At 34.7% G+C, this 59,816-nt stretch overlaps 2 protein-coding genes and 1 non-coding gene across 7 annotated transcripts; 1 reads left to right on the forward strand and 2 right to left on the reverse strand.

Moving 5' to 3' along the window:
• Positions 1-9,843: 9,843 nt before the first annotated feature.
• Positions 9,844-9,962, reverse strand: LOC124440857. The gene has a single exon (XR_006946784.1). It is a non-coding gene; the product is annotated as a 5S ribosomal RNA (ribosomal RNA).
• A 754-nt stretch (positions 9,963-10,716) lies between these two features.
• Positions 10,717-43,806, forward strand: LOC124440703. 5 transcript variants are annotated; one of them, XM_046991130.1, is made up of 15 exons: positions 10,717-10,994; positions 21,343-21,401; positions 22,674-22,870; positions 23,690-23,834; positions 25,524-25,609; positions 26,437-26,581; positions 26,876-26,961; positions 29,710-29,854; positions 30,950-31,035; positions 32,141-32,320; positions 33,762-33,927; positions 34,595-34,840; positions 35,526-35,732; positions 39,965-40,242; positions 43,413-43,806. In XM_046991130.1, exons 3-15 carry the CDS (start codon positions 22,775-22,777, stop codon positions 43,554-43,556), a joined length of 2,010 nt encoding a protein of 669 aa, XP_046847086.1. In that variant the 5' UTR covers positions 10,717-10,994; positions 21,343-21,401; positions 22,674-22,774; the 3' UTR covers positions 43,557-43,806. The 5 variants fall into 5 exon arrangements, with proteins under 5 accessions (XP_046847086.1, XP_046847085.1, XP_046847084.1 ...); XM_046991129.1 differs by lacking the exons at positions 10,717-10,994; positions 21,343-21,401; positions 25,524-25,609 and adding exons at positions 21,717-21,869; positions 24,143-24,228; XM_046991128.1 differs by lacking the exons at positions 10,717-10,994; positions 21,343-21,401 and adding an exon at positions 21,717-21,869.
• Positions 43,807-44,624: 818 nt separating this feature from the next.
• On the reverse strand, positions 44,625-56,066 carry LOC124440401 (NFX1-type zinc finger-containing protein 1 homolog). Its single transcript, XM_046990793.1, has 17 exons — positions 55,875-56,066; positions 55,329-55,424; positions 55,036-55,131; positions 54,825-54,968; positions 54,523-54,601; positions 53,912-54,020; positions 53,609-53,796; positions 51,758-51,888; positions 50,874-50,985; positions 50,165-50,226; positions 49,925-50,011; positions 49,183-49,386; positions 47,952-48,056; positions 47,713-47,880; positions 47,231-47,301; positions 46,688-46,709; positions 44,625-45,187 (listed from the first exon to the last, which is right to left on the reverse strand). The coding sequence occupies exons 1-16, from the start codon at positions 56,064-56,066 to the stop codon at positions 46,706-46,708; spliced, it is 1,848 nt and encodes a 615-aa protein (XP_046846749.1). The 3' UTR covers positions 44,625-45,187; positions 46,688-46,705.
• Positions 56,067-59,816: the final 3,750 nt, after the last annotated feature.

Consider the following 59,816-nt stretch of genomic DNA (forward strand, 5'->3'; position numbering starts at 1 on the left):
GAGAAATTGATGAGGCTGACTGACATAGGACCAGGTTCAATCTATGAGCTGCACAATGAACAAAATGAGCAAAAGGATACTCTTGTCGAACCAATGCTTGAACACCATTGATATGGCCCGACATGACGGAAGCACCATCATATGTTTGTAAAACCAGTTTTTCTTTTATATTAGAATACTCACCAAGTTTATCTTTGACAACTTGTGATATTGCTGTGGCATTTCTGTTCATACTTACATCCACAAATCCTAATTGCCTCTCCATAATTTCACTTGCTTTGTCAAACCGAGCAATAACACTTAGCTGCTCTTTGGTGGAGACATCAGATGCTTCATCAACCTGAATACTCATAAATGTGCAATCATTTATTTCCTTTCTGATTTCATCTTCAATAATTGAATCAAGACAGCTGATAAGACCATTTTGAATTTCTGGGAGACTCCAGTAAATCTTCTGTCACCAACTATATCAGATTCTGCTAGTCTACTGTGCAGTCGACGCTCAAATACAGAATCAAACTTAGCAAAACATTCGAGCAACTCTTTATAATTACCTTTGTTCAAGCTACCTTCGGACTCATTGTGACCTCTAAATGGCAACTCTTGCTTTGACAAATACAGCACGGCCTCAGTAACAGTTTTAAAATTTCTCGATTTTGTCTTACCTCCTCATTGTGACGCTGAATCTCATTTCTTCTAGCGAGGGACATAAGACAATCAATTCGTTCACTAGCTCCATACGTTTTCCATGTCTTAAATGCAGTCAAATGCGATTTAGATTTTCATGCTTCTTAGCATCAGACATAATACTCCACATATCGTTGTAGCCATTCTTAGTCCACGATGGCGATGTTTTGGGGAAAACATTAGACATGGCCAACAAAACACTTTCTGCAAGGTTGTACTGCCACACAGCCAGTCCTTCGCCTCATACCAATCTCTCTGAAATGCTCTTCCCTTATTTTGGATAGTTAAATCAGGAGTAGGCCGTTCATGAACGATAACATTCTGTTCGACCGACGATCGAGCAGAGAACGGTTTAGCTAATAAGGTATTTACTAAATCAACATCAGTTGAGCAAATCGCAGTCGCACTTGAAGCCATTGTGTCATACACAAATACAAAATAGCAATTTGAGAGTAAACACAATGGAAAATTAATACCGACAATGACACGTAATTTGATAATCACTAATCGCTGTACTCGAACATAATGAATAATGTATATCAACATTTGTAATTTTTTACATTTTAAACAACACATTTCCGAAGAGGCTGTCGTTTATGTCCATGACAAATATTTCAGTGAAAGAAGTTCAATGAGCGAAAGTGATGAAGGGTATGAATGAATCTGCTTGAATACCTACGTTTCTCAATGCTCTTACGCTTTTTTCCCTGCTATTTGTATAGAGTTTTCGATGGATACTACAAGGAAAATCTATCACTTCTGTAATTTAAGAGTGGAAAAGAAGTCCTCTCGCCAGAAGAGTCAACACCCACCAATATATCAAATAACGTTACATTCTTGATTGACGCCTCTGAATTTAAACAATGGGATGATTGGAAATGTGACGATATGGGACCTTGGAAAAACAATGGGGTGAAAAAGACTCGATTTTGTATTTCTGAGGGAAGGATAAGTGAAGTAGGTCAATGTAAAACCAAGAAAAATGAAGGTTTCTATACATCGGTGAGAATGTATTACAAAAGCAAGACATCTCCTGACATCAAGAAGTACGTGGCATGTCTAGAAGGTACAGGAATTTTTAAACGTTTTGGACACAATCATTTTACTGGCATTGATTTTTAACTATGACCAATTTCTCCTTTTCATTGAGGATAAAATTTGTAATTTTTTATTTATGTTACTTATAAATGCTCACTTCCTTTGTTGCAACCCACATGTGGAAAATAAAGCATTATTAATGGTTCAGTATATCTTCGATGGAGAAATACACGAAATTACGCCCAGTCCTCATGGGAACTCGCGGCAGAAACAAGCGGGTGGATATATTTGCACAAAACCAAGCATATTAAAAAGAGTAAAAGAAGTTGCTGAAACATCTGGACCTAGAGGAACCTTTCATCGTGTGAGCAAAGAAAGGTGGTTACTTAGGTGCCAGTGCAGCAAGTGACCTTCCCCGAAACAGAACGCAAGCCAAAAATTGCCGAGCCAAAACAAAGCAAATCATGAGTTTTAAAAAGTTGACTCTCTTGCTGTTCTTCTCCAGGAGTGCAAGAGGAAGCAATTAAGCCAAGGAAAAGATCCCTTTATTTGTGACGTATCAGCTGCTCCTGAACTCAGATGTCTTCTGTGTTACGATTGGCAGCTTAATGAGATCGAGCAATTCTGCACTGATCCTCAAAACTTTGTAATATTTTTTGCAGATCCCACATTCAATCTAGGAAACTTCATTTTAACCGTTACGACGTATCGCAATTTGAAAGTTGTAACAAGAAGAGAAGGTCATCATCCTTTAATAATAGGACCTCTTCTAATTAGCCAAACCAAAACAACAGAAGTGTATGATTACTTCTTTGGGAAATTGACTTCCCTTAATAGAAACATAAAAAACGTTCTTGCCATAGGGACAGATGGGGAAGAGGCTTTGATCAGCGCCATGAAGAACAGTATGTGCTATGCAATTCATTTACGATGCTTTGGGCATTTCCGCAAAAACTGTATATTACAACTGAGAAAATCAAATGTGTCGGACACAGCACAAAATACTTTTCTTGATGACGTATTTGGAAAAGATCAGGGGATTTTATGAGAAGGATATGCTTGCAAAAACGTATTAGTAAACTTCCACTTGTTATAACATTGCACATTTTGCGTTATTCGTGTAATAAAAATCAATGCCCAACATAAAGTTTTAATTAGAGCCATAGAAAAGACCAAAAATTGTAAAATTGAATTTATTGTGACGTTTGGTTTTACTCAAGACATCTTCAGACAATTAATAAATACGATGTTAAGACAAGATATTATATTTACAAAAGGTGTTAAATTACTGCTAAAAGAGGCGGTGTCAAATGGATTATATGATAAAGAAGTTAGGAAGTAAAATAAAGTGAAATTAAAAGAGCTTAAGTGTAATGGAGCCTCCTTACATGTTAAGTGAAGGCTTGTATTTATTGATTAGAAGGCTCTCGTGAATGGAGAGTTCATAGGAATCGTTAAATATGGAGATTATTTTAAAGTCATCTAAGTTGGGGTGTGTCCAGTTGCGTTAATGTGAGCAAAATACTCGATAACGCAGGGTGAGAAACTTGGTTGCCTGTCAGGGGGGGGATATTCCCAAGTGCTCCGAAAATCTGGTGTGTAGATGACGTGTGGTTTGGCCCACATACGAGGCGTTGCAGCTTCGAAACTTGAATGAATAAACTACAACAGATCTCAGAGGCTTGGGAATTTTGTTCTTAAAGGAGAAGAAAGAAGAGATACGTTTATAAGGGCGGAAAACAAATTGCCATTGACTTGTGTGCGAATTTGAAGGGAGTGCATGCCAGTGAAAGGAAGACAAAAATATATGAGCATTTTGTGAGCAGTCAAGACAGGTGGTTTGGCGGCAAAGGTGTTGTCAAGGAAGTGACGTGTGATTTGGTCAATTATACGTAAAGGAAAACCGTTTTTATGAGTGACTTTCTGGTAAATTCGGATTTCTTCAACAAAGAAGAAAGAGTCTTTGATGATGAGATTGCTTATCGTAATGGGTTTTAGGAGTGGGATGAAAAAATTTGATAGTTTAAACGAACAGTGATAAATGGAAAAAACAAATAGCCTAAAAGAGTATGTTGCATGGCTAGAACGTAAAAAATAATCGCACTAACCTTACAACTCTTGTCACCTTCGACTCCAGTAAAGGTGTTGGAAAAAGAGAAATAAGCCAGCAACCAAGCAAAGTAATGGAGGTAGAAAAAAAGACAATGATTCGATAATGATTGTGTATCGAATAAATCAGAGTAATTTGCAATCACAGCAACATCAGGTTCTTCTTCATAAGTCACAACCTATAGGGCAATATTATTTTCAATAGCAGCAAACACGACTCTTTGCTGTCAACCATAGATATATAGACAAAGATTGCTGACGCATACATATTAGGTGGGGGCCTCATGAGTAATCCAATTTGGCGGCTCAACAAGGCAAAAGATATATAGATTTTATTATGAAAATTATTTTTTGTAGTTTTGCCAATGTACTGTTTAAAGTTCATTCAATCAAGTTTTATAAAAAAAAGAAAGAAACTGCAATCATTTTCAGCATATATTTCAGTGAATTCGATAAAAAGTCGCGAAATTATCCACCGATAAGACATATGTACAGTTTCTGTAAAATGGTCAATTCATGCATTATATTGCCAGAAATGTAATGCTATGTTAGCATATCGCCTCTCGATCATGTATTGAAGCATACATTCTGAGAGCGACCGAGGCTCAGTATTTTAATGAATTGTAGAAATTGCACTCCATAGCTACTTGAGGAATCATCCATCACGGAGTTAATACTAATACGACTGATAAACAGATCACCTTTGACTGAAAACCGTAGTGAAGTAAAACAACACAAGCTAGGTGGCTAAAAAAAGAGGATGGGAAATAATTTACAATGTTGAAGGTAGTGCCTTGAGTATCCATAAGTTAAGTTTTAAGCAAAGCTTAAAATTTTAAACCGTCAATGCGTTGTCCATTGTTCAAACAAAATTAAGCACCCAAAATGATTCTTCAATACATGACAATGATGACATTCATACAAATCACCACCCGGAATATGTTTTCTGAGAAAAGATGTATGTCACTGGAGGCCCGGATGCCTTTTGTTAATTTCCAGACAGCGACCAAGAAAGTAATCTTGCAATAACTTACAGACTATTTGATGATGAGTTTGATATAAACTTAAAAATTTGATCCCATACCCACTTAGCTCTGTGGCACTCAATGTATAATTGGATGTTATCTTTTAAAAGAGTACAAGACGTTGTACTTGTTGGAACTTGGATTCATTTGCTGTTTCTTTGTATTATATATGTTATGTGGCCTACCAGAAAGTTATAATTATTCCTTCAAAGTTCTGTGTAGGTGATACAACGTATGTTTACAACAAAAGGTCAAATTTCAATTGAGATACTTTTTGACGGGGTGTAGGAAGGAGGGAAAGGATAGTACCGTATACATCTTTGATTTCTTAAATAGTAGACTTATTAACATGCAAAAGCTATGATTTCAATAATAGTTACTCCAAGAATAATTTTAAAGGTAAAAAAAGCAATGGTGCCGGCAAGGGGGGAAAACTGCCCCAGCCCAAATATTTCTCACGCCATAAGATCTTTATATATGACGCTTGAAAATGTCAGTGACATCAAACAATTCGTGATATATGTAAGTGACATTTCGAGGGGGTTTCTGAAAATTGGAGAACCTAAGTACGTTAAGTCAACTATTTAAAAAAAGTGATTGGAGCAATACAACTTTTTGGTGAACTACATGGTTACAACGTAAGTTAATTCGAAAACTATTCTCATACCTTAGGCATGCTATTTTATTTAACATGAATGTATAAGCACAACCCTGTTATAACCATGCACTTGCAAGTCACACAAAACTGAACAAGTTCTAGAACAATATTTAGTCTTACAAATTAATCAACTACTAAACCACGAGGCAAAAGAAGTCATCGCTTAATACAACAGCAGAAATAGACCTTAGTCTCGATTGTTGATCCACATTCCGGAAAATGTGTAGCTCTCAAGAAAATAAAATAAAAAAAAGTGCGAAGATCATATTTTGATTTAATTTCAAACACCGCACTGCATATAACATTCTATCTCAAGAAGCTGTTATAAACTTGGGCTTTATAGCTTCCGGCTTTTCAAATTTCACATTTCGAGAGTTTATACAGAGGCAGACTTTCTCATTTTGGCTTTACCAATCCTGCTCTAAATTCCTGAACCCAATGCTGACAGGCATAAAATCTTTTTCGATTCTATTTCCACAGAAACGCAACCAAAAGAGCTTTCACTTTTGAGTGCAAAAAAGTCACGTGTGTGGTGGTCATTGTTTTAGTAACCAGATTCCTTGAAAACTTGAGCAAAATATAATCACTGTAAAACTAATTGGTTAAAATAACCATAAAAATTGGTTACTCAGATGCATTTAACCACTTTAACCAATCATATGGTTATGTTAGCCAATCATTTTTTACAGTGATAACATGGTACTCGTATTCGGTATTATATGGACGCATTTACACCGTTTCAATCCAAGAGTTTCTGGTAATAGTAAGTATTTCGTCTTTAGTATTATCTCCGAGTATATATACTATAGCCAATATATTGCCTAGAAATATGGATTATATATGTAACTGCGTGAAAGCATTATTGATAAAGCGCATTTTGTCGTATTTATTAGATTATGTATGTATAAGGACATTTGTCAGATGTGACTGTTTGTAGTAAAATGAGTGCCGATAGAATAAAGATCTTTCATTTATTACTGTTGTGTATAGCACACAATCAATATTGCTTTTAGACCTCTCCGGATGTATAGACATCTATAGACATGGTTTTCATTTTTCAAGTGGAAGCTTTGAGTGGAAGTTTTTAAGCATGGCTATCATTTTGTTAACAAAACATATTCCGAGAAGGGTAACTTTCTTTACGACACTGCAATTCAATGAAAAGGAACTTACAAGTCCAAAACGAGCTTTTCAATGCATCCAAAGACCAAACTCTTTTCCTTGACACTAGTTGACTTTTTAAATAAAACACCTAAAATGTAACAATAGAAAACCAAAATGTCGAAACGCGCTTATTTGAATCATACCCTATTGGCAAAAATCAGCAAAAAATGGCAAATAATAAGTCTTTATATATATATTTAATGAGTTAATTGTTCCTTTTTTTTTCTAGTAAACGTAGTCTAAGTGAACCTTATATGAATATAACATATATAGTTTTAAGTGCATATTAACATTATTTAAAATACTGCATTCACTGGGAATATTTACTTCTGAGAAATAAGCTGTGACAAATGGAATGCGGGAATGATCAATCAGTTCTACGGCTTTGCTTGAATTTATTTTGGCATTTAGCAAGCTTTATCATAACAATAAAGATAAAACTAACAATTAATAACATCGATTTGAACTGATTGTGGTTACGAAGTTTATTGGTTCCCACGGAGAAATCTTTTAACTATCTATGAAAGAACTATATGGTTGCCATTTATGAATGCTGAGGTGGAACGTTTCATTCATAGCTCAATCAAATAAATATTCATGTTCGATTGAACTTCATACCAATCAAAAGTATTTCATAGTTCGTTTGTACGTTCATTACAGATAGGTCTGAAACTTGAGAATAATCTTTGCGGGGTGACAGACTATTTTGCCCGACATAAAGGGCGTAGCCATAGACTTACAAAATGAATAAGATAATTTATTGGACAGATATAGACATAGATAAAGCTCAAATTAGACAATTCATTTTTTCCCAAGACTTGACGATTCATTTTGTAAACATCGATAAAATTTCGGTCTCAAGCGTTGACTAAACATATGAATAGAAAACTACGTGGAATTTTATTAAAAGCAGAAAACATCAATAGCTACATGTATGCAATTCAAATCTATTTTTAAACGAGCAATAAAACATTAAAATTTAAAAATAAAATTTTGGAATTTTAAAAGAAAATTTGAAGTTCCAGTTTTGTTTTTAAAAAATTTCCATACAATATAACTGTATGTAGTAGGGTACTTTATTCTGCTAAGCAGTCATTTCAACAAAACAGGTCGTTTGGCGTCTCCTTTTGGCGTCATTGCCACTGTTTACCATTATCTTTAAAGCCAACACTGATGCTTTTGTCAGAGATCTGTTGGTATGATCATCGCCTTTACCATTGAATTCTATTATTGGGGATGATTTACCTAGCTCATTCAACCACACGCAAAGTTGTTGCGATTAATTTGTTGTGAATAATAGACTATTGTTAGGGCCGTAATCAGAACCGGGATGGTGTTAATTCATATATTCATTTTTCCCTAACAACTTCTTTTAAAAGAAATTTGATTTCAAAAAATCAATGCAGGGATATATTGGCTATAACAAATCTCTACAGGAAGTCAAAACAAGAACTCTAAATTTTCTGGTACCAATCGGTAGTAATAATAATCATCCCCGATTTTACGTCAAAGCTTCTCAATCTTTCATGCTCATTGATGATATAAAACTCAAACAGTTTGTACTATAGCGCTTTCTTAAATAATAAAATGGAGACTTTGGCGTGGTGACAAATCTGAAAATCAGGTTCGTGACCTGAATAAATTGGTGAAGCTTGGGGAAACATTCGCTCCGTGGAAAGCGGACGTTGATAACACCTTTTTCTTATTTCGCAACGACTTTTGCCATTCAACTTGGTATTTGCAATCTTTAAAACTATTTTTAGATTTGTCACCACGACAAAATCTCTATTTTATTATTTAAGATCAAGCTCGTCACAGATCGCTACCCAAAATTGAGTATCGAAAACGCTCAAAGAAAGAGAAGGAGTGGACCGAGAAAGGAGTTCAACGAGTTCGAATTTTTAGTAAAGATGAGCCCGTTCCAAAGTAGTGAAAAAAGTTGTGGAGAACACAAGGAGTCGCTTATGATTTCTTTGTGCGAACATTGGAAAGAGTATAAATAGTTTCAACTGACGCAAGTTGAAAATTCATATGTTACTACAAAAGAAAATGCTATGTACTTTCCTGTGGGGCTTTTGGTAAAGACCCTGTTTTATGCTGTGAATGCAGTGCGCTAGAAAGCAATCATGAAGAAGCCGACACCCGTATGCTTTTACACGCCAAGCATGCAATGACCACTAACGTTGCTGTTATTATTAGGAGTCCAGATACAGATGTCTTCATGCTTTGTGTGGCAATGCAAAAAAAAACCTGGGTTCAAAGGACTTATTTTTTATTAATTCGCACAGTACATATTAATTCAGTTACTGTCGCCACGAACGAAGAATTTTGTCGCTGCTTGCCAGGCTTTCACGCGTTTTCAGGTTAGCATTCCAATGTGAGTATTTTGATGGGAGTAGTTAGAGAAATGGCTCATTCTAATCATTGCGTATTTTTCTACTAAGTTTTAAAATATCAGAGTACCTAATACTAAAGCATTGACGTTTGCTTTGCATTTAAGAAGTGACTGTACGAGCTCTTTTTAAGGTCAAAGGGAAGGTCAAAGCACGGAAAACGCCAACTGCTCAACCTGCTCATCCTCGCTCCAGACTCCCGTCTTGATTGCGTAGACTGTCATCGTAAGACGGGTGTTCAAGCGTTTAAGCATGCGATGTTCATGTGGAAAAGCTGACCTACTCCGCACGGATTTATGTTCTTGTGTGAACAGCGAAAACACATTTGCGAAGGCAACGAACAGAGGTCCAAACTAGAAGATTCATACCGCAAAAGTACTGATGGGGATTTAATTAGACGACATTCACGAATGTTAAATCAAAAATATAACACTAATAAATAATTTTTTGTGAGATGTGTGACATTCAATAGTTTCTACTGTAATTTTTCATATTTCCCACAACAAACATTGAATAAAAGTTACCAACTATGCATCCTGCACTTGTATTTATGTAGAATATTGTGGATGCTTGTATTGCCTTTAATGTGCGGAACATTGAATCTGTATTGCGTTTTTTTGACCAAGTTGATTTATGTTTTTGTCGAATACGATAGAGGCAAAATTTAAACCTAACCCACCATGTATTTAGCACGCAAGGCTTTTCAATTAGAAAGGAAATAATGATATTATTATGTTAGAATTTTCGATTATATCATCAAAATGTAAAAAGTGTACAACACGAAGTATTCCCAGGCGGTCACCCATCCAAGTACTAACTTCGCCCGACAAGGCTTAACTTCGGTGACCAGGCGAGAACCGGTGATTTCCTTGTGGTATGGTCGTAGACATTAACACGTATTATTTTACTAAATTTTATCTTTATTGTTTTGTACATTTTATTTTATACCAGTTCAGTTTGATTATTTTTTGATGACCATAAATGACTTTTTAAATTGGTCGAAGAAATATGGGCCATCCAACCAGGGGCGGATTGAAACTACGTCACATTCAGCACGCGACGTAGTTCAATTCTTCACAGCAGCGGAAAAAATTAATCAAATTTTAAATGCCCCTAGTTCAAAATAAAAACAATTTGCCGCGTGTTGAACAAAGTCCGTTTTGTCGAAAGGACGAAGAGCATTTTTCTATTCGTCTTTTGCAGGTTCGAGTCTCGTCTCGGTATGGTGTAGTTTGTTTCGTTGTATGAATAATGATCATGAATTCTTTATCCGAAAATTAATTAAATTTTTTCTGTCCTCACAACGAAAGCATTAGAAAAATAAACATATTGTCAGGGTTAGGGGTAGTATTATGAGAAAATTGTGCAACAACGTGAATTCACTGAGCAATGTTATTGTTTCCAAGACATGGATTAAGATTGGGATTAAGGGATCAAGTGGCTAAAATAAATTATATTTCACTTGCGGGAGAAATACCCATAGCTAACCCGCACAGAGTCAGCACGCCTTAAATTGTGCTGAATTTGGAGACTAAAATCTGTCTCTTGATTGGTTTATTGCCGTTGTGCTGACTAACGAGCCGCCGTTTTTGCTGAAATGTTCTAGCGGTGTTGTGCGAAATTCAGCACAGATTGAGATTGTTGATAACTGAGGTTTTATCTTTGAGCTTCAAAAGCAACGATTTTAATGAGAAGCATGGCATCTTTCACAGATCGAGTCGAAGATGCTTTTACGAGGAAAGATGGGACTTTTATGGCTCAACTCTACGGAGAGATGTTGGATTGCCTGAAAGTCAACAGCATTGTTACCAACGATCATTTGTTGGATCGTCTCGGTGTTGATATTTTCCGAAATATCAATGCCGAATTTTACATACCACAGAGTGCCAAGACAAAGAACACAAATTTGGTTGCCTTAAGGTTAGAAAACTTATGACATGTTATGCATGCATGCTTACACAAGAATATATAAGCAAATATAAATTGACTTGATGTAATGCCCGATGGATTTGTCATTTGTGGTTTATTTATGTGATTCAAAACAAAACAAATTTTCGAATTTCGATCATATTTAAAACGTTTCTATTGATTTATTTCTTGATGTGTTTAATAGTATACTTAAGATAAGATATACAAAAATGAACTGAAGCATAATATTTGAAATTTACATAACATTATTTCAGATCTGCTACAAATGGCAACTGCCTCTATAGTTCATTGTCAATTCTGCTTGTTGGTGACAACTCTGTGGTGACTATTTTGAGGCTCATGACCTCTATAGAATTATTTTTATATGCTGATTATTATGCGAAACATCCATGTTTTTCAAATCTTTTTGAAACTCAGCATAACAAACACTTTGATTCCATCTCAAGCATGGTGGCCATGTCAGTCTCTTTTGAAGCTATTGATAGTGCTGGAAGTGGTTGTTCTGTTGCTGAACTGGTCAGGGCAGAAGCTGTGTTAAATGCAAAAGATATGGCATGGACTGGGTTTGTTTGTTTGTTGGCACTCTCTTCAGTTACATCCTGTAGCATTTTTTCTTATTATCCTGACATATACTCTAGTGCTTATAGGTGGAATTTATTATTTAACCAAAGAATTGAACCTCGAATTCGATCTAGAGCTTGTGCTTCCACTAGTAATTATTTGCAAGTTTTGTTTTGCTTTGAAGGTTCAGCTCCTCAAGCAACTGCATTCAAACACAATCACTATGTGCCTTTGATACTTGGTGGGAAGGGAACTAAAAGAAAGGGAAGTAGTCACTTGTCACAAGCTAAAAAGCCCAGTATACAAACAAAGTTGAGGTTTACACCTTCTGGTCCTACTGAGACAACCATGACAACTAAGGCTCATCCATATGGTATATCTCACAGTAGCGCTTTGGGTTCTTGTGATGCTTCTTTTATTTCATCTTCTACCTTGCAATTACCAGATAATAAAACTGCAAATGCTGATTTGCCTAGAAATCCATATGATGTTGGTTTCTATAGAGAAAAGGTGAGAGGTATGGAAATTCATGAAATTGAAAAACTTGTGAAGAATGTATTCATACCTGATGAATGCTATGAATTTCCTAAAACTATTGATGCAAATGGTCGCAGTAGGTCCTTTCGACATGATTGGCTGAAGCATTATCTTTGGCTTTTTCATTCTCCAAGTCTTAATGGTGGTTTTTGCTTACCATATGTTTTGTTTGGTGATAGGTTTCCCCTCCAAAAACAGGCGAATCAAAACATTTTTTTTTAGAGCCATTAACACATTGGCCTGATGCTAAAAGTGCAATAAAAAGGCTTATAAGTACATCATCAGGTCTTCATGATCACACTTCGGCTCTTCTTAAGGAAATCTTGGATCAGAGTTCCGGTAAAAGCCAGCTAATAAACGTCATGATTGACAGTAACTTAAAGAAAAAGATTTCAGAGAATAGGAAAAATTAGTTCCAGTAGTTGATACCATCATTCTTGCAGGTCGCCTTCAATTACCACTTAGAGGTCATCGGGATGATTCTCAGTATCATCCTGAAGTTGGTGAATATTCTGAAAAGCATGTTGGTAATTTTATTGAATTATTAAACTTCCGTGTTCGTGCAGGGGACACCATTTTGGAATCCCATCTTAAGCATCATGATAAAAATGCCTCCTACATCTCTAAAACTACTCAGAATGAGTTAATTAGGTGTTGTGGTCAATTCATCACTGAACAGCTTCTAGTTGAAGTAAAGAAGAGCAAGTTTTATGCATTGATTGCAGACGAAACATGTGATATTTCTAATAAAGAACAGATGTCTTTGGTTTTGCGTTTTGTTGACGAGGAGTTCAACATAAGAGAAGAATTTTTTCGTTTCATTCATTGTAGTGAGGGTATGTCTGGGAAGGACCTTGCATCTGTGATTTTGAAATGTTTAAACGAAGAGTTGAATTTGAACATTCAGGACTGTCGTGGGCAGGGGTATGATGGCGCAGGTGCTGTTGCTGGATGCATTAATGGTCTTGCTGCAAGGATTAAGAATTTGAATGAGAAAGCCATTTACACACATTGTTTCAGTCACAGATTAAATCTTAGTATTTGTGGGACTTGTGCTGTTCAGTATGTAAGAAATGTTTTGGAACATGTGAAGGAAGTTGCTAACTTTTTCAACTCTTCCCAATGCAGACAACTAATTTTGGAGAAATGCATTGGAGAACGCTGTCCAGATTCTGCAAAAAAGAGATTGAAAAGTGCTTGTAAGACAAGATGGGTCGAGCGTATTACTAGCTTAGATACTTTTGAAGAACTGTATGTTGCTATTGTTTTTTCCTTGGAAGAAATGAGTTTTAACGTCGAAGGCAAGTGTAATCGTGAGACCTCTAGTAAAGCTTCCCCTCTGTTACATCTTTTGACATCTTTTGATTTTATTGCAGCACTCGTAATAACTAGATGTATTTTTGATCTTACTCTTCCAGTTACTCAGTTACTTCAGTCTTCTAGTAATGATATTGCTGACGGTTTGAACTTGATTGAGGCATTAAAAATAATGTCGAGAACTGTAAGAAATGAAGTCGATGTTTATCATGCTAACTGGTACAGTATTGCATTGACGATGGCAGAAAAGGTGGGTGTTGAAGAGAAAAAACCTAGAACTTGTGGTCGTCAGGCAATTAGAAGTAATGTTCCGTCTGAATCTGTATCTGATTACTTTAAGAAAACAATAACCATTCCTTTAGCTGATCACTTGTGTTCTGAGTTAGAAAAACGGTTTGATTCATCAGCAACTAGCATATATTATGGCTTGTTTTAATTCCATCCAAGTTACTTTTGTGTCTTTCTTGTGGCGTTTCTTGGAAGGAAAAATTTTATTCATTTTCTTCTTTGTTCTTGGATGATCTTCCAAATCCAAAGGCTTTAGATGGTGAACTTGATCTCTGGCAGAAATACTGGGAATCGTCTTCTAGAACTTGTCTTCCTGAAAATGTCTCTTCTACTTTAAAGTCGGTAAATTTTCCAGGTTTTGAGAACATAAAAGTATTGTTAAAGATCTTAGGTACTATTCCAGTCACTTCTTGTGAGTGTGAGAGGTCGTTCTCTGCTTTGCGAAGACTAAAGAACTATACAAGAAGTACTATGGCTGCTGACAGGTTAAATGGTCTTGCTTTATTGTATATTCATCAGGACATTAATCTAGATATAGAAAAAATTATAGATCTTTTTGCAAAAAATAAAAGAAGAATTGAACTAGCTTTCTAGTTCGGAGTGAAAGTTCTTCATGCCTTTTTTAAACTCTTGACTGTAAAGATGACTGCCGCTAACCTCAGTCAATATAAACACAAACAATAGTTCTCATGACTTTACTTACCTGGACGATCGAAATCTACAAACATTTTTTTGCTTATTTTTTATTGACAACTTCATTTGATAAATTGACAAAATCGTTTGCATAATAATCAGCATATAGGTATGACTAGACCATTATAAAATGAAATTCCATATTGATGAAGCGTAAAGAATTTTTTTAGGCTAAGTTTGTAATGAACCAGGCCGTCCATGTCGGAAGCCCTCAAAGCATATTTTTTTGCGAGTTTCCTAGGCATGCTGATGAGCTCTGATATTGAGCGAAACGGTCAAAAATCGATAATTTATGAGCAAGAATGTTAGCTCATTCCAGTAATAAATATTTTAGAAGACCAACTGCAAAAACGCAGGAAATAGCGTTTTTTGCAATACAATTTTAAAATTTTACCGGGGGGGGGGCATGTTCCTGGACCCCCCTAGAAAATTCGCGCTAACGGTGCGACATTGTGACTAAGTTCATATACGAAGCTGGATCCGCCCCTGCATCCAACACAAGGAATTTAGTCTGATACTTGTGAAAATGACTTTCAACGGATATTTTGTGAAATCAACAAAGAACCTTGATTAATTGGTTTTCATTTGTTGTACGTCCTTACCCTTCACCATTCATACATTCATCATACAAAAATTGCTCATGTTGGCTACATTCAAGGTTTTACCTTCATGTTGGTACTTAGTAGTAAGTGAAAGTACAGCCCACCCAGGCTTTGAGCTGGTTATTGCTCATGGTTATGTGTTACCATCATGAAGACTTTAGAGACTACCTGCAGATACCATCACTGAAATTAATACATACAAAGTCATCTCCATAAGCATTGGCTCTAGCCAAGAAAAATATTAAACGCTTTACTTAAGCAGCTCTGAACTCTGGACATAGTCAAAACATGGTTTATTAGACTATTATAAAATTTACATTTATTATATTGAAAACACTCAGATTTATGCACGTTTATTTTCTGTATGGTTAAATAACAATGACAAGAAAAATTTAGATATACAGACTTGCAATATATGCTATAATATTAAGCTAACATAAGTCAATTGAACAAAAAGCACCATAACAAGTTTTCACAAGCAAACACCTTATTGTGTTGAATAAAGGAATAGATTATGGTTTAAGTACCTTGAAAGAACGGTAACACAGAAAGAAAAAATTTAGCAGAGTTTTAGTGGAGTGGAAATGGGTATCAGTGTTGCTAGATGGGTACCCTGCAAACCCGCCCGAGCTACCTTTAAAAGTAGCTCATAAATAGCCCAATTATATTTTGCAAGAAATAGCCCAAATTTGCATCAAAACAAGTAAAACTAGCCCAAGTCTGTTGAAAATATTTAATTTAAACCAAACTACACATTGATATCGTATATCGCATCGTTTGCGTCTTCTGTACTTTCATACATTTCTGAAGTAAACCTAGATATCATTTGAGGCCAAGGAGTGAAATTCTTGCAGCAAATTTTTTGCGTTGCCATATATGATTTCACGTTCAAGAGATTCTCTAGTAGCGATTGTCCCATTCGATTTCTTAGTTTGGATTTTAGCAAAGCCACCAGAGAAAATGCTCTTTCAACTATTGCGTTGCTAAAAGGAAGAGCCAAATTAGAAAGTGCAAGGCTTCCCAACTCTTGAAAATCGTGATCCCCAGAAGCATCAACATGATTAATGACGTCAATCCAAAATTGCTCAATCTTCTGGTCGTTGACATCAATCCACTGGATTGAACCAATGCGACTATATTGTTGGTCAAGTTTACCTAAATCTCCAGAAAATAGTGGAAGAAACGACAGGTCTTGAAGAGATCGTTTCTGTTTGCCTGTATCAACAGTTGGACTTAGATCAGCAGTAGACTCAAGCCGCTCCACATTGCATGGCAACCTTTGCTTCATTTGCCTGAGCAACTCAACTAGAAATTGTTGACATCTAGATTTGATTACATCAACCTTTTCAGAAGTTAAATTTGATTCCGCCAATGCCACTTGAAATAAAATATCAAAGTCGACCGCAGAAAGAGGCAAATGATTTCTCTCATCCTCTATGTCGTAAATGAGAATCGAGCACCATGTTGTAAAGGTCACAGGCTTCATAGTACGGAAAAGAAACGCTTTATAAAAACTCATAACATAAGTGAGGAGTTGCAACGGGTTAGCAGAATCTGGCTGAAACAGCTTATTTACTCGGTTTAATTCTTTAAGGATAGGCTGCAGAAAAATTAGATATAATGTATTCTCCATGTCACTATACATTTGAAAAAGTAATTCTGCAGTGTAGTTGCGATCTTCATCTTCGGCAAGCTGAAAGTGTAGTTTCAGTTCGTCAAACTGTTGGAGTATTCGGTCAACACATGCAGAAATAGATAGCCAACGTGTGTCGGAGAGCTTTAAAATCTTCAAAGGTGCTTCCCCCACGTTGATAGTATCAGGCGATACTTTCGTTGCCTAGAAGTGCTATGAGAAAACCAGTTGTGCGTTTCTGACACCATGAACTCCACATTCCGGGGCATTACTTTAAGAGCATGCGAGGAACAAAGTTGGATAGAATGAAAAATGCATCTTATATGTATTATGTTAGGGCATAGTTCACGAAATTTTGTGATTACAGAATTGTTCCTTCCACACATTGTGTTGCACCCATCAGTGGCCAAGCCTATACACTGCTTGATATCAAGTTCCTTTGCTCTCAAAAATTCAATTATGGCTTGAAAATGGCCTCTGCCGTTCCTGATTCAATAGACAAAAGTCCAAGGAAGCTTGTGAGAATCTGTTGTTTGGCTATGCTGTAATATTTAACCATAAAGTACAGTTGTTTTTCATTGCCAATGTCAATGTTTCATCTATAATAAGTGAATAAGGGATATCGACCAATTCTTGAAGTAGCTGTTCTAACATTGCTGGTCCTGACAGACATTTAATCAATGCAGTACACTTTGTTCTGTGGAGTTTAACATCTTTCCCTGAGACATCTTTAAATAACTCGCCAAGATGATCCACGGTGTTTAAGCTAGAATGACACGCGATGTGGGCAGCAATCTTTATCTCTGTAAATTTTAGAGAACTGTCTACTTTTTTACTTTGACAACCTAACTCAAATAAGGTTCTTGAACTGGAAAAAGGTTGCTTGTTGCGCTTATGTTTCTCAGTTTTTGCATGGGAAACTAGATCCCCATGATGTGCTCGAATTTGAGTTTTGCAGTACTTACAATATGCTTTTTGGTCATCTCCTGTTACACTCAAAATCCATTCTTTCAAGATTTCTTCCTTTTCCCGGTCTTTACAATACTTTTTCTGGTATTTTGCCCACTTTCCCATGTTAGATTAGCACAATTGCTGTTTACCACGACAAAACAAAACACGAGGAGGCTAGATCATCAAATTTTTTCCAGCCCAAAAATCCCGCAAAAGTTATTCCCAGCCCAAAACCCGCAACCCGCAACCTCCCAAAATTTCCCGCAAACAGGCTTATAAACCAGCCCAATTGGTGGGAAAACCACCCATTGGGCAACATTGATTGGTAGTAACTTCTGAAAATTACCAACGTCTGCCGATAAATTGGTTAAGAGGAGAGGGTCGGTCAGTCATTAAGTCAAATTCATAACTCTCATATATATGTTTTAGGGCAAGTTGAATTGAGTTGTGTTAGAATCATAATGATTTGTCTATAAATTACTTTATGTGAAAGTGTGCTATATATAAGTATAATGGTAGTTTACAATAATTGAAAATGTCGAGCAACTCATTGATGACAATCCAGGGAGATTCAGAATGTCAATAAAAAACGGGTATAATTCATTTTGTTCTAGTTGTGCAGAAAAACACGAATGTCGCTGCTCACCGAGGAACGTACACGAAGTACTCACCTTTTCACAAAGGACATAGGGCCTCAGTAAAACAAACGTGTTAAGCTGACCTTGATGTGGAACACTTTGACTATTTTTGGTTTGGTGGGAATCTAAAGCCTTGTTTCCATATAATCGTCTCGATCGTCAGTCGTCTGAAAGCGTGCAGGGACGATTAGAGCGTTTTTATGGAAACATTTTCGAGACGATCGAAACGAACGAGTCGATGAAGGCGATTACAATCGTCTGGATAGAACTCTGTTCTTGAAACGATTGCGTGTGATATCGTCCCTGCACGCTTTCAGACGACAAACCATCGACACGATTATATGAAAACCGGGCTTAAGCGTCAAACGACCCCCACTTGTTGACTGAGAGAATACTTCTTTGGTTATCGTAGAAGGTCAGAGACAGTGGCGTGGTGGCAGGGGGGCGGAGCCCCCCAGCTGTTGACTTCTGGAGGGGCGCAGAAATGAATATGAGTCAAGAAAAATGAATTGAAGCAGAACAGTTATTTCCACAGTTATAATATACAGTTAATGAAGTTAACTTTAAAGTAAATGGTTTGAACCCAGGAGTATGGTTCGTATAAGTCCCTGGCGGTTTTGCGTAAAATTAAAAACCTAACATGGCTAACTGAACATTTATAACGATTCTTGTATTACCTGTTTTTGTTTTTTCTATCGTTGTCACTCAGCTATAAGTTACTGGTTATCAATATATTACTTCATTTGTCCCACGCCATTGCACAAAGGAACGAAGAATGAACGTACTATTTACCATGGTAATTCTACTTTTAGCCCTGTCAGTAGGGCTGACCACTGGGGCTGACATGTTTACATGGGAAAAACGGTAGTCCTAGAACATGCATATATAGGCACCGAAGAGGGGTGCCAACAAATGTCGATAATAAGATCAGCTAAGGAGAAGAGATTTACAAAAATATCACAGCAAATCGTGAAAATGTAATGCAACTTTTTACATTTTCAACCTTGTCGTTATTCCTTTATTTGCAATTGTTTTCAGTAGCTTAATGTTCCAAAGTTGCGTTTTCCATTGTTATTTTGTTGAACAGACTTGTTTGCTTCCTCTGTTAGAGAAAAATTGTCTGTTTGCTCATTTTTGGAAATTTAGAAGGGCGATACCACTGATAGGTCATACCTCAACCAAGTCTTAACTCTTCTGGTCATGGCATATTTTCTTTCTCTGTTAATAATTCTTGCGGGATTATATATGGAACTGTTCTTATGTAGTACTATAAACAGATTTTTTAGTAGAGTACTTGCTGACTCTGAGTACTCGAATAGAATTAAAAATCTAAAGCGGATCTCTTTAAAAATTTTGTTACGTCGGTTCTTACAAAGAATTAATACTTAAGCATACGGAGGAAGACAGTTTGTTTTGGATGTAGTTGAGAGATTTGAGTGAAAACATACGATAAATGAAATAAATCACTTCTTTAATTTACTTAATGAAAAATGAATTTTACCTTTTTTTGTAGAAATAAAGCTATTTTAGCTGTTTTTGGTATCTGCTCGATTTACTACATTTAGTATAAAGTATTCAAGCTTGCCCAGTTGTTCTTTACACTCCGTAAAATTGTACTGTGTGTAAGGTCATATAGAGAATGACAATGAATCCAATACCCAACATAGTACATGCGACAGTGTGAGCTGAGAAGCGTCTGTCTTCGTACAAAGACCAAGCCTAAGTGATTTTCCATCAGCACATGGCGTAATCATAAGAAAATGCTCCTAAATTTCAGAAATATTAAGTGAAAACATTCAACACAAAAATTGACTTGTACTATATTCCCTGTTGTCATATATTTCAAGCAGAACTAAACATGAGCTCAATTAATCGGTTATACAAACGAACAATCCTATTCTTCACAAAACTTCATAAAAAACTAACATCTAAAGTCATGAATTTGATCTAATGTAGACCAGATGGCAATGACAAACATCAATTTCAAGCAATCAGTACTAGCATCTCGTGTACTTGGAGCGATGAACTGTCTGCCATTAGACCAATTCAGTATTATTTGTATTGATGACACATTGCTCGATTTACTCACACAAACTTACAATGGTGAATTTAATCGATTTAACCGATTTATCGGTTGTGTGAACGACATCTCAGAAAACTGTTTTGAAACACAACTATAGCAAAAATGGTAGTTAGTAAGAAAAAAACCCTTTAAAAGTGGCGAGAAATCTAAATGACGTCATTTTCTTGTGCAAAGCTTGTGAGTGCAGTCACGTGACATGCAATCGAAGCTTAAACTGGGATCATCGAAAAATGCAGAAAGGACTAGACAATTGCTGGGTCATGAAAAAAGAAAATTTTCAAATTTTGAACAATTTTTGGGTAAAAAATATTAAATATATAATTTTATTTGAATTATGCTCGTTGAATCTACTTTATTTCTTAGCCAAATATTTTTGTTGGCTACCTACGTGTACGCATTTCGTACCTACTTTTGACTTACCCGCCATCCATTTTGAAAATATTTTTCTTCTATTCAAAATTGCAGTCAAATTATTGGGGTGGGGGGTAAGCATATGGGGCTAAGTTCATAATACATACAATTAAGTAATGAAATCATAGTCGGCCAAAGTCGGACACATTGGTCGGCCACTGTAGCTGAACATCCTGGAAACGATTTTGCCCCCCACCCCCCTTGACTCTTACATAATGGACTCCGTCGATTTCGACGTATGAGGGTTCCACGAAGTGGAAAATCCTGGTTACTGAAATTATAGTGAAAGCAGCTGACCAGACTACAATCACTCGTACCCTTCACGCAACCACAACGATGATATCAGCGTGACACCGTGTGACAAGGCGGCAACAATGCAGATGCAGGTACAGTCCATCCGACGACATAGTTTCCTCTACCAAATTTCCCTCACATGGCTTTGGTCAACCCGGGCTAGGTTTACAGACACATTGCCAAATGTGCCACCAGCCGGGATTGAACCCGCGCCGTCTGGCTTACAGCTCACGCCATTAACCATTCAGCCACTCGCCCTTAAAACCTAACCCTAACCCTAACCCTAACCCTAACTCTGCCCCCAGCCCAAAATATTGGTTTTCTATTGCAGAGCCACCAATGAGTGCCTTCGATGGAGAGTCCAGGATACAACCCACTCAAATGTGTGAGGTATAAAGTGTCCTTATTCAAACTGTTCTTAAAAAAATATAAAAAATTTCCTTTATTAATTTCAGTTATAAGTGACAATAGCACTACTCTTGATTATAAATAGTATTAACGTTAAGACTTTACAAATGCACATAAATAGCTTATGAGTTATGAAAAACGGCCCATTGCAATGTTTCTAAATATCAAAAGCAACTTTGATGTTGAAATTTATTACCTTCAACAAAAAGTAAATTTTTATGCAAAAAAAGCACTTCAGCTTGTTGGCCTTTTACGGGACGTGCCCTCCCCCCCCCCCCGGTTCGTTCGCTCGTGATCAGAATAATTTGTTTATGGCATTTACTAAGTCGGCACTTTATTGTTTCTTTGACATGTTATGAATATGGGCATTCATAAACACTGATAAAGTGATAAAGGAAGAACTTTATAATCAGATTTGGTAAAGGTGGCGTTAATCTATACCAAGCCGAGGTATTTATTATGTTTATATACTCTATTTCTAGTTCAAGTTTTTGGTGATAACTTCGATCGAATCTCATATACATGTTCTATTATCGAGAATTAGTATAGCTGCATCGTCATTAATTGACTAACAGGAGTTTGTTCGAACTAACTGACAACAGACTCTGATTTTTTTGGCCACAACGGAGCAACCGCACATATTCTTGTAGTGATAATGAAATGCTTTTGTTAACCACGCTGAAAAATACAGGCGTTTAATAGAATATGTGAACAAAAATCAATGCCACTGTCAAGATTTTTTGTGGGTGGCAAAAATCCCCCAATTCCAAAATGCCTTTATGTGTGGATTGTGGAAACTCACCTTTTACTATGGTGGTAGCCTGGAGGATTTATTTTTAACTTTAAAAAAGGAGTTGACATTGTTGAGGCAATCCATAACCCCTAGAACCGTTGCATTTTAGATTTAAAATGTTCAAACATAAATTTAAACTTCCTAACAAACAAATTCATAAAGTAAATGGTCAACAACGACAAAAGTCAACAACAGTAATAAGTCAACAACAACAAAAACATTCCTTCTCAGGACTATACCAACCTGGATGATCTACATTTACAAACATGGAACAAATTCATGTATAAGTTTGAAATGTTATAAAGTTTATTTTTTGAAGGAGGTTAACTTTGCCATTGACATAAGCAGAAATAAGCGTCTGTATGTCAGGCCCTGTAAATGCAACAGTTCATTGGTAATATTTACAGTATTTGCTGGTGAGTTAAATTTAGAAATGAGGACCATATTTTTCTTTCTTTTAGAACTGATTTTGTTGAAAATATCCCAACATTACAAAAATGTTTGTTTGTGTGCCTGATCAATTTATTATATATGGAACACATTATTGGAAAGAATAAACAAAATGTCAAAAAAATTGAACAAAGGTGAATCAGGTTCTAACATAAGTGGTTCTCCAACAGCCTGCAAACAGGCACAGAAAGACATATTGAAAAGTGTTGTAAGTATATCTGTGATATGATTATTGCTTGTGACATAAAGCTTTTCGTAGTTCATGTTGGTTGGTAATTTGATTGATGATCTAATTAGACAAGTTTTGACAATATCTAAGCTCAGAAAGCGGGATGCCAGAACATGAATAATTTGAAGAGAAGGTGGAGGGTGGCTAATCATATGGGCACATTCTACTTTATCAGTTTCTATTGAAGTAAATTGTGATTGATCTTTGATTATAACATACGATTATGTGAATATAAGCTCCCTCAATTCTCAATCCTCTTACATCCCTGAAAAAGTATGTGCACTCTTGTGCCCCACCTGGATATGCCCATGCACTCGCTGCTAGTCTACTGCTTATGTAATATTTAGTTAAATTTTGGAAAGATAGTTAGACTATCAAAGCAATTAGTTGTTACTTTAATTCAAATGAATCTTTCCCTAAGATAGATGGCATATTTCAATGTAATATTGTAGCAATTAGTTTAATTAATTATGTTTATAATGCTTATAAAGAAAACATTAAGTATTTATCTGCATTGAAGTTGCAACTGGTGGCTACTATGAAGCATTAGACACACACTTTGTCAGAGAAGTCATTTTGTATTTCAAAAATGGAAGTTATGGAGTAGTCCATGTTTTTTATGTACATTTTTCAATGATTCTGTAGTTTTGGTTCTACTAATATACATTATAATTTTTGCAATATTTCACATGATTGTCACTTATACTGCAAGATAACAAAGTGGTTGTCTACCACTGCATTCATGATTCATGTCAAATAATTTACTGTGCAGCCCACTAATCAAATTGCTTTACACAGAATGACTTTCAGGATCTCAAAAACTATAAAAAAGAGGTTTCTATCGAGCGAAAGTATGTTGGTGTAGTCATTGGTAAACGTCACACAGTGATCAACAGCATCATGGCACACTCTGAAACTCAAATCATTGTTCCCGCTCGAGAAGGCAAGTGGGTTTGTGTGTTTTCCTATTGAAGCTGTGGTGATTTAGAAAGTTCAAAATATTGTCCGAATATTGTAGCTTATGCCTGGCATTGTTATATGCCCAGCTTGATAACAGATATATTTTTGTTGTTTGATGTTTCCATTTCAGTTTTTGATTGAGGGATTCTTGATATGAATGCAAGTTCTTAAGTAATGCATGCATGCATGCATAGTATACTCTATTGTAGAAAGCATTTTTTTGTGTTTGTTGAAGTTTTAACATCGGCATAATTTATCAACTAGCTACTATCTCTTCCTTTTTTTTTGTAGAACAGCTTGGATATTTTGTTCAACTTGTTATCATTGGTGAGAAAAAAAAATGTCTTCAAGCAGAATCTCTCATACGACAAACAATTGTAAGTTAAACAATACTCAATTATGGTTGTAGCATGTTAGGTCAGTTAAATATTGAACTTGAAAAGTCTTTCGTTCATTTCGTTGATTTGTTAAAAACTCTTTTCTTGATTTTGTTGTCTTTTTTAAAAAACTTTTCTTTCAATGGAGGTTAAAGTTGCAAATTTCGTTGTTACACTATTTGGAAATTGTGTTAATCACTACAAGGATAAATTGCCAACACTTACACACTTCTTTGCGATTATTGTTTTTGTCATGTCTTGCGTTATCAGTAACGTTTGAATGAGTTTTAGCTATATCTGGCCTGGACTATTGTTACTGTGAAACGATATGTTCTACCTGGGAACATTGGCCAGCTAGCTTTTATAAGAAAATTCAAACACAATCATATCACGTTTGTAATCTTCTGCTTCATTGTTTAGCCTGAAAACTCTCGTATGCAAGGTGCGACATGTTTGTCAATTTATTGAACAAAAAATTAATGTGAAAATTAAGAAAGAAATGTGCTCGCTTTGCATGGGGAAAAGAATTCTTCATTCCTTTTAAATATCTTAAATTTTCGGACATGTAAACTGTCTGATGAAACTAAAGCATGATTAAGCTAGAGCCGAAGTTTTTTAGCCGCATTTGGCGATTAACCCTCCCCTCCTCCAAATTTTAAAAACCTTCTGCTATCTGTGGAAATCATTGACATTCAATAATTTCAAGTTTTCAAAAAATTTGTTAGAGCGTTTTGACGATCATTTTTGACGATCGTTTGTTTGATGTTTATGTTTTTATTATTTATTACCAATACATTTATGTGAAATGATTTACTGTACATACAGTCTATTGATCACTTTTTCTTGGTTATTTTACACAGAATGACTTCAAGGATCTCAAAAACTATAAAAAAGAGGTTTTATCGAGCGAAAGTATGTTGGTGTAGTCGTTGGTAAAGGTCACACAGTGATCAACAGCATCATGGCACACTCTGAAACTCAAATCATTGTTCCCACTCGAGAAGGCAAGTGGGTTTGTGTGTTTTCCTATTGAAGCTGTGGTGATTTAGAAAGTTCCAAACATTGTCTGAATATTGTAGCTTATACCTGGCGTTGTTATATGCCCAGCTTGTTTACAAATATAGCTATGTATTTTTGATGCTTGATGTTTCTGTGTCAGTATTTGGTAAATAGCCGGGGTTTTTTCATACAGTAATGCTTATTTAGTTGTATATATCGTAGAAAGCATTTTAATGTGTTTGTTGAACATTTTCGTCACAATTTATCAACTATTATCTCTTCCTTCGTTTTTATAGAACAGCATGGGGATTTTGTTCAACTTGTTATCATTGGTGAGAAAAACAAATGTCTTCAAGCAGAATCTCTCATACGACAAAAAGTTGTAAGTTAAGTGTAGTTACCATTCATCGCAAAGCGCCGTTAGAATCGGTGACGTTTATCGCTGATGGTCGGTTATAGCAAGTGCATAAAATGTTCTCAAAAATATGCGATGATTTATTAGCCAACACGCTTTAGTATTCATACCAAAGTTGAAAATGGCTCCTTTTAATCTATAAAATTGATAGTTTTGTTAATCACTACAAGGACAAACTGTCGAAACTTACGTACTTCTTTGCGATTATTGTATTTCTCATGTCTTGCGTTATCAGTAACGTTTGAATGAGTTTTATCTCTGGCCAGGACTACCGTTACTGAGAAACGGTATGTTCTACCTGGGAGCATTGGCCAGCTAGCCTTTATAAAGCCTTTGTAATTTTCTGCTTCATCTTTAAGCCTGAAAACTCTCATGTATGCAAGGCGCGACATGTTTGTCAATTCATTGAACACAAAATTAATATGAAAAGAAAGAAATTTGCTCGCTTTGCATGACAAAAAGAATTCTTCATTCCTTTGAAATATCTTAAATTTTCGGACATGTAAACTGTCTGATGTAGCTAAAGCATGATTAAGCTAGAGCCGGAGTTTTCTTGCCCATTTGGCGGTGAAACTCACCCCCCGAAGTTTGAAGAAACTTCTGCTAACTGTGGAAATCATTGCATGAAATTCAATATTTTCAGTTTTTGATCAAAAAATTTGTCTGAGCGTTTTGCTGATTATTTATTTGGTGTTCATGTTTTTTATTATTTATTACCAATACATTAATGTGAAATGATTTACTTAGCTACTGTACTGTCTATTGATCGCATTGTCATTGTTATTTTTACACAGAATGACTTCAAGGATCTCAAAAACTATAAAAAAGAGGTTTCTATCGAGCGAAAGTATGTTGGTGTAGTCGTTGGAAAAGATCACACTGTGATCAACCGTATCATTGCAAACTCTGAAACTCAAATCAATGTTCCTCTTCGAGAAGGCAAGTGGGTTTGTGTGTGTGTGTTTTTTTTGTTGAAGCTTTAATGATTTGAAAAACATTGTCCGAATATTGTAGCTTATGCCTGGCGTTATTTTATGCCCAGCTTGATCACAAATATAGCTACGTATTTTTGATGCTTAATGTTTCTGTGTCAGTTTTTGGTTATGATAATTTTCTGATATGCGGGGTTTTTTCCATAAGTAATGCTTATTAAGTTGTATATATTAAATGTAGAAAGCATTTGTTGAACATTTTCGTCACAATTTATCAACTATTATCTCTTCGTTTTTATAGAGCAGCATGGGGATTTTGTTCAACTTGTTATCATTGGTGAGAAAAACAAATGTCTTCAAGCAGAATCTCTTATACAACAAATAATTGTAAGTCAAACAACAGTTCGCAATTAGCATGTCTGTTTTGTGGATGCCAGTTGATGAATGAACTTGAAAACTCTTCCGTTTATTTCGTTGTTGTTTTTAAACTCATTTCTTGACGTTATTTCCTTTTTTAAAAAAAGCCTTTGCTTCAGTCAAAGCTAAATGTTTCCAACTTCGTTGTAACAATATTTGATATAGTGTTACCACCATTGAGCTATAAGCTAGTTGCCACCTAGCGTTGTCATGTCGTATATCATCAGTGACGTTTGAATGAGGTTTGAATAAATTATGTCACCAATTGTGTTAATAGACAGCTTTAGCAAACACAACGCGACGTCGACGAGGACGTGAAAATTGAGAGATTTAGCAAACACGACGTATCGTCTAAGGCAGGGGTCTCCAAACTACGGCCCATTGGGCCTCTCAATCCGGCCCGCAGAGACACTTAAGAAAAAATAATATTATTAAGCAAAATAAACTTTGTGCAGAAAGTTCACGTTATGACGCAAGCCAACTTGCAAGAGTGGCTTACGTCAATTTTTGTCTCAAATTCCTACTTCCGTTTCAAGCACATTGCGAAATTTAAAAATCTGAAAGATGATGTGGAAATTTTTTATATTTCAATGCTTCATAATGGCCGATAAAAGAAAAAGGAAAGTAGATGATGAATGTCGGCGATTTCAAGAAGAGTGGAGTGTAAAATACTTCTTCATCGCTATTTGACCAGCGGTATACGGTTCGTCGGCCCGCAACATGCTGGATGAAAGTTCATGTTGCCCTCTGGCTGTAAAGTTTGGAGACCCTGGTCTAAGACGTCGTGAAAATGGCATAAAAAATTGCGTGATATTCCCATATATGGTTGGGTCCACGCCATATTTACGCCATTTTCACGGCGTCTTAGACGATACGTAGTGTTTGCTAAATCTCTCTAATGGCGTGGTAAGGTGTGCTCGCACACATTTTCTACTTCAGCTACAGAATTTTGTTTTTGTTTCTCTTCCAAAAATTTTCTCTTCTTCATCTCTATTTTTGAACAATGGAATAATTTCCTCAATGGAAATTTCTACTGCAGACGGCTCTGGAGAGATCCCAGAAGCTCTTTCCTCCTCTCTTAATCTTTTGTTGTTTTTGAAGTAAAGTGTAGTGGTCTTGAACAGACTTTTGCGTCACGTTAAACTTTGGGCCATCCATATCATTTAAGGTATCACAAATCATTTCCCATGCATTACCTCGTTGCTGCGCTCCTTTTTTGAAGTTCCATGGTTGGAATAAGTACATTTCACGAACTAGAATCGCATTATTAAATTCATTTGTCCAAGTCATTGCTTTTTTGCTAAAATTACAAAAATAATTAAGGATGCAAAGGAAACCAAACAAATAAACTAATTATAAATATATAATATTTTGTGTAATATGAAATATAATAAAATATTAGTTGAGTTTTCAAATATAATGAAATATTTGAAAAAAATTGATTTAGTACTCTGTGTTAAATAATTTGCCCTTATCTCAGTACAAACTGAACATAACAATATCTTATTGCTGAAAAATGCTTTAAACACTTAAAACTGTTCGATTCCAACCTTTTTTGTATTTTGATGTTCATCTGCCATCTTGAACATGCAGGACGCGTCAAAAGAAGACGATTTCACGGCGTCGTCGCCAAAGGAAGCAGTCAAAATGTCAAGAAGCACGCGCACTAGCGTTAACTCCCAGCGTCGTCGTCAAAATGTGAAGTTTCGTAAACTCACTAATGGCGCGCATGGCGTGCTTGTGCTTCCGGTCAAGTTTAGGACGGAGTTTTTGTGGATTTGAGGACGTGAAAATGGGTGATTTGACGTCGTGTACGGGACATCAGTTCTTACAGTCAATTTTTCCACTTTTGAAGCGAAACTTGTATGTTTTTCATAATTTCTGCTGCAAAAGTTTTTTGACATTGCAACTGTAGGAAAAGCTCAAAATATGCAAACTTAAAAACAAAAAACATCGAGCGGGCTTTCCCTTGTATGTTTTTGTATTTAAAACATGTTTCTTTTTTGCGTTGGGTCGAACGTTATTTCAGTTAAACACTGCTCTGTTTACATGAATAGCTACAAACAAAATGTTAAAAATTTTTAACAACTTTTCCAGTCCATTTTATGGCGAATTTTACTACAACTTGTTTTTTTACTGTTTTTCACATCGTACATATAATTTTTATAAAAGCGACTTGTTTTTAATTAAAATCTATTCAATATCACATGTTAGAGAGTTGATAAAGACATGGCCGATGTCTAAGGTGTCAAAATAAAAGATTTTCATGAAGAATAAGTACATAAACAAACTAACTTGTTTTTCCAAAACATTGCTGGGATTCGCCTTCAGTGAACGACGGAAAATCAAACATTTTTGAATTCCAATTCACTATTTTTTGAACAAACATTTGTATTTTGTTAGAAATATGTGTTTTTTACTCGTCTCATTGAACAAAATAAACTCTTTAAAAGTGAACTATAAATTTTCACGTCCTCGACTCCCCGTCTCAAAAATGCTAAACCAAAATAAGTTGACAATACAACATCGTCCTCGACCCAGTTCTTCTCAACTTGTAGACGTCCTAGTTGACGTCGCGTTGCGTTTGCTAAAGCTGTCTAATCACTCCGTAGTGTGCCTTCCAACCAACGATTAACGGAAAATAGCTATTTTGATAATTTGCTGTCTATGTAATTTGAAATGATATCTACTGTAAAACATAACCGTTCTTTTTTGTAGACAGAATTTAAAGAGAAAGAAGACCGTTTCCAGTGGCTTTCGATCTTGAAAAAACATATTCCTGTGATGCTTGGAGGGAATCGCAAAACGAAAGAATACATAGAAACCAAATCTGGAGCACGAATATGGGTACCCAAGGTTGAAGGTGAAAATTCTTCATTTCTCTTAGGATTGAACATTGAACATTATTATCTTATTGTAGTTATAATGATTATGCTACTACCAGTGCAACGTACTTTTTTAATGTTTGTTGTACTGTTTTATCATGTTGTTGTTGCATGGTAAAATACCTAAAAGAATACAACATTACTAAATTTTATGTCTTGTTTTAAAGGCATTATATAACTAGTTTTTCATTTTCATCTTACCATGTCCATTTGGAATTTTTTGGTATTTTCTCAAACAAAAAACATGCGAAGTTTTGTGCATAATTATTCGGTTTTCAATGGAGTTGCCTATCGTTTCCATTTTATCTAAGTGAGTTTTCAGCTGATAAAAGCAATGCATGATCTACATATTTTGCGGAGAAACATATCCAGGGAGCACATATTGCTGGTTGCGCCTCACCTATGTTGATCGATGTTGTTCAAACCAAATAAAATAATACAAAGTGAAGGTAAAAAGTCTGATTCCTGTCAATGCGATGGTGTCTTTAGTTGATATTTAACACGTTGTCACTTGAAAAAGTACAATAAGCGCTTACAAATGATACAATATGTATTTATATATGAAAATTTTATGATATGGAACAAGTTAACATTATTACACATAATATTGTGTATGACATTTTTTAGCTTTTTAAACAGATATAAGTTTGTCAAGCATAATGTAAACAAGTTCTTTTAGTACTTCTTTATATTGGTTTAGAAATTTCTGGTTCAACACAAGAACTTAAAAATTTTTCATTTTTTACATAAACGGAAACCTTCCGCCTTTGTCCTTATTTTTCGTAATTAGATTCATCGATAAACAGTCTTCACTGTATCGTTTGTCTTTCCGTTTCTGTAACAATGTTTTGTAAACTGCATATCGTCCGTTCGGACCACGTTCAACCAGTTTTCGTTTTAATGTTGATTAACGCATTGATTTCGCTTGTCTTGTATTCACTGCTCATTGGATGTTACGTAACGTGGCTGTTCTGTTACGAAAAGATATTGTCCTAGATTTATGCTGTAATGCATGGGGTAATAACTGCAACTATGTTTCGTATTTCATTTTAAAGCTTTGTAAACTGTTATAGACCCACATGGGGATGTTGCTGATGTTAAAATCATCGGTGAAGAAAGTAATTGTCGTCATGCCCGATTCCTTATTTTCGAGATATTGGTGAGTTGTCAAAGTGTTTAGTGAAGTGGAGTGGAGTGAAGTAAAGTGAAGTGAAATGAAGTGGAGTGGTTTGGAGTGGAGTGGAGTGGAGTGGAGTGGAGTGGATTGGAGGGAAGTAGAGTGGAGTGGAATGAAGTGTTATTTGAAGTGGAAGTAAAGTGAAGTCAAGTGATTGAAGTGGATGGTTAAGTTGAAGAGAAGTGAAGTATAGATAAAACTTTAATAGGTTCAGCTTATTATTGTTAAACGAATAAGAAAAATTAATCAATCATTTTCTTTTCTCATTGTGGTGGATGGAAAAAAATTTTTCCAACTGTAAACTAAGAACGCAGTTTAATATGGTGTTTTCTACAGTCAACTTTCTCCACTATAAAATATTCGATTATATTGCACAGTTCCCTTACTTAGATTAAAAATCAAGTGTAAATTGAAGGTTGTATCCAAACTTGTGATTTTCTTAAATTGCGAGTTTTGGCACTTCCTTTGGCACCGTGAGATCGCCATGGCCTGTAGAATTGCAGTAAAATGTCTTTTTAGATGGAAAACGAGCTACATTCGGAAATATCTCAGGTGATATCACCTAGAATATTGTTTCATTGATTACTAAGCATTTTAATAGACTAAGTAAAAAGGAAAGAAGATGAATGCTTTGGGAATGCAGTTCACTTCTTGTCTTTGCTTAGCGAATTAATGAAGACCCAAGCGTCATTTAAAAAGCTTAGCTATTTTTATCAGAAAGAAAATAAGCTGTGATTATTGTCAATTCATTGCCTTCCTGTATCAAACAGAGTTGCCGTAATTTCTCCAATTTACAGTCACAACTCTTTTAAATTGATGGATGTTCTATAGAGCACCAACAATGGCTTATACAGCACACAGTGACGTCTGCGTCAAATCATAGTCTTTGTCAGTTAGGTTTCCAGCTGTTTGTTTTTTAAATACTTACTAAAGCATATATTTTGAAAAACCCTTGTGCAAAAAATTTGAGTTTGAAAGCAAATTAATGCGTGCGTAAATAACTTTTAACTATCCAGCCCATTAAGGAGTCTTTATATACTGGTGCAAAATGGCATTGACGACGTTTAATTTTTACCATCTTTTTCAGTTATCTTTTGAAGACAAAATGCAGAGAGAAAAATATGGAGGCGACGTACGTTTCGTTTGCTTAGACAACGAAAACGAAGAGGACGAGTATAACCTCCATCAGTATAATGTTGCACTGCGTGGTTATATCAAAGGCGAACAATATAGGATTTATTGTACAGCTGATAGAAATCGTAGTGAGGTAAATACATTATGGGATCATATGACAACATTTAGGAAAACAAAAATAACAGCACCGACCAAAAACAATGTCGTCGTTTCAATTTTTTGTTTATTCTTTGTATATTTTATGCTGTTTTGGAATGGGAAGTGTCGTGATATTTCAAGTATTGAAAATTGTTGCTCACTGTTTGAACACTTCTTCATTCGAGACATTATTGAACATTTCAACGCGAAATCAGTTACTGTATATTTTATTAGTCTTCATTGCTTTATTTAAAGTGCCTATGACCCAAATTTTTAGATTGTCTCTTACAAAACTTCTAAAACTACTGACTAAAGTTTTAGTGAAGCAAAATCTAGTTTAAAATTTGACATTTTGCTTTGTATATTGTAGACTATCACGCTACTTTTGTTTTCTGTTTCTTTGATTATAAATGTTAATCTCGCCATATGTTTTTGAGGTAAAGGCAATAATGCATAGCAAGGTACAGTTATTAACTTATATTCAACAAATGCATGGCTTGATTGGTGAACTGCTGCAGTCAATTTCCGTGATTTAGTTTTCCTACAGCATCTTTTCATTTATAGCTAATACTAAATATATAGGTTTATATATGTTTCTTTATCAATGTATACATCAATAGGTTACAAATGAATTTTCTACCAAATTGTGTATAAGATATACATAGAGTGATGTGAATTGCTTGATAATTATTTTTATATAAAAGCTAGAAGAATTTGAGCAATTCCATTAGTCGAGAGCTATGATCTATAAGAGGACATACGTACGGAATTTGACGTCACAGGAAATTTCATGTTTATAAACACAAACAAATTGCGGATGTATTTGAAAATTATTGCAATACCTCCTGAATGGAAAATGGATATATTCACAAAGACCTAGTATAGGTAATTAACGTATTTGAGCAAAAAGAAAAGAAAAAACCCGGTTTTCAAACATTAATTTGTACTTCGTCTTCGATAACGAAATTTCAACAATATTGATCTGCAATATTGATCACATGTTTTTCATGTGCATATTAGAAACCGTGTTAGGATTAATATATTATTTATATTCTCTGATGATGGCTTTGGAATAAAGTCGAAACACGGTGCCATCCAGTAAACTGCTATAGTGGCAAGAATCTCTCGTCCATACGTAGTTGATCAGCCATTGCATGTTTATTTTGTTAGCCAATCACATTTTATCACGTGATTAAGCTAGCCAATAGCATTTTTTCAATTCGATAGATCACGTAAGCGTGATATTTGCAAAATGAAGACTTTTCAATGTTTCAAGTGGTGGCGGCTCGTGGCCACATTTTTAGTTTTTATCACAATTGACGTCACACCCGTGTATCTATAACTGTATAGACAACGGTTAAATGTTATCTATTTGTTAAAAATACACAGTTTTCAAATACCATTTAATAATTCTTACAAATGTTTTTATATTCAAGAGAGAAACTATTAACGATGACATAAAATTGAATTTGCTACCATCGTTACAAAAGTTGGCAGAAATAAAAAAGAAGGAAAAGTTGTCAGAAATAGAAAACGAGGAAAAGTTGAGGATTGATTTGTGGTGTCATATTGGAAAAATGTTTGTGTCCAATGTCGATCCAGGTAAATTTTTTTTAAAAATAAGTTATGATGCCAGCTTTATGAATTTAACATATTTATGCGTTATTGATAGCATGCTAAACTGCTCTTGACTATGATTTTGAATACTTTTTATGACGCTGTTTCTTGTATTTTGCGTAGAGAAGTTGTTATTTTTATTAAGTTGTTTTATTTTAAAAAACCATTCCACTTTAACTTGAGGATAGGTAATTTTGAGAAAGACATTAACTTAACCAATGTGAACTATGCAGTGTTCTCTGACGATTTGACGGATCTACTTTAAAAGTGGCAACGTTGGCTTAGGAAATGGAAATAGATTATAGCATCTCAATTTTAACACTAAAATGCATTCCTTTATGACAATGCTGTTTGCGTGGTAATGAATTTATTACTAATATAGTGTTTTTGTTTTTTTTTGTGAAATGTAAATGTAACTTATAATGTTTACAATGACTCGATTTTCTGATACTCGTGTAAATCAATTTTTAAAGTTCATATTTTAACCAGATGTTCCATACTGTAGCGTAGCACATCTCGGCATTTATTTCAGACACGCTGATTCTAGTGATATAACTTGTCATACAAGTGCTGATATATATGCTTGCAAGACTTTTCCCTTAACTCCCTAACATCATCACTTCTCAAAGAAGTCATTTTTGCTCTTTTGTAGTAGAAGAAAAGCAATCATTAACGGCATCTCAGGTTAAAAAGAAGTTGCAAATAGGTCGTCGTCAAAGTCTGGGACAAAATGTAAATAATAATGAGGATAGATGTTGGCATGTCTCTTTTCAAGAAGGCGTTCGAATCGAGGATTTTGATGATGAATATTTTCCAAATAAAGGAAAGAATGATGATTTCAATTTGAAGCTTTTACACACTCAATGGCGCTTTGACTTTACCTTTAAGACACCATCAGGTAATAAAGTATTTTTGCTGTTTATTTTCGAAGATGGAAAATGTTGACGTATGTCTCTACTAATAAGCAATCATAAGACCAATGATGTTCTTGGAATAAAAATGAAATATTTCCTAATCCGTTTTAAACTATTGTTTTCATATCAAAGTGAAGGAGGAATGAATTGTGTTAATCTAGACACTATGACCAGGTGGCGCACATTACGAAAAAGACCTGGGACCGACTTGTTAGAGTCTATATTTTATAGAAAAAGGACACAATTTTACCCGGACAGACTTTTTTCTTCCTCGATCAATTTTTGTAATACCTTTTTAAACATACTGTAGTGTCTTAAGTAGCCCCCTCATGAAAATAACCGAAAATTACCCCCCCCCCCAGAAGGTAACCGCTCTTTTTATAGAACTTTAAAAGCTTTGCAACATTTGTTCTTTATTGTCGAACTATAACGTTCATGTACATTTTTCAACTATCACAACCTTACACAACTTTGAACAAATTGAAAAATACTGTTTATAAATCATGGATTGAGAGTTAACTATGAGAGTTAAACGATGCTGAAAATAACAACTCGAAACTCTAAGTTCTTTCCTACACTACGCGCCTCCCCCCTGAAAGTAACTGCCCCTTGAGTAACCTGGCTCCTTTTGAGACTAAGGATTTTCAAAATAGATTTTTTCTGTTTAAGTGCGCACCGTTCGATTGAAAGCATGGAAATGTGATCCTCTCGAAATGGAAGAACCACCATTTGAGGTCAAAAATATTTTAAGAGAAGTTGATCTCAAACACTGTAGAAATATTAAAGCTTGGCTCTGTAGGCCATCCGTCACTGTTGCTAAAGGAGAAATAATGTCACCAAAGTCGAGTTATGACTGTAGGATAAAACTGAGGGCTGGTAAGTATGTCATTTTTTTTAAATCAATACTTAAGTGTCTAAACGTGTAGGTGCCAAACAATATTTTTAGCTAGCATAGTTAGGATATGAAACAAAGTTGAGTTCTTTAATGTTTGATTAGGAATTACATGAAGAATGGTCAGCAAGTAAACAGGAAAAACTTGTATTTTGAAAATCTTCTAAAAACACAAAATATTCATCAACTAGTTATTAAATTATCCGAGCTCAGGGGCGATTTTAAGCCCTTTGCCCTCTCATCAGCCTCTGCGCCAGTTATGATTGGAACGGCATGCGAGCGTCATTTTCATTTCATATTTAGTAACATGACCTCCATAACATTCATCCTGAATGCTGAAACTTGAAAGTGTATTATGAATCCATGTATTTTCGAATGTCATGTTCTTTGACGACAAAATGTATATGTAATGTTAAAAAAAAGTTTGCGATGTTTTTTTAATGCTTTTATCTTATTTCGGAAACCATTTCTGAAGTACGTGAATTATGGACAATAAGTATACCGGTGTTGCTAGAATACCGATAATAAATAATTATTTGATGAGGTTGAGCATTATATCAGCAATTTTTCAAACAGAAATTAATGCTATCTTCCGAAGCGAAGCCAAGGTAGGCAGCATTGACCGAGGTCTGAATAATTCTTGATATCATGCAAAAGCCGATATCAAGAATTCAGTTCATTCAAGTTCTTAATTGTTGTAAATATTTCAAAGCCAGCTTCGCCACTTTTTTAGTGTTTTTTGCATCCTTTTTGTTCGAAAGCTTTCCTATCGTTTTTAGAAACTGTGGCAAACATTGCCATTGTTTGACTTTTTCAAACTGTTTTTTAATGACGTAAATAATTGTAGAAACTATTATTTGTAGATATGACGTCATTCTTACTAGACAGCGCAAATGCTCTAACGAACTAAGGAAGTGCTAAACACTTTTGTCGAAAGTTTAATGTGCTAGATTCGATTTAAAACCTGACAACATTTTTGTAAATGTTTATTGATTACGTGACTGATGACGTCTTAAAATTACCAAAAAATTGCATAAAATAATTATATTTCTTGACTGTTGAGCCAAAATGGCGTAATAAATACATATTTGTAAATAGTGCACAAAAACCGTTTGAATGATGTATATTGTGTTGAAAAATGATAACGTCATCATGACTTCATATGCAAATCATCTGCCCTAATCACGTCGCTTACTTGTTCCCTAAGTTTTTGTGTCTTTTTACAAATAAATACATTACACAAATAATTTTCAAAACAATTATTTTAAAAAGATATTTTATTTATTTACTAACATGTTACACTATTACGTAGTTCTATATCCGTAACCACAAATTATTCTCATACTTGCAAGTCTAAAGTTTGAACCCTGTAGTATCGTTACATGTTTGTAGATGTAGATTGTCCAGGTTGGTATAGTCATGAGAAGGACTGTTTTTGTTGTTGTTGACTGACGTTTTGACAATCTTATCGGTAGTCATCTTCAGAGCCAAATGAAGAGTAAACGTTAGGTTAGCCGTATTTGTTATCTGGTTCTTACTTCATTGTATTGTGTGTACAGGAAATGTGTAACTATAACGACCTATACCAACCTGGACCATACCAATCTGGACGATCTACATTTGCAAATCTATCGTGAAAAAATCAAATAAGCTACTTTGTTTATCTCTTAACAATCTGATGGTGTACTTTCAGGCTAACAAAAGGAAGGAGGTATGCTATTGATCTTTTGTGTACCGGGTTTCACGCACTGGTGTTAACTTTCTTACATAGTTCACATGGAACTCAAGGCATCCAATCATCGCCCTAGTCTTAGCTCTTTAAATAGTTTGAAACTTCCTATGCCTTTCGTTTATTTTGGTGCGTAACGTTGGAGGTAGCTGATCTCAAGTCAACCGCAAGGGTACAGCGTTGCTTTATTTTTTAGACCATTGCTAGCCGTAGTTGTTAAAGGTGTCATCGGCTCGATGCAACGTTGCCAAATGTTTGTTTTATAGTGTACTTGCTTTGTTACTTGTTAAGTTGAATGTAGATTGGGCAGAAGACACATTGTTGACTTATTTTTTGCTCCTTTTTACTCCAGAGCTCTGGTTTCAATATATTTTTCTGTCCTCCTTCTCGCATAAATGATTGTTTAAATAAACTCGCTCACATTTTTTCAGTGTCATCATTGACAATCTCATTCTGACCAAGAAAGTGTAGCAGATGTCCAGATGATGTCAAAAACTTTGCCCATTTAAAACGAATACCCTGTCGTGTTACAACATGTCAATCTTTGTAAGGCTGGAGAGCAAATCACAATTTTTCATTCATACTAATTGCATCAATATTTGCACATTGTTGTAGTCATATTTCAGACTTTTATCCCAAAGTCTGTTTTAGATTTTTGAGAAAACGAGGAAAGAATTGATGTCACTTTAAAAACAATCTAACTTTTTGCTGAACGTTATGTATTAAACATTTATTGAGTCATTTTCATTTGTCAGTTGACATGGGCAGTAATTACAGAACAGTGGAAAAATTGTGGTTTTAAGCAAAAACCATAAAATTGAAAAAATAAGACATTGTAAAAGAGTTAGCAGCTAAAAATTTAGTATTTGTTTAAAGTGGGAAAAATTGAAGTCTTAAAAAAGCTTTTGAATTTACCAAACTCTGTCCAGCTGCTGGACGTTCTTGGCTAGAACGAGATTATCATTGATGAAACTAAAGTAAATGTGAGCGAGGTTATTCGAGCAGCACTTTTGGAAGAGACGGAGAGAAACATACATTCACACCAGAGCTCTGTCTGTTACATAAGAAATTTAAGTCAACTTTGTAGGCTTAGCTAAATAGGAATAATAAGGCGTACATTGTTGCACCAAGATCAACATTGTTGACACCTTTAACAAATTCGGCTAGCAATGGTGCAACAAACAAAGCAGCGTTGTACCCTTTTTGTTCACTGAAAGTCACCTCCAACGTCGAGCACAAAGAGACGGGAAAATGCAACAATTGAGGTTATATGGGAACATGCTAGTGAAGATGTCGACAGCGAAAGCAAAAAAAAAAGCGTGAAAAAAAGACAAAAGAAGCAACATACAAAAAGTACGGTGAAGTCGGAAAACAGTGCCGACATCAAACATTTGGATCACCAATTCGAAGGCGAAGCATGGTACAAGACAAAACGATTTTGATGAACAGTTACGGTTAAATTGAAAACGAGGACAATTGCTTATTTTTTTCCAAATAAACAAAGACTCATGGGAAGTTTCGAACTTTTTACGAGAAAAGACTTATACGATAAATAGATTCCAATACGCGCTATTATAGAAGGTGGACGTCAGAAAAACGGTACACAAAGGATTAGTAAGTAACATACCACTATCCTTTTGCTGACCTGAAAGTTCACCTTCAGACTGTTGAGAGATAAACTTAATTGATTTTTTCATGATAGACTTGCAAGCTTAAGAAGGCATGATTTGTGGTTACGAATAGGGAAACATGTTGGTTAATAAATAATATATCTTTTTTAAATATTTATTTATAACATTATTTGTTTACAAATAGTTCAATTTCTGAGATTAATGAATGAACTTTAAAAAAAAGTTAAGCAGAAAATAAAATGACGTCATTTAGGCATTTTTGCCAATGAAGTTGTGATTGTGTCATTATTTTTCAACACAGTACATATCATTCAAACAATTTTTGTGCACTGTAAACAAATATGCATTTATTATGCCATTTTTGCTCAATAATACATGGAATATATTTGGTTTTATGCGATTTTTTGTTAATTTAATGACATACAGATATCGAGATTTATTTAGAAATATGACGAAATATGACGTCAAAATTACATGCAGATATCGAGAATCATTTGCATGTAGATAACCAATCATAATCGGCATTGTTTACACAGTGAATAATAATCAAAGTTAAAGGTGTATTATTTTAATAGTATTCGAGTAGTTGTTGCAAATCTTCTTCATGATTTTGTTTTTCTATTCCAAGTTAGATGATAAAACAAATGTAGCCGACGTTTTGCGTCAAACATATTTTATGACCCATGTGACAATGAATTATAAATACACAAAAATGATGATCTCAGATATTGTCGCGTTTTGTGATGGAAATGTCACAGCCTAGTTTTCTTCTTACATGATACCTTTACAACACCTTTCATTTTTCATATTGTGCTAAATATGCTCATATTTTCTTATTGTATTTGTCGTTCAATAGGCCCAAGATTTTTAGCGGGCGATGAAGCCAAGAATGAAGCTGAAATTTTGTGTGACTACTTATCAAACTGCAAGTTTGATGAGCACAATAGTGATGCTCAAATGATTTTGCCCGATGAAAATGAAATGAAAATACCCGATGGTTTCGACTGCTTATTCTATCGTGAAGCGAAAGAGAAATTCTATAATGCAGAAATGGATGGCGAAGTGTACAAAATTATTGTTTTGCATGAAAAAGGGTGGGATTCAAATGGCTTGATTAAAATACCTCAAAACCAGGTAAGTTATCAAATTTTGTCGCTCAAATAAATCTGATGGGAAATGAGTCTACATCGAGTCATTCCTAAATATTGCTACGAAGCTTGTATATTTGAATATACAGGGCCATATTTTCTTACAAATCATGCAGCAGCTGGGCGAATCCTAACCTTTTGTCGATATGATAGGCTGTACCAGCGAAAGGAATTTTGTGATATCTGACAGTAGTTAGAATTTTACTTGTGAGTTGTTTTGATTTGTTAACAAAGGAAATTATCAGACAACTTTGAATTTTTAATTTTGGATGTATGTTGTTTAAAGTGAAATGAGTTAGCATTGTTTGGATTGATTTTTTGCCACCGTCTTTGAATCGGACTAAAATGAAAACTTTTTTGGTAAGATTAGTCAGTCTCTGTTCAGATAAATTAAGTACAAATGAAGAGTGGAATATAACATTTGAAATTTGCAACAAAACTGAAAATTAAAACTCTTAGACCAAGAATTCTGGAAGAGTTGAATCGCATGGAGAAACTGGGAGTCGTAACGCTAATAACTGAACCAAAGCATGGGTTTCTTCATTGGTTAAAGTCGTTAAACCAAGTAAGATTCGCTTGTGCGTTGACCAGTAAGATTTAAACAAAGCAGTGAAGAGAATACAATATCCAATGAAGAGAACATCCAATGAAAACCGTTGATGATGTTCTGACCAGAATACCTGGGGCTAAGAATTTTCTTAACTCTTCACGCAACAAATGGATTTTGGCAATTCCACTTGAAAAAGTGTAATTATTTCTGACCTGTTTCAAAACTCCATTTGGACAATATTGGTTTAAGCGCCTGCCATTTGTAATAAAATCAGCGCCTGAAGTTTATCAAAGAGTTATGCAAGAGATGTTTGGAAGTATCGTAGATTGTGGAGCTGTTGTGGATGATTTAATGATCTGGGAAGGAGAGGATAAAGAACATGAGGAACTTCTTAGCAGAATTTTAGATCGAGCACGAGAAGTTAGGTTAAGGTTAAATCAGAAGAAGTGCAAGATGCGAGTTTTGTAAGTTTTGTTTATGGGGCACAAGCTTACGTCACAAGCCTATGGCATTAACCAAGCAATGAAAAAGTGCAATCCATTGAAGGTGCCTTGAACCGACTTCGTAGCAAAATCTTCAACAATTTATTGGTATGATACAATAACTCGCAAAGTTTATTCCAAATCAGTCTGAAAAGCAGCACCACTACGATCTTTGCTAAAAAGGACTACTGCGCGGCAGTTGAAAAATGAATATCGGAGATCTTATCAACATTTGAAAGACAATTGTGCTAAACAGCCGACGTTACAATATTATGATGTTACAAAACGAGTAAAGATTTCCTGTCACAGTAGTATATCTGGATTTGGAGTAGTTTTGGAACAAGATGGTCATCCAGTAGTGTATGCATCACAAGCTTTATCTGAAACACAACAACGTTACGCTCAAATAAAAAAGAAACTACTGGCCATAATATTTGCATGTGAAAAGTTCCATCAATTTATTTAAGATTCAGACAGACCATATACCTTTGAAAAGCACATTCAAGAGTTCACTTGAATGTCCAATGAGATTACAACAAATATTACTTCGGCTGCAACATTATGGTTTACAAGTTACCTACAGGAAAGGAAATGAGTTGTACGTAGCTGATACCTTAAACAGAGCTTGCCAAGAAATAAATCTAAACGATACCCTCGAAGAAGAGTTAGAGATAAACGTACTTCTGCCTGTTTCTGCAGGAAAATTGGATGAGTCACAAGAAGAAACAAGAAAAGATCCAAGCTTACCACAATTGAATCATGAGTTCGTGTCACCAACAAAAGTCGCCTTTATCCCCTTCCATCCATAGTTACTGAGATTGTAGAGAAGAACTTAGTATCTATGATGATCTTATCTTCAAGAGAAACGAAATAGTAATTCCAGTTGTACTGCGTAAAGAGATACTTAAGATCGTTCATCAACCTCATCTTAGAATTGAAGCTAGTAAATGACGAGCACGAGAAGCTTTTTTGGCCAGAAATGGATCGTGAAATCGAGCAGCTAGTGAAAATGTTCTGTATATGCAATCATAACAAGCCTCAACAACCGTCAGAACCGTTGAAGCCTCATTCAACTCCGCTGAGACCATGGCAACGCAATGGAGTGGATATTTTCATGCTTCATGGAAAGAATTATATGATTACTGTTGATTTCTACTCAGGTTGGTTTGAATTTGATCTTTTGTACAACTTATTATCAATAATTGTTATTACTAAGTAAAAGGCATAAATGGCACAATATGGAAATTCAGATGTACTTGTCAGTGAAGATGGTACTCAATTTACAGCAAAAGTTTAAAGCTTTTCAAACTGTATGGCACTTCCAACATATTACGAGCTCGCCCAACTATCCACAAAGCAACGGTGGCGTCGAAAGAGCAGTTCAAAAAGCAAAGTTGTTAATGAAGAAAGCTATGGACGATAATGTTGATCCACATGTTTTATTACTCAACCATCGTAATACACCAAGAGATACGGTATTTATAAGTCCGGCGTTGCGATTAATGTCAAAGCAAACCAAGACACTTCTTCATATAGCGGAAAAACGACGGAAACCCGAAGTGAAGATCCTGAAGTTGCTTCTGATCGACTTCATTATTACAAGAATCTTCAAAAGGAAAAATTTAATTCACGAACTCGAGGTTTCTCAGTCTTAAATGAAGGCGATGCCTTCAGGATTCAAGGAATAAAAGGATTTCAGAGAAAGGGATTTGTTGTAGAGAGACAAAAGTCCTCGATCATATTTTTAACTCATCTGACGGAATACATAGAGGACATAGAAAACACTTGTTGAGAGTGGACAAACCATTTGAATCTAAAATCGAGAATATGAATTTTCATGAGGAAGCTTGATTAGAAGAACATTTCTCTAGAAGGGTTAAAATACTACAATCTTCCAGCACAAAGGATGTTCAATGTTATGGAGGAGTTGTTGTTAAAGAAAATGACGAGGATGAGAAGATACACGCGAAGTGCACGTTTAGTAAAAACACCTGTTAGACTGACTTATAATTAAGGTTGAGCATGCATTATGCATGATTAAGCATATGAAAAACAAACATTAGATCAAAAAGGGGCTTTAATTATTACTAATAAAACAGCGTTAATGTTGTCTTTTTCTATCAGTTAGGGATGAGGTTCGTCTCGGAATCTTGGTCAAAAAAACTGCTTGATCCAGACGAAGACTGGACACCTGAAGAAATTCTGGCCAAGTTGAAGAATTACATGGACTTTTTCGATCTTTTTACTCGAAGTTTTTTTCAGGAGTAGTAGTGTTTCCAAAAATTTGTTGCATGTTTGTACATGTAGAGCGTCCAGCTTAATGCAGTGCCGAGTAAGACCGTTAGTGTTGTTATTTTTACGTCAATTTTACAACATATGCACATTTTTTTATCCAAGAATATGATTTTCTCAAATATTATACTTTACTCAAGTAGAATGTACCGCAATCTTTGTAGAGATTGTTGACCGTTTTAATATCTTTTATGGTACATATGTAATAAACTAAATCGTCGGTGAAGTCATTATTTGGTTGATGAAAGAAATGAAAGACGGGGGAAATGATTGTTGCGTTTGGACAGCTGTGGAAACGTGTTGACATTATATGAAGAAAGTTGCAGCCAACGAGACATCTGTTCGCCACGGTAGCGTGAATGCCGTAAAAAAGAGGACTGAGAGTGTGATAATGCAAAGATCATAGGACGGTACTGGATGATATCTCAGAGGCAGTACCACATAACTGTAAGAGTAAGCATTCGTGTCAAATTACTTTAAGACGAGTCCACAGATAATAGCCAAGATGCAGATTTAACACGGCATTAACTTATCTCTTTTACTCGAAAAAAAAAACTCTTGGAGAGACAAGTCTTGATCGCTGCAAACCCATGTGAAAACAAATCTTACTGCTAAACATAAAAATACCAGCCTACAGTTTTCTCAGGTTGGACAGGTTGGACAGCTATCTAGTGGGACACGGCAATTTTAACGACAAAGCCCAATTCTTCTTAAGCAAGTGAGGGAAGAGTTCATATATCTCAGAGAATGACTCTGAATTTAACGGCCCAAGCATAACATCATGTACGAATGATAAAAAACTGTGTCTGCGTTATAAAGGCTGCTTAGGAGGTTGTTCGTGACAGAAGAACACTAAATCATTCAATTCCATCATGTACCGCAGATTTGAAACTGTGATTAAAGCTGGAGGGGACCTACAAATTGCCGATTTTTTTGCTTTTTTTTATACGCCTACTTGTGATGATTTTTATCCCCTATAGTTCAGTATACCTATAAAGAAGTGGAAAAACGTTTGTATTAAAAACAAAAACCACTGACACTCCGTAAGAAATGAATATTTATATTAACCTTTTCGACAAGACTTACATGTCATCATCAGTATAGAATGAGTTTTTAACTATAACACTATTTGGCAGTCGTAATTTTTGTAAAATACGATCTTCGCAATATTGCATTAAAATTTAAAATTTGAAAACCTGAATTTGTAATGGCATTGGAAATTGGACATTTAAAAGGCTTCTACACCTAAAATTGGAAAAAGACATTTTCTTTACTTAATGAGAATGCACATACATGTAACTTGCTTCATGTCGGAGAATGCCACCAAGTCCCTAGTAATACTTCTTCATGTATCTCAACATTGGCTTCATTAAGGTGCTCTGTAAGTTTTTTCCGTCCAAAGTCTTGTTTTTCGTTTATCAGACCTAGCGTTCGAGCAGCTTTTTTACTTGGACTTGGATACTGGACATTGTTATCAATTACTTCTTGGACAGTATGTTCTGGCAGATTTTCCAGACGTCCAATTCTATCATAACTTGAACCAATTCGTTCGGATAGGAAATCAATTTCTCGTCCTGATAGCTTTGTGCTGTCTTCAAATATCTCATCTGTTTAATATAGAAAAAATTGTACTTTTTCGCCGGATACTTATGCTAGCATAATCATCCAAAAGGTGCTATTCTATTCCTATCCAATTATTTTTCTGTTCCTTTAATCGATTAATGTACCTTTCAAACAATATTTTCCCACCATTTTTGGCAATTTTTTTGAGCCAATAACTTGATTTTTTTATTGTAAACCATGATTTTGTTTTAGCTTTACAACACAGTTGCTATAAAATTTCATAATACCCATAATACTTTGAAAAACAAAGTTGAAACACTGCAGTAATTTTGAACAGAATGAAGATTTTAAAGATTTCGGGGGAGCCAACCCGGAAAGTTAGTATGTACATTTCAGATCATTCGCATTATTTATGCATTTAGAAACCCATTGTTTTTACATTGATCAAACTTGCGGGCTGACTACGTCATTGTTCTGCTAGTTCTGCTAGTTCTACAAGTAGGATTTGAAAGGGCTTTTTGACACAATAAGAATCTTTTGCAATTTTCTCGTAGAAACATCCTTTACTTACGTTAAAAACGACATTACTTATAAATTAGTGCTTACAAGTGGCGAAGAATGCCCGAGTTTTTACCTCTACAATTCAAATGCTTCTCTAAAACTATTTCTTAATTTCTTTTAAAATGCCTTATTCAAGAGATATTTCAAAATGACAACGGACATTCTAAACCAGTTAATGCATATCACTCTTAATTCTTGAGATATTGTGGTTCTTGGTTTGTCTGATATATCTAACTTGTGAGGTCACATTGCATAATGAGAACTATAATTATTAGGTATATTTACCGATACTTTAATTTACGAGTTCCCTTCTTTGTGACATGGTTAATGGTAGAAAATGCTGCGTACTAGTGTCAACCTAAAGTTGTCAGGAAACTGAAGAGTATTTGAAATATTGTGGGAACCATTATGCAACATGACGTCACAAAGTAAATGGTTTGATCCCGGGAGTATCGTTACATGTTTGTAGATGTAGATCGAGCAGGTTAGTAGAGTTCTGAGAAGGACTGTTGTTGTTAACTGACGTTTCGACAACAGACAGCGGTAGTCATCTTAACAGTCAAATTTGACTCAGTCAACAACAACAAAAACAGTTCTTCTCAGAACTCTAGTAACTTGGACGATCTACATCTACAAACATGTAATGACGTCACAAGTTGTATAAACTGGAAATGACAAAAACGTCAAAATCACGAGATTAAAAAAGAGATAAGCATTTACAGTATTAGAAAGTACACGGTCATTTCAAAAGTTTAGTCATTTCAAACATTATTTAATTTGCAAAATTTCCATTTCATAGGCATTTTAAGTGTTATCGATGCATCCAGTAAAAGACAAAAATATTTGTACTCTAACTGGAAATAAAAAAGGCGTTAACATTGCTGCTGATACCTTCATTATAATAATGATCATTATTGGCCGTTAGCTAAGAACCTATTCAATCTATTTCAATATATGAAAAATTTTTTGAATTAGCCACTTACATAAAGGGTCCCTGTCGGTTACCTAAAACAGAAAAATAAATTAAAAGTGTGTTTAAAAAATTCCTACGAAGCAAGTTTTGTCAGAGAACAAAAAAAGTCTCGTTAATCTTGAGTATTTCAAACTAAACATAAAAGGTATTACGGATCAAACTTAATGTAGCATGTTATCATATTTTTCTTTTCAATCGTTACAGTGTAACAGTTGCGCAACCAGCCCGCAAATTTTTCAGTGCTGTGTAAATATTTGGTGTTAACTCACTGTTAAAATAATAGTACTAAAGAAAGCAATAATGCTGGTGATCTAAAATGTACAAGCACTACCCAGACGTGCAGGCTGACTAAACGTGCAACTTTCAAAATATATTTGATGCCAAATCAAATGGCAGATTCCTGCTTGGCGATTCCTGGACGCATTGCTTTGATAGAAATTTGAAGAAAAGCCAATTTTTGTAATCCATGGTTCATCAAACGGTCTTCGATGCCTTCAACGTTGATGGAAAACACACCATAAACCAAAAAGAAAAGTAATTCGGTTATTTATACCTGCTCGAGTTCATTTTAAACGGGAACTTGGAGCTAATTAGTTTTCTGTTTTCAAACAATCTGATGATTTTCTACAATAAAAAGTTTACCTTTTAATGTACATGTAAAATCTTTTCTGCAGCAGTAAAATATGAAATGCTTGACACTTTCCTTTTATTTTGGTGGAGTAACTATATGGCCCGTTCATTAAGTCCTACTATATAAATTTTTGTAAACTCACTCACAGCATAAACAATGTGTTTTTAAAGAAATGAGTCAGCATAAATAATTTTAAAGAATTGACAAAGCAAAATTAAATTATTTTCTTAGTAGACAATTTCAAAAATACAGAATAAAACATACTGTGACAAACAAAGACATCTCCTAAACTCAATGTATGAATTACATAAAAAAAAGAAAACTCACTTATTCAATTGGTGATATTTCGTCCAGCATTTTCATTCACATTCAGACAAATAATAAGAAAAAGTGGTGAAACTTACAGCCCATTTCTCAGACAACGTGTAAACACTTGGATTTCCAAAAATGTACAATGCACATTTTGCCCTTGAAATTGCGACACATATTCTGTTACCACTACTCAAGAAACCAATCTTCTGGTTCTCATTACTGCGTACTAGCGACAGCAAAATCACTTTGTTTTCTTCCCCCTGTATACGTTTGAAAAGAATAAATTGAGTCTTGTAATGATAGTTCGTAAACTATGGAAAATTTATTTCACCTGAAAACTATCAATAGTTGTTATCTTGATTTCTTTAAGCTTTGTAAAATACTGTTCAGAAGGTTTATTTGCTTCAAGAAGAAATTTTCCTTTCATTCTATTTACCTGGAATATAACGTAACGTAGTTTTAATCATAAAGATTATAAAAGAAATGAGGTGATATTTGGCCAAATTCAACTGCTGCATGTACAGTATGAAGACTTAAAACGTCGATGTTTAAAAATTTTAGAGTATTTATCAAAACTAAACTCTCAATAGTCAACATAAATTAATTACCAATGCAACCTACTTTTATTTTTCTATGCACAATGGAACAGCCTGCTTCGTTAAACTTCTCCCAATTAATTTCTACTTAATTTATATTTGGCTTAAAACTGTTTTATTGCTTCCAGATGCTTCGCTAGAAGTCCTGCACGATTAACTTATCATATTATTTTATAAAAACTATTATACTAACGTGTAAATACAGCTCTTTTCAGTCTTTCAAATTTGTAAGAATGGTACTTTTAAAGGCGACTTTAGTCATTCTTATGTAGCTAACTATGCCTGCAAGGAGGGATTACATGGACTACTTGAATGGAGGCTATGAAACAAAATAATGACGTAACAAACTCAAAATATAATTTTAAAGCAGGACTTACGAAAAAAATATCCTCGACTGAATTTTATGCTATTGTATGCAGGAGTTGTTTCTTTCCTTGAGACTAATTTTTACGAGAATGGGCGTTGTCAAATTCAGCTGACAACATTTTTGTGCTAATATTGTGACGGCAATGTAAAGTAAACCCTTCTCTAAAACATTATGAGCAGAAAAAGAATTCAAAATCACCTGAAAGAATGAATTTATGGTGAAAGATAGCCAATCGACTTGTTGTAGACCAGCTACGACACTTATTGGCGCAATCAGTATTATTGCTGTAATCTTTTATATAATCTTTTGTCGTAACGCAGAGCAAATTGAAAATCTATTTTGGTCACCGTCACCACTTACTTTCCCAAAAGATCAGAATTATATTTCACAAGCAATTGGCCATCAAAATTTGTTTTAAAAGTATGATATTACCCCATGCATGACTACATTCACTACACTTTGCGTCAATTCATTAGGAGGAGTATTCTAGTTAATGTTTAATTCTGTCTTAAAAGCATTGTTCACAAACACATCAATCTTTGCCAGAAAATCAATTCGTGAGTTACGTCAATTTTCATCTTCTAAGTAGAACTACATACCTGTGCATTGTAAGGGCAGATGACTGTAATATCAGCAGGACTATAGCCATTTCTCATCAAGTATTGAGATACTTCAAGAATCCTGTTTATTTCGTAATCATTAAAAGGACTTCTTGATCCAGAGGGGTAAGTTTCTTTTTTTGTGTGCTTAAGAAAGAACAGGCTTTCTCCAATGCACAGAGGCGGCTCGTTGTCTTTAATTTTCTAAATTTTATTCAAAAGATTAAAAGAATACCTAAAATTAAACTCAACCAGCTTTATCATATATGTATTTAAACAGCTTTTAAAGATTCCAGAAATTACAAAGTGAATCATGGTTTTAGTTTCTTTGCCGATTCTCTTAGTTGCTCACATAGTTATAAGATCAGAAATCAGTCGAAATGATGTCAGTTAACCACGGCAACAATCGTGAAACGCAATAAAACTCAACTCACGTTTGCGCTTGAACTCACGTTTGCGCTACAGTATATCTTCTTCCTATCCAAATCTCTTTCATTTACGGGGAAAAAATCAGTTGGTAAAAAAATTCGTTTTCAGCCAGAAAAGCGTTGTTAAATTGAAAGTTTTAAAATAGTTTGAGATACTTTCCACTGTACATAGAAGAAACCACTTTTGCTGGCAAAGAACTGTATTTAACACAATGTATACAGTTCTCAATACATCTCAATTCATGCAGTTCTCATGATATATCTCAATATATCTCTACAAATGCTTTTTTAACAATCCAACAACATAGTTTTACCTCTTTTTTTGTTTCTAAGTTGTCGTAGATTTTTATCTCACGAAGAAGATCGGCTATATCATCACGCATTCGACATTGTTGTTTTAACTGGACAAATGGAAATTTATTGTTAATCAATCGCTCGAACATGGAACAATCAAGATTCTTTTTTAGCAGTTTGTAGCAGTTAACTCGTGGTTTTAGCTGATAATGGTCTCCTATCATAACCAAATGCTTCAAAGATTTGGGAAGAATTGATACCAATTGACCCTCCATTATTTCTGCAGCTTCTTCAACAATCACAGCGCAAGGCTTCAATTTCTCTATAAAACAGAAAATAATCAATGGGTTATTGCTGAACAAAACCATGAGAAAAAATGAGTTTATGAGCAATTTAACTGCAAAACAGTAAAATAAATTATGTATTGCATGGCATTGCATTGATTATAAATGTATTGTTTATTTGATAATGTTCACTTCTGAATGTGTAGAAAACCAGAACAGCAACTCTGAACAGCAACGTGGTCACATTCACATAAATAACGCGCGACTTTAACATTACAACAATTCAACTGGCAACTTTAGGATGCCAAGAACTCAAACACCCTTACTCCTAAATAATCTTTTTGCTATTTTGAAGTTATTGAATTTTACTTCTTCATTGACTTTTGCAGTGATTAGAACAAGATTTGTCACATTACGCATGCGTACGATTATCTTGCGTAATACAATTTCACATTCGTCATAACCTGCCGGCACAGTGGCAGATCAAGAATGAGCAAGAATTAATTACAAAAGATCAATATTGTATATATTTACATTTGAAAATACCTAAAAAGCAATTTGATTAGTGTAATTTTATTATATTGAAACTCGTAATCAACAATGCTGCTATAAAAGTATTTTGAGTCTAGCTGCTATACTTTATCTTGACTAACCCTGCATCACACGTAACGTAATATACACTTACCCAACAAATGTGAACGAGTTGCAGCTCCAGTAACTGTCATGGCAATAACATCAAAATTTTTTAGAACGCAAACTGTGCGTTCATCAAGAAAATCTTGACGAAAACGTTTATTCTGAAAAAATAAACATCGAATGTTAAAAAGAACCCTTGAATGATGGTCTGCTACTGACAAATAACCTAGCCAATAATTTAGACTTGCTGACTGTTGACCCACATGCGCAGAATTTAACAGACCTGTAGCTATGACAAAAGGACAATTTTTAGTATGCAACTGACTTCACGAAAAAAAGTACAAAAAAACAACGAACATAGATACAAAACATCTTACAAAAGATGTACAACTTTGTTGGAAAAAAGCACATACGAGTAGAAATTGTAACTTTTCGACTAATTTTCAAAAAAAAGATAGAAAATAGCTAGCTACAAATCTCTGCATTGATTATAACCACGTGTGCGCGAGATAACAGGCATTTTTCTTTAAATTTTGAAAAAGACTTAATTCTGCGTTCTTTTTTTAGCAAAGTCTTTTGCGATTGTCTAATTGCAAATTGGAACTCTGATATGTTTGTTCATATTGAGCAATAGTTTATTGTAATACTTTTCTGTGGTAAAGATTAATAAATATTAAACAACTTTTGACAAACCTAGCTATGCAAGGAATAGGATCTTTCAACATGCAGAAAAAGTAGCTGTATAGAGTCAGCAAGTATATGTGCAACTAATAAAAAAGTTGGGAAGAAATGAAACCTTTCATGTCTAACAGTGAAAAAGCCTAGTTTTCATTATCTTAAAGACAACGCCAAGTAAGGACAGTTTTTGCAACATACAGCAGGGAGGATTTTCCCCTTCCCCAGTTCTTACGCTCCTGGTAATGAATATCTTACCTTTTCAAACGATTCAACAGCTTCCCTAAATTCTGCAAAAAGTTTTCCACGTAAAGCACGAAGGAAATTAGCACGTTGTGTCGAAGTTAAAGACCACAGATCATCTTCATCAAGAAGACTAGCATATTCATCTATAAAGTCAACAACAGTCAGAACATGGTTAGTCGGTTATAAAATGTTTTTCATACTTGAAATGATCATGATTTAGTTTAAATATATTTCTACCAATGAATTATACAATAAATTATTATTTATCTAAAGAGAGATGCCTTTGACGCAAATTCGCTTCGCAAAGGAGTTATTTGCATAAGCGAATAATAATCTTATTGCTTCAGCCGGTTAATTTGTAAGTTAAATTTTAAATAGGGGATATGTTAATCAGGGGGAAACGAAGAGTTAAGTTGGCACAATGATTGATTTTAGTTTTCACGACAAATGGTAAGTAGTACATATTCGGAGGATAGGTCTTAAAAACAATTTTGCTTGCTTATTCTTATCTTTTCAAGCTTCTTTTGTGCTTTTGTGATTTTTAACGATGTAGAGGACAAAAGTTCTGCCCAAACTATTCCTTTGTGGTGGTTTATTTTCTCTTTATTTTAACCATACCGCCGAAACCAAACATGTTTGGTCGCCCCAGGGAAAAGCAACGGTTTATTTCTCAGTAAGTTTGTTTCAGACACCTAACTCATCTAATCTAAGTGAGCCGCAGCACTTGTTTACACGCATTATTTGGTAAGCCCGAGTATATTTTCATATATTCTGCGCAAAATCAAAAATATACAATTGACGCTCCTTTTTGTTTGTGTCTAATTTTTATGCTGCTGTAATACCGAAATTTATTTGGTTAATACAGGTTTTGTTACATATAGCTATATAATTGCATTACTGACAGGTTTCACTTTTGATACAGAACTGTGCACTGTTGCAGATCATTTTACAGCTATTTCGGACCTAAAACCAACCAATCACATTAAAATATCTGGTACTGACGCTAAGTCACCACCGTTTTAAAACAGGCAATTGCACTAACAGCACAGAATAGATTGTCTTAACAGAAGGTCCTCTGATGTAGGAACCTTTGATGTTCGTGTCCCTCACTTTTCTACAGAAAATTTTAAGGAGACACGCCTTCCAGGAAGATACTTCTGCAAGATTGCAATACAAAATATAGATGTTGTTTTTACAAATACATCGTTTTGCACTACAAAATCTTGGTACCTTATCTTCTTCGTAAGATGATAACTCTTTGTAAAAATTTCGGCAAACTTTTGCTTTACACTTGAGTTATTAGTAAAATAACATTCTCGTGCATTACTATTCCATAAATGATTTATTTTGTGATAGTATCTTGCTGGGAAGTCACGCATGCGTAGTGGAAAAATACGCCACAATCTTAGCTGAGTGAGCTTTCTCTGTTAGATGTCTATTCTGTGTTAACAGCCTTCCTTACAACTTAGAGCACTTTGAGATAAACAGCGCTGTAAGTGAGTCGAAAACTCTAAGTTAAAGCTCTAGACGATACTACCAAATTTCAATCATTATAAACCATATCCTATAAGTGTAAAAAAGCATGGACTTTTCATGCATGATTACAGTAAAAGTATCATGAAAAATCAAGCAAAAAAATTTTCAATACAGACAATAGAATAGAGTATACGATAGAATTGTATGAAAATGTGTGCAATTCAAAAAATTTTTTAAATGAGCACGTGCATTTAAATAAATGTGGATTCCGTTTACATGTCCATGTTATAAAAATCTTTTTAACATGCCTCTGTATCATTTATGAAATAGTTTTTTAAAGACAATCTAGATCGTTCTTCACTTAAAAGTTAACTCAACTCGGCCTACCTGGCTCAGCTGATGAAATTTCGATACCATCAGTTAACGGTTCTTCATTGTTAACACCCTCTTGAATTTCATCGTATGACGCACTTACGTCGTCCAAAGGCACCTCATCTTCCACAGTATCCTGTTGCCTTTCTTTAGACGTAACATTTGAGTCAAATGCTTCACCACGCAAAACTTCTTCCTCGTTCCTAGTTGGCCATCGAGAGATACAAACAAAGAAGGAAAAATATGAAAAGCAAAGATTGTTTTCTCTAAACCAAGGTCAGTCTGAAAACGTTGCTGCAAAAATGTATACGTTATTACCTGCTTTCTGTCTTGAAGCGAAATTTTTCAACTCTTTTTTTCGTTAAGGAGCTTTCAACTTGACTTTTTGCCTCCTCCAGCCATGTCTTCACACATATTTTTAATTTCTCTACGAAAAACAGGCAACAACAAATCATTTAATGACAAAATTATCATAATATTTGAATCTATCTTTGCATATAAACAAAATATTTAACTGGCGTGAGTTCTGAATAAGACATAATTACTGAATGCTTTGCATGGGATGAGTTGAACAAAATAATTTTAAAATTATACTGATTGATGTTTGACTGTGTATTGGAATGATGCAAAGTTGACCGTCTTCTATTAAGGTTGAAATGTGTTTGTAGAAAAATAAAATCATCTATAATTATATGTAACTGATACGATATATACATCAAATGTAATATGATGACGTAACGTTCCACCGTACAAATGGTGATTATGATTTATGAAGGAGAGAAGAAGCTATAAACAATGACTAAAATTTAAAACTGTGTCTTTTTAAATAGGCCTTTTCTTAGTTATCATATGCAAAGACAAGCACCGATACGTTTGCATTTGATGCAACAGAGCTTAACATAAGCAAGTTAATATATCTGCTTGCTCACCTTCTAAAGTCTTTTCTTCGTTCTCTTCTGAATCAGGTGACATGCTCAAAAGAGAGCTAATATGTTCTTTGCTAGCAACCTAATAACGTTACATAAAAAGGAATAAAGATGTCGTTTCTTTTTGTACTTTGAAAATAATATTTCTCTGCATTACTATAAAATTCCGTTTAAAATTTTTAGCTTGGATCAAAGTACGTATGCCGGACAATTGTCCACTTTTTACAATTCCTGGATCGATTTTCTTAAAATTAGCAAAGGATTGAACAATTGTTTCATGTTTAAATAGACTGATTTGTTAATACCTCAAGGAATGATTTAACGGTAAAATGCGGTATTGACAAATATCTAAAGAGCTTTTTAATGTTTCTCTTTGCAATTCGCATTTGTGTACAAGTTTTCATGTAGCTTGGGCGATGTTTTTTCTCAATTCCTGTTTCATGAATGACCTAAATAATCAAATTAAATTAAGCTGATGAAGAAAATCTTTGGAAACGTACTTATTCATCACATTACTTTGTTAAGTAGAATGTTGTTAAGCTCCTCTCGTGAGGTTCTTCCAATCCGGACGATGTTCGACACATATTTTGTGCAATCAACCAAAAAAATGATCTAAGGCAACGTTCTTGAATGTTACAACCTAAGCATAAGAATAGTTGCTTACTTTACAATCACGAAGCTTGCGAAACAAATTTTAAGGCAACTTTTGCCATGCAAATGAAATTAACATGAAAATGGATTGGTTCAACTCCTGCGTATGCTAGGATTCAAGAAACGTTATTAAAAATCTGTCTCAGTTAAATTCTCACCAATATTGGTCCTTGATAGCGCTTATGAAATTTCATGGAAAGCATCAATCTGAGAATTTTGATGCCTAAAAATGATTTTCCAGTTCCTGGAGGGCCCTAAACCAAAATATTTAAATAAATTTTTTTTGCCATAAATAAAAATAGGTACACATTGCGTACACGTTGGAAGCCTTTGAAACTTATAGTAGATTTATAAAACTAGTTTAAATAATTTTATATAGTCAATATTACTAACTCAAACCTGCATGAAATTCAAAAATGTGCTTTGTACTCACTGCTTAATGAAATGACGTTGTAATTGTCAAACTGTTTATGGATTTACTGAACGCCCTTACTTAGATCGCATGTCATGTGACTGTGCTTTTATCGTAAAAAGTGGAGTGATTAAGATTTCTCACAAATTCTATAACAATAAATACTTTATTATTTTCATTAAAAATTATTTTGCGCCATAATTCCTATATCGTTTGCAACTTTTGTTTCAGTTTATAAAATTGAAAAACAAAACTCACTATTTCTCTCGGGAGCATACATATAAACAAATACCTGAATCAGTGACACTTTGTTCGTAAAAAAGTTTTCAATTCCTGATAACTGAGAATCATCAAGCAAAGTTTTACAGCCTTTCTCTATGAGGAACTTGAACTGTTCGTGACAACTCGTTAATTCACGAGGAAATTTAAACGTACACGCTTCAGACTTCTCAAAAATTATGCTCCAATCATCAGTGTCGTCCATAGTGTAATTAGGGGCTGGTGATTTTTTTGTCAAAACTATTTCATCACAAAAGGGTATACCTATACAAGGGAAAATAGCGGATCACCAATGCACAAATACGACTAAGCCCCAGGAACAGCTTTTTAACTGATTCACATGTTACACAATTATGTCAAACGTAAAGCTCGTTGAGCGTTTACCCAAAAAAAGACGTAAGCAAATGCTTGTATATGTTGTTGACTCATGTTATAAATATTTTACCCTGCAAACACAACGTAAGTCGACTATTTAAAGGATAAAACATTTCAAATTTCTTTACAGCGTCAATATATCCAAGAATGAGGTGTTGCAATTTAAATGATGAACATTAGATGTTAGTGTATAATTTAGTTAGTGCTGAACACACTTCAAGGCACCAGCTGAAAGGTTTCTATAACCAAAATCACGTTTCTATCTACAGCTGCAATAACAGTAGTGCAAAAAAGAATCGTCGTTCTCAAAAACAAAGCAAAGAACTTGCAAATACAAAGCTGGAGTAATATTTTAGCAACAAAGTACCACTTGAAACCACTCAAAATAATTTACAATATAAAATAAATGATAGAAAATGTTAATTTTATTAGTGGTCTGAAAAGCCCGTTTGGCAGGCAAACATTGAACCCAAATTAAGAAAACCTTTAATTTAAGAAAAGGAAAGAATTTCCATTTCAGTTCAACACTCAGCGTTAAGCAAAAAAATTACAACAGCTGCATGGTTTTACATTATAAGTAACTCATATTGTAAAAGCAGCTCGATTGTTACAAATCTGTTTTTTGAAAATTCATAATCCGGAGAAACATTAAGAAATAGCTAAGATTGGACAGGGTGCAGAAATGGCACTTCCAATTGTTCATCTAAGTGTATTTTTTTCGTAAATAAAGTTAAAAGTCTCGGTTAGAGTTTTGCGATCTTTAAATCTCGTGATTTTAAAGCTAATCGTAATCGTATGCATTGGCAAAATTTATATAATTAGCTTCAACACGTGTAACTCTTTTCATTGATTTCATACTAGCTATAGCACAAGTTATTTTAAAATAGCTTCGCAATTGTAATCACTTTTTTTGTCAATATAAAAAAAACTTAAAAATAAAGCCATAGCTACGTCGTTCCTCGAATCGTGTTAAGTTTGGTTTTTTGGGCGTTTAAAGAACAAACCACTCACAGTTTGGGAAATAAATGGCTATGCGCGTAGAGCAAATGGCGAATTATAATTTAAAAAATTGTTACAAATTAAAGAAGTTGAGTTAAAGTGAAAAATGCTTCGACCACTAGTTTCATTGAAAAGTCGGGGTTAAAACTCAAATGACTCAAAATGCATATAATATATAAGTTCTGCAACTGTTCATAAGAAGTATAGTGCTCCACGATGTTATGAAGGACGAAGAGGGAAAGTGATACTATTACTCGGCCAGTTTTATGAGAAAGACCTTCATCCAGCTCTATAATATTTTAACTAAACAATGCCCGCGCATGTATGTATGAATCGACTTTCACTAAATATATCGACTATTTCCCGTAAAACCATTTCGCATCACATGAAGTACCTATAAAACCTGTTTTCCGTAACGTCTTATACGAACTTAGATAAAGCATTGGAAGTTGCAATACGTATTAGCTCAAAAATTTATTGTACAGTTTTTGCACTGATCAATTTAGCGACTTATTCAAACTGTATACCTTTTTGCCGGAAACACCCTGTTGCTATTAACTATATATTTTACTTAAACAGAATTTACCAATACATTTCATAAAGTAAAGCCAAGCAAAATGAAGAACGTAAACCCAGCACATTGTAAAACAAAAAAATATGTTACAAAAGAGGACATTACCTTCTTCTTTCATAATTTTCAAACGATCCATGCATGGAGCGAAGTTTTTATAAAATGTCGGAGACTCTGCCATCAAGGCACAATCACCTAAAAATTTTAAAATAACATTACAAAGTAGTTATTGTAAGTTTTCGCCATTTTTATTACTCGTGAATTGGATCAAATTAATTAACAAGGAATACAAGAACAGTGCAAAATTTCAAAAATACACTGTCTTTAAACAGGCAATTTGAATTTAATTTTGATTTACAGTGTATCATGACTACATGAACATCCATTGACTTCATGACAACATTCATCAGGATCAATAATTTGCACAAAATACTCTTAAATATAGTCTTTAATATTCTATGTGGTAAAGGTTGTCATCTCTTCTTGAGACATTTTTTGAATAAATCAAAGTGGTTGAGAGAAAATGACCAACACAAAAATTTATTCCCAAAGCCATTAATCAGCTATGCATTCATGATGGCGGATGTTAATTAATCGACATCATAAACAGGACATTATTTAAGAACCAGTCGTACAAACGAATCTTTTTTTGAAAAGCTTCCAACCTCCTCTATTTTCTTACAATAGTCAATTTACAATCAAAAACAAATTTTGGGGAGAAGGCGAGTAGGCGACTACTTTCGCAGAAATAAATATCCAAGTGATTTTATCAGTTGAACTGAAGAGTGTCGTTTATTTCACATTTTCAAGATAATTTTGAAAGATCGTTTATGATTTCTATTATTATTTTTCCTGCGATTAAGGCTTCTCACTTGACTCTGAAGATGACAACCGCTATGGTTGTCCAAACGTCAGTCATTATAAACGCAGACCGTCCTTCGCAGAATCCATAACACTTCATATACTCCCCGATTCAAGACATTCAATCCTCGAAGAAGCTGCTTATTTGATAATTTCACCATGGGAATTAAGATGTCGGAGCAGAACTATCCAACTCTGACACTTTGCAAAGAGGGACGAAACTAGAACGTTAATTGGATGGGGGGGGTATATTTAAATATTCAGCTCTGCCCTGCTGATTTCTATTGTTTACGATGTTAATTTCAAAAGAAATCATTAGGGCAGAGCTGAATATTTACCCCCCAATTAGCGTTCTAGTTTCGCCCCTGTTTGCGAACGACATTATATAAAAAAGGAATCCCAGCAAACTTCTTTACGATTCATTCTCAGCAACTGTAGCTTATCGTTATTCTTCACTAACTTGAGGTTCACTTCAGCAGTAGTAGCTTCAAGTTTGCAATTGTTCATATTGAAATCATCAAGTAAGTTCTCAATGTGCTTCTACCAATCAAATTTTGTATTTGTAGGATTTTGTATTGTTTCAATGTTAGACATTCATTGTTTTTCCACGGATCTAACACAAAAAACAATCGCATTGTTAGGCTGGCTTCGCTGATAAAAGTCAGCACGTTTTCTGAATATCAGGCCTGATATTCTTGATTTGAGCAAATCCTTTGGGATTTACTCAACAATAAAATCCGTCCACGCCCACTGGAGCGACATTAGCATTGATAAATAATTCTTTCGTATCAGACCTCAAAAATGGCTGACGTAAAAACATCCGTGTAACCTTCGGATTAGTAAATTATACTATTTATTAATTGGTAAGTGAAGATATGCTGATAGCGAATCCGGTGATTGTCAAAATAAATTATAGCTGCTCAACTTAATTTTGAATTCGAAGTACTTCATAAAAACACTATTGCTTTTGAATTTCCAAAGAATATAATTTTATCAATAGATTTGTCTCTATAATACTCTAAAAATGGGCTTGTATAATTTCTTTTGACTTACGCAGTTACCCTAGATCCGCCATTGACAGAATATACATCATTTGACTGAGAGGTAAATCTTTCTTCCCTGCAACTACTAAATGCGTTGTAAACGAAT

This window comes from Xenia sp. Carnegie-2017, unplaced genomic scaffold (genome assembly GCF_021976095.1).
Source record: "Xenia sp. Carnegie-2017 unplaced genomic scaffold, XeniaSp_v1 HiC_scaffold_2, whole genome shotgun sequence".
Taxonomy (NCBI): Eukaryota; Metazoa; Cnidaria; class Anthozoa; order Malacalcyonacea; family Xeniidae; genus Xenia; species Xenia sp. Carnegie-2017.

Excerpts from the sequence above, each read along its gene's own strand:
- LOC124440703 (XM_046991130.1), top strand. The coding sequence starts at position 22,775 with ATGTCAAAAAAATTGAACAAAGGTGAATCAGGTTCTAACATAAGTGGT. Across the intron at positions 32,321-33,761 it reads CTGATAGAAATCGTAGTGAG|AGAGAAACTATTAACGATGA; the intron begins GTAAATACATTA and ends TTTATATTCAAG. Across the intron at positions 40,243-43,412 it reads TTAAAATACCTCAAAACCAG|TTAGGGATGAGGTTCGTCTC; the intron begins GTAAGTTATCAA and ends TTTTTCTATCAG.
- LOC124440401 (XM_046990793.1), bottom strand. The coding sequence starts at position 56,066 with ATGGACGACACTGATGATTGGAGCATAATTTTTGAGAAGTCTGAAGCG. Across the intron at positions 54,602-54,824 it reads CCGTTAAATCATTCCTTGAG|GTTGCTAGCAAAGAACATAT; the intron begins GTATTAACAAAT and ends TAACGTTATTAG. Across the intron at positions 48,057-49,182 it reads TCTGCCCTTACAATGCACAG|GTAAATAGAATGAAAGGAAA; the intron begins GTATGTAGTTCT and ends GTTATATTCCAG.